The 72,089-nt window shown below is 38.1% G+C and overlaps 1 protein-coding gene across 2 annotated transcripts; it reads right to left on the bottom strand.

Annotated features, from left to right (window-relative positions):
• On the bottom strand, positions 38,473 to 69,156 carry LOC109830691 (protein DETOXIFICATION 21-like). 2 transcript variants are annotated; one of them, XM_020398045.1, is made up of 9 exons: positions 68,589 to 69,156; positions 63,470 to 64,011; positions 62,810 to 62,896; positions 62,589 to 62,645; positions 62,101 to 62,339; positions 61,904 to 62,022; positions 61,731 to 61,817; positions 50,827 to 50,922; positions 38,473 to 38,764 (listed from the first exon to the last, which is right to left on the bottom strand). In XM_020398045.1, the coding sequence occupies exons 1-8, from the start codon at positions 68,856 to 68,858 to the stop codon at positions 50,839 to 50,841; spliced, it is 1,485 nt and encodes a 494-aa protein (XP_020253634.1). In that variant the 5' UTR covers positions 68,859 to 69,156; the 3' UTR covers positions 38,473 to 38,764; positions 50,827 to 50,838. The 2 variants fall into 2 exon arrangements, with proteins under 2 accessions (XP_020253634.1, XP_020253633.1); XM_020398044.1 differs by lacking the exon at positions 38,473 to 38,764 and having other exon boundaries at positions 50,607 to 50,922; positions 68,589 to 69,155.

Genomic DNA, 72,089 nt, shown 5'->3' with positions numbered 1-72,089 from the left:
CTCCCACTTTAGTTCCACATGGACTAGTATAAAGAAATATTAGTAGCTTAAATAGAGAAGCCTAAGTTCCAAGAATAACTAGTGCTAGCATTTTGGTAGTGAGTTTTAGCCAACATCAAGTTGTTCTCGGTGGGTCCCACAGCTTACGCGCGTTAATGGGCCCGTGGGCCCGGGGCATGACACTAACATAGAAGAAAATTATAATGCAACATTTTAAAAATATATACATGTAATGGAAATAAGCAAGTCACGTCTCAATGCGGTCAACACTTTGATACTCCGGTTGACTTGGCAAATCCCACTATTATATAACCCGTGGTCAGGATAGTGAGACCCAAACTTGGGCTCTTAGCGCTAATATAAAAACCTCATAGAGGCACATTGAGCCCTATTTAGATGACTTACTTATCCCCAACATATACCGGTATATTGACTTGAGATGCATATGTTTTAAAAAAATAAACAAAGTTCATATAACCAAACATGTTATATAGAAATACCAAAGGTCAACAAATAGTGAAAATAACCACATATGCATCTCAATCTCCTATATGACAAGACATAAATATCGATTAATAAAATAACCATAGGCTTATACCAAATACCTAATGCATCAATCCAATCAGCAATTAGTATGCAAGCAAACATACAAAAGGATATAAACTATCTAAACTGTGATGCCCCTGTTTTCATATATGGTTGCAGTTCAAGATAAATCCAGAGATGTCAAACCTACCATGTACCCATACCGTGCAATAACACATTTCACCATCACAGTAATATCTCTCTAGTGGAATCAACAACAAGTGTAGGTACAAAACAAACAAAATAAGAAAAATAAATGCAATAGACATGATGTCGAAAGAGATATCTAATATATATAATCTTGTCCTAACTAATAGGTGATCTACAAGGTCTTCCGTATAACGCCTCATATGGTACCATACCTATGGTCGCTTGATAACTGTTGTTATAAGCGAATTCAATCAATGGAATGTGATCCTCCCAAATATCCTGGAAATCAATAATACATGCCCATAACGTGTCTTCCAATACTTGGTTAATTCTTTCTGTCTGCCCATCTGTCTGCTGGTGGAACACACTAGAATATGATAATTGGCTGTCGAACGAGTTTTGGAAGCTCCTCCAGAAATATGAAGTGAAAACCAAGCCTCGATCTGATATAATCGTCTCTGAAACTCCATGTAGTCTTACAATCTTCTGGATGAATATCCTCGCATAAGTCTCCATCGTGTATGTCATCTTCACTGATATGAAATGTGCTGACTTTGTCAACCGATCAACTATCACCCAAACGGAATCTTTCCCCTTCTTCGACCTTGGTAGTCCTACAATAAAATCCATAGAAATATCTACCCACTTCTACTCCGGAATGGGTAAAGGCTGTAGGATTTCTGCGTGTCTCTGATGTTCTACATTTACTTGCTGGCAGGTAAAACATTTAGCCACTATTCTGCAATATTCCTACGCATGCTGCTCCACAAAAAGTGTCTATTTAGGTCCTTATACATTTTAGTTATGCCTGGACGCACTGTGTACCTGGTACGATGCGCCTCGTCAAATAAGTCTTTCTTCAGCTGTGGATTACTTGACATCACTAATCGGTCCTTCATTCGAAGTCCTCCATCTGCTTCAATGTTCCAATCAGCATTTGGCTCTTTGGAAATCTCCTCCTTTCGGGTTTGAATCCAACAGTTTTCTAGCTAAGCTCTTACCACCCTATCAGTCCAAGATAGTTGCACGGACAAAGCTCCCAAAAATACGCTGCTCCCGCCAATCTCCAGTCTAAAAGAAATTGAAAAATAAAAAGAGAAACAATAAGAGTGTCAGAGTGCTATATCAAGATCATCTCCATCCACCTCAGGAGAAGGGCTACTAGATGTGATGAAGACTCTATCTATTAAGCATAGTCTACCTAGATCATTTATCCTGTATCTAAATAGAATTAATATTTAGAAACCTACAACACGAAACGCAGTACATCGAACAAAATAATCAAAATAAGAAACTCTCATGCATATACCATATATTTCAAATTGTAGATAACTAAATATCAATACAGGACAAAGAATAAACAATCTAAATAGAATCAATAATTAGAAACTCACAATACGAGATTGGTACATTGAGTGAAATAATCCAAACAAGGAAATCCTCATGTATATACCATATGTCTCAAATTGTGAATCACTAATTATCAATTCCAAATTAGGAATAAAGGAAAGCAATACAAAGAAGTAAAGTCATCACAATATCAAACCAAAAATATCTTCCACTATCCCTTGGAAGACAGTATAAATAATAGTATATAATCCCGCGTACCCACAAGAGTAAAGTACCTCGGTCATATATAACTCAGCGATGAGTCATGTTCATAAATGGTGTCCACCAAGACTCAGGCTATCAGATAATTATCACAATGCAAATCTTGCAAAGTTTATAATTTATCACATTATCATGCGGGATGGACTACCAAATCGGCATCATAAAAGTATACACGACTCATTAGTTTCATCACATCAACGTGCGGGATGGATTACTAAATTAGGCATCCTAGGTATACGGCTCACAAGCCTCATCCTATCTACGTGCGAGACAGACTACTAGATCAAGTATCCTAAAAACCGACTCAATGGCCTATATTAATAGTATATCGATGTACTATCCCAAGTAGTACTGAGCGGTGCTCATCAACGATATCCATACAAGTATATAATATTTAAATAACTCATATCTCTCGTGTAATCGAAACAATAATTGTATTAATCCTCTTCGGGATACCTATTTGTCTACTACAACATTATATGTGTATACTGTTTGCGTCAAAAGTTGCTTCCATTGATAATTCTATTGAACTTCGGTCGTTTACAACGAATTACAATGAAAAAATTAGAAAATTACAACTCTTGAGAAACTAACACAGAAATCGTTTATCGAATCCTGTTTTTGTGGGACTTTGCTTGTGCCGGGAATGCTTTGGTTCGTGGACCGCCGAATCACAGATCGTGAAAGGGGTTTAATGATTCTGACTTTGTTTATCGAAGTGAGAACTTGAAACGATATCTTATCAAAGTAAGATAGTCGTTCTTCTTAAAATCAAGTCAAAGCTTAATTTCAAGGAGTTGCACGAAAACTCAAATCTGCTCTCTCTGCTCTGGATTGCTCGAAAATATGCTCGATCCTCGTCAGAAGTGACCCTAGGGGGTATTTATAGCCTCTGGGGTAATAACTGCACAAAACTCAAACAAAACAACACGTTATGGCCGCGAGACAGTGTTTGCTGTCTCGGCCCGCGAGACAGTAAATGTTGTCTCGGAAGTGGAATATTCTGGCAGTTTTCGTTTTAACTGTCTTCCCACGTTTCAAACTCCGTTATTTTGACAGTTATTCACGTGATTTTCGCCCACGATGTTTCCCACGTCCCCTGGCAGTTAATGGACACGTGTAGGGCAGTTATCGAGGTGGTTTTTTGACCATTTCAACACTGTCTCGCTGGCGAGACAGCAAAGCCTGTCTCGCTGGCGAGACAGTTCATACCTGTCTTGATTTTCCAAAGACAGTATGAGATCAATTCTTATGATTTTTTAAGTGATCTTCTCTATGTTTGGGATATCTATTAGCATTTTTTGACGCCTACAGATACCCCCTCCAAAGTATTTCCAGACGTATTCTTTTATAGAAGAGTCTGGGATACTTTGGATAAGATAAATTTTACTTACGATCCCTTCAATGCTTGGTTGAGTAGATCGTGTAGAAGAATCTGTAAAATGGCTTCGACTCTTGATCTCTTTATCCATTAGTCTATTCAGTTCTTTGTAGAATAGCCAATACTTCTCCGGCACTGCGTTTATCGCTCGACCGTTGTTGAGATCTTGAATTAAAGCTGGTATTTCCAGATTGATGCTTGTATGTCCTTTAAGAGTTCATCAGGTTATCCTTAAGAATATTAAGAGTAATATTCTCCAGAAACTTCCCGCCGAGTGTAGGAAAACAGTTTAGACTCGTGTACCTATTGGAGTATTCATCTGTACTATGACATCACAACAATCGAGGCCATCTTATGATACGAGACACCTTATACTGTCTCACTGTGCGAGACAGTAAATACTGTCTCGCGGGGCGAGACAGTGTCTCGCACGACGAGACAGTAAAATCTGTCCATTTTGTGAAGTCGGGGTTATAAAACCCCGACTTAGGGTTTTTTTTCGAAGCTTTTTACGTTGATTTTGGGGCGATTTTTGGCGATTTCTTGGGCGATTTTCAGCCACTTTCCTGCTTCTTCTTCTCCTCTTTATTGCTGACTTGAGTAGAGCTTTGTTTGAGGGAGATTTCACTCGAATTTCTGAAGGTTTGTTCACCCTCTTTCTTCAAAATCTCAACTTTCCTTGACTGTAACTCTGCATGCAATGTTTCTGGCGCATATTGTGGTATATTTGGTGTTACCCTTGTTGATTCTGAGCCCAAAACCCTAATTTTCTAACTGTGTTTTGATGTAGTTTGTGTACTCATCATGTCGCCGCGTCGATCCAGAGGCTCCCGAGGCCGTTCGACTGCTCAGTCTCCTGAAGAGGCTAGTCCCGTTGTTGCCACTTCACATGGGGGTATATCTCTCACTCTTTCATCGATTTATACACTGTATTTTGTCAGTTTCATATGTATATATCTGTGTTTGTAAGCAGATCCTCGTTTGTATCCTTTGAGATACCTTCGAGAAGAGCCGGTATCCTCCTTTGAGGGGATCGACGCTTAAAAGTGCTTGTTTTGCTTGGACAAAACGCACTTCAGTACATACAGGGGCGATTTTATATCATCCCACGTGTGTTGAAAGGTTTTGATATGCCGTTATAATGCCCGTGCATAGTAACGCATATCTTCTTTATACATGTGGTAGATGGAAAATCGTCACACCTGTTATGAGATAGCGACTATATCTTATGAAGTAAGATATACCGTTTTCTCTAAAATTTTAGGACTATACTTACACAGCTTATGTGTATCTCCTGTATCAGTCCATTTTCCCTCCACAATCTTCACCGTCGACGCAGTTACGGGCCAAAGTAGCGTTACCCATTCTTATTATGAGGGGTTACCGCTAATTGAATCTGCTCCCCAATTTAAGTCAGATTATAACGAAGGAGCCAGAGAACTGATTCAGCGAGGGAGCTGTCGTGTCCTACGACGATTAATCACAGACGCAACCTTAATTTCAGAGCAGGACTCAAACCAATGTATAAGGAAACCAGACTTCTTGTTTGGTGACTCCATAAAGGATCTGGCGATTGCTTTCTGCAAGCCTGCGCAGTGGTTACACGAGGATTCACTGTTAAAGTTCAGGAACTTATCGGTTGGACGTGAAATGTTCTGGAGGTTAACCGAAAACCACAAACGTATTCATTATGGTTTCATCGGGAAAGAGGCTACTCCAGGTTCCAGTGAAAGAGCTTCTATACGAGGGCTTCATCCGGGTGTCTTAGGCCAAGACAATATACCTCAGAATGAAAAGACAGCGCAGGCCAACACTGTGAAGAATCGTTTGGCTGCAATGAAGAAGAAATTACCCCACGAGAGTTTCAGATGTTATGGATGGGTCAATTATTCTGGGGATAAATGGTGGTGGACCAGAATGACTCGATATGTGTTGAACCGTTGGCGGCGAGAATTAGCAGAATTAGGGTTGGAAGTCCTGATCCGTGCCAGCATGCATGGTCTGCAAATTAGTGTAGGTCATTTCCTCCGTTTGTTCGAGATCTATAATCCTAACACTAATACGTTCTTCACCAAGAATGGGGAGCTCGGGTTACCGTTGCACGAAATGATGAAGGTGTCTGGCTTGCCCATAGGCGATGTTCCATATCAAGAGTTCTTCCCAACCACCAGTCAGCTTAATAAGATGAAGGATCAGTCATCTGTGACCCACGAGACTTTATGGGAGCTGACTTGTCATTATCATATAGCTATGGCTGAGATGTAAACCAAAGCTAGGAAGAAATCTCCCCAGGTCAGCTTAAAGCAATTCGCCGATTATCTGTTCAAGAACCTGGAGGATCGATCAGAAGAGGTACGTGGATTATCTCCTTTGAGCCCGGGTGACATCAATCGGCTGTTGGAGAAAACAAACGCACAATCTTACACTTCTCATTCAGAAGATGGGTTTTCGCACGGAACTAAATTCCGCCCTTATCTGTGGCAAGCTAGTGTTCCGATTCGCCCCACTACTCTGCTGGCTGGCTTTCTGGCCATATGGTTGAAAAGGTGCGTAGTTCCCCACCAATCCTCTGATGCTATGCCATTGGAAGTGTTGTACCCAGCTGTCTAGTTAGCCACAGGTCGCAGATTATCCTTGCTTCCTGCTATGGTGGCGGCTATTCATAGTGGATTACAGCAGTTAGTTTCCGCATTCACACAAGAGAAAAAGAAACCCTCTGCCAGTATATCTGTTCCGAAACTAGAATTACCCTACACTTATTTGATGACATGGTTGGTCCTACACCGGCCAGATTTAATGGAAGCTCCTGAGACGGTGGATCCTAGTCTTCCTCTTTTACAGACCCTTGAGGGTTGCAAATGGGTCAAACATCGATGGCCGGACATCACAAGGCAGTTTAAAATTCACAAGTATTGGGAATTCTTCCCTTGCTTCCCTCGGTTCTCCGGTACTTACAATACAACTTTATTGGATGCTGAAGACCCGAGGCAGAATCGTACCGTTCTAGATGTCGGATGTTTCAGATGGCTGATGAATATCCGACCTGGATATCTGTTGTTCAGGGTAAGGGACGTTTGCCACATTGAGCCCTATCTTCCATGTCGATTTGCCCGTCAATTCGGCTATGACCAAATTTATATCGGCAACCCGAATCGTCACCTTAGCTTTCGAGGTGGACTTATTGATGGGGCGAGAGCTTGGTTTTGGAGTATTGCCGGCTGCACAAATGTTGAATTCGATCTTCCTTTGGAGGCGCCGTCTCTACGGATGACCTTCCTCTTTTGTAAGTGGTTAATAGCCGCCAATATCGTCACTCAACGTAGGAGAGTATCGGACTCAGAGGAAGAGGCAGCTCCGCGGCCAGCGACAGAGGCGACTCGTGAAGAGACTATGATGTCGACTCGAGGAAAAGAAGCTGCTGAATCCTCGAGAAAAGGAAAGGAACCAGCCCGCCCAACGGATAGTGAAGAAGAGTTTGATTCTGAGAAAACAGAAACATCTGAAGGGGCGGACGAGACTGATTCAAGTTCTGAGGAAGCAGCAGGTCTCCCCGACTCTTTCTTCGAGAGAGGACTTGTAAGATCTTCCGTCGCTCCGGCCCAACCACAAGCTGCTCCAAAAAAACGGAAAGAGAGAGTCGTCATGACCTATCCTAATCGGATGACGGTAGACGTTCTCAGTGGAGACGAAGAGGATACAGTGCCTCTTGCCCGTAGGCAAAGATCTCAATCTTCCACTCAAGCTCAGACTCAAGCTTCCCCCTGAGTTGAACTGCGCACTAAATATCGCCATGAAGGCTCTGAAGCACGTCCACTGAAGAGACAGAAGAAAGCTGTCTCTAAGCCACGCGTTCATCTTCCTGCTCTAGAAGAGACGTCTGATCGTAGTGCTTCTTCTGATGAACAAGGTAACCATTTATTTTTATTGCTTTCACACTTCTTAAGGTTCAAATTTATTTCATGCTCAACTTCTGTAGGGAATCAAGAAGAAGGAGAATTGCCAGCTGATGCTGTTTCTCCCGGAGGTATGGAGACTGAGGAGACCAGCTTTGTCCAACAAATGCAGGATGCTCTGAAAGAAGGACCAGCTGATGTTCCACCAACTCCTGACATCGATCCATCGGCTAACTCCTGACATTGATCCATCGGCTGAGGATACAGGTACTGATCTTTCTCCCATTGGAAGAGAAATCCGAGAAATGAATGAGTCAGACCGTGTGCCTCCTCTAATGACTTGTGCGCTTGGTCTCCTTTTAGTTAAACTAAAAGAAGCAGGTACAAGTGATGGAGCTCTCGAATCCGTCCCGACCAACGAAGGTAAAATTAATCTTTTTCTTGAGCAAATTCGTTTAAATTTACGTGTCATTTACGATTCAACACGTTCTGTAGATGTCATAATGAAAGAATCTGTTGGAGGAGAGACCACGCATGCAACAGAGGTTGAGGAATTCAATGAGCATCATCTCGATTTTGATCTCTCTGAAGGCGACCATCAGTACATCTCCGATTTATTATCGGGGAAAACTCCTGATGCGGCCACAGAATCCAACGTTGGAGTCGGTTTAACAGAAGCAGGTCCTTCTGAGAGTAAGACTTTGGTTCTGTGAACTCCATACATACATACATATATGTTTCAACATGATTAATCATATAAGTGTTTGAATTATAGGACCAGCTGCTGGAGCTGATACTACCATAATCACTGGAATATCTGATCGACCGGAGGGTAGTGAACTCGTGCCATGGGCAGGAACTGAGGTTGATTTGCAATTATCAGTTCTTGAACCTCAACCTTCTACTCCTATAGACCCCATGATGATAGAAGTCACCGTCACTCCCTAAATTAGCCCAGTTGCAACAAAGGCGAGACCAACTGAAGAAGTTGGTACATCAGCCGATGTGGTGTCCAGAGCTAATAAGTTTTACCCATCATTTATTTCGAATTTACGACCAACATTCGGTCATACTTATTATGATTCTTTTGTTTGCAGAATATTCTCCCAAGGAGCCTCTCAATTTAGACCCAAAGTTCTCTGAGGTTGAAATTGAAAAATTTTCTGACGTAGCTAGTGCGTCAAAAGCTGCTATTCCTGAACCGACTTTGGCTGCTCAGGAGGCCGGACTACTCCCATTGGATGAACAAGATCGTGCTGAAGGCACTTCTGTTAAACTTGGTACGCCTCAACCTCGTCGTTATGCATGCACGCATGTATTTTGTACTAACATATTTGTCCTCATCACAGTTCCTTCTTCATCATTATCAGACCATATCCAAGCGTTATTGGTCGACGACGATCCGGACAAAGCTGTCATCTGTTCTAATCTCCAAGGCTTCATTCCCTTTTTGAACTCTATGGTCGATCGTATTCTCTTAAAAGGATCGTACTTTGAGAGTTATAACAAATCTCTTGAGCGTTTTATATCAGGGTTCAGAGAAGAAGGGTATAATGAGTTAGCCGATTCAATCAACGCTTATTTGATTAACTTGAGGCGACATGTTGAACTCCTTCAGACTCTTCGCACCAAAGGCATACCCTCTTATATCGCTTCCCACATGGAATCCAAGTTGTAGGCGTGGCGTGATTCCCAAAAATCAGCTAATCTTGAACTTCAAAAGCTAAGAGCCCGAAGCGATCAACTTAGGGTGAGTGTTGGCAGAAGAACACAAGCCAAGGTTAATCTACGCCGGGATTTAGAATCGAGTCGAGTGGAAATAGCTCGCTTAGAGGAGGAACTTGCAATGGCCAATGATGCTCATGAGGTCTTGGAGTCCGAGTTGACGCAGGAAATTCAGGTTGAAGAAAACCTGTTACAGCAGCTGAACCTTCAAGATAAAATACTTGCTGAAAAGGAACAAGAGGTCGCCACACTTCACAGTGTTGACGAAGAAGCCTTCAAAATTAAATTGGCGGCTGAGCTTGAACAGGCTTATGCATTAGAGTTTTCAAAACTTGAAAATCAGATTAGTCAATATAAACTTTTGTAATTGGAGAACATATATTTTTTGTAGCTTTGTTTGAACACTCTTGGTCAATATATTGAATCTTTTTGCTTATTAAGATTTTATTATGATTACCCATTCTTATTTAGAATAAATAACCATAATATTTATAGGATTTTTGGCAAATCCTCAGCCATCAACGGATTTGATACGCCTTTACCGACTACCGTTTGAATCGGGCTAGTATGTGAATTATCTAGGTCCGTTTCACATATAACGTTGTGCTAAAAGAATTAAACTCTTTTAGACTTTAAACTACAATGTTGAATATGTAGGCTACATATGTTAGATGTATGCTTATCTCTGATAAGGGATAGAGATAACATCCCCCATGTGTGAACGACATGGATTTTAAAGTGAGAGTAGGTTGCGTTTCCTATATAGGACAACGAACCCGAAATCGGAGAGGAAGAATTTTATATTCTATCTCCTGATCTCTTGTTTGTTGGTAGAGATAAACCCAAAATCGGAGAGGAAGAATTTTATATTCTATCTCCTGGAGTAAAGAAACTCAAAGTAGGATCTCCACTTAGAGAATATGGATTGGTTTGAATAATCCTAACTGTCATAATGTTTGATTACTCAATTCAAAAGTGGACCTTTCGTTCGCAAAATGAATCGAAAGGAGATTTTGGTTGTGGTCCTAACTGTAGTAAGGTTTGACCAAGTGAGGGTTTTGAGACGACCCTAACTGTAGGAAGGTTTGATCGTTTGATTTGTGGACCACTCGTTCATTGAAGGAATCGAGAGGGGATTTTGGCTTTGGTCCTAACTGTAGTAAGGTTTGACCAAACGAGTAATGGGAGTGAGGTACAAATAACGATGGGAATGTTAACTTGTACACAACACGAAGGGGTTTGATAATTGCTGTGGATCAGCTGATGAAACTTTGGAGGTTGTGTTAGGACTTCAACAATAGGAATGTTAAAGGCTTAAGCACAGTGGGGGTTCGAATGGTTTTAACCCATGTCGGATTATAATGGACCTCTCGTCGATCGATTTGATCTGTGAGGGAGTTTGCGAGGATCGATTTGAATCTCATCTCGACAAAAATTGTAAAAGAACTTTATGAAAATCAAACAATGAATCATTCGAATGATCAGTTTCTCATTTAGAATAATCGACTGATCTCGGGTTATCCCGAAATATCCTTATGCAGGACTCTCTGGGAACTTCCCGTCTTACATAGGTTATCCTGAATATATTACGGATAATATTTTTTCAGGAACTTCCCATTTATTGGCATCATCAATTTGTTGCCATCTTGGGTAATTAGGCGATAAGCACCATTTGAATAGACTGTTTCTATTACAAACGGTCCTTCCAATTTTGGTTCAAATTTTCCTTTCTTTTTGGAGTTGAGGATCATAGGTCGTCTCTCAACTAGGACCAAATCTCCTTCTTTGAAACTCCGTTGTCGAACTTTCTTGTCGAAAGCTCGGGAAATTCTGGCTTGGTAGAACTCTATATGCTGTTGAGCTTCTAAGCATTTTTCGTCGAGCATCTCGAGTTCTTCGAGACGTTTCTGATGTTGTTCTTCGGTTGTCATCTGGGTTACGAGCACAATCCGAAGAGATGGAATTTGTATTTCCAGTGGAAGAACGGCTTCACACCCGTATACCAACGAATACGGGGTCGCTCCCGTCGGTGTACGTACCGTGGTACGATAGGCCCATAGAGCTGCACCAAGCTTGTCATCCTAATCTCGTTTATTTGTTTTCACGAGTTTTGACAAGAGTTTTATGATTGTTTTGTTAAAGGCTTCAACCAATCCGTTTGCTGTGGGATTGTACGCCGTCGATGAAATATCCTGAATTCTGAACTTCTCGCAAAACCTGATGAAGGCGTTGCTGATGAATTGAGGACCGTTGTCATGTACGATTCGTCTTGGGACACCATGCCGGTAGATGATATGATGTTTGATGAATGCAATGACGTTACTTGTTTTAACTTCTCTGAGCGGAATTGCTTCAGCCCATTTGGAGAAGTAATCAGTAATTGCTAGGATAAACCAATCACCTTTAACTGATGGTGGATTTATAGGACCAACTATATCCATTCCCCAGGTCTCGAACGGCCATGACGTTATTGACGGGTGTAGATACTCTGGAGGTTGGTGCATATAATTTGCATGTAATTGGCATGCTTGACATCGTCGGGCATAATCAGCCGCATCCTTAATCATAGTTGGCCAATAATACCCAATTCTCCTAAGTCGGTCGCAGAGTTTAGGACCGGGTTGATGTACACCACATGTCCCCTCATGCGCCTCTTTAAGTGCTTGTTCTACTTCCTTATCGGATAGACAACGTAGCAATAGACCGTCGTACGACCATTGGTATAACATTTGTGATTCGGTGTTGTAGTAAAATCTCAGAGCCCTCCGCCGAATCGAATCCCTTTCTTTCACGTCTTCAGGTAATATACTGTATAAGACATAATCAATAATCGGGAAACGCCAATCTCGAACTTCAGGTTCAACTCCTGTTGAATATGCTTCCTTGGCAACCGAATCGTAGATAGGAACAATAAGTTGGTGAGTTCTCACTATAATTAATTGTTCTGTCTCGGGAGGCTGAGCCAGAGATACCGACAATGCCGCTAATGCGTCTGCTTACGTATTTTGGAGACGCGGAACGTACTCGATGAAAAATTCTTCAAACGAGCTTACCATTTCGATGGCCACCTGGTGGTATGGAATCAGGTCTCGATTTCTGACTTCATACTCTCCTCGAATCTGATTAACTACCAATTGAGAATCTCCAAAAGCTTCAAGGTATTCTACCCCTAGCTCTTTGGCAAAATTGAGTCCAATTATCAATGCATTGTGCTCGGCTACGTTATTAGAGCATGGTTCGGTCAACGAGTATGCTCTAGGTAAGACATGCTTTCCCGGGGAAACTAAAACAACCCCCACTCCTGAGGAGATTTTGGAACATCCGGGTGCGCTTGCCACATTGGTTGATCGGGAAGCCCCATCAAAGTATAACTACCACACTTGTTGATGTGAGGTGGTATTAACTTCGTGAGTTTCATCTGGCAGATCGTCGTACAACTCCACTACATCTTTCGTAATTCCTTCTCAATTATCGGATAACGAGACTCAGCTCCTACCAATGTACGACTCAGATAATACACAGCTTGCTCGTGACCGTTATCGTCGTCTTGTGCAAGTAATGCACTTAACGAATGGCTCGTCGCTTTGACATAAATCAAAAACGGTCTGCCCGATTTCGGTACAACGAGAATAGGTGGATTCGCCAGATATTTCTTAATATCTTCGAATGCCTTTTGGCATGCTTCATCCCAAATGAACGACACGCCTTTCTTCGCGAGTTTACAGAACGGTTGACATTTTCCGGACAGATTTAATATAAACCGACGGATGTATGCCAATCGACCTTGCAACCCTCTGAGTTCTTTAAGATTTCTCGGGGGTTGTAGCTCGTGTATTGCCTTCACCTTATCAGGATCAATATGAATACCTTTTTTGGTGACGACGAATCCAAGAAATTTACCGCTCGACATTCCAAGGAAGGATTTAGTCGGGTTCATTTTTAGTTGATGAGTTCTCATAAGCTCGAACATTGTCTTCAGATCGTTAATGTGGTCGTTTTTATCACGACTCTTAATGACCAGGTCATCAACGTAGCATTCGACGGTCTTCCGGATGTGCTCTTGAAAGATCTTCGTCATTGCTCGTTGGTATGTAGCACCGGCATTCTTCAATCCAAATGGCATAACAGTGTAACAAAACACACCCAGGAGTGTTCTGAATGCCGTATGATTTTCATCATCCGGGTGCATCTTGATTTGATTATACCTAGAAAATCCATCCATGAATGACATCTTTCAAACCCGCATGTGTTGTCAATGATGACGTCCGTAATCGGTAGAGGAAAGTCGTCTTTGGGGCAGGCCGTATTCAGGTCTCTGAAGTCAATAGAGATCCTGATTTTTCCATTCTTTTTAAGGACTGGAACAATATTGGCCAACCATTCAGGATGTTGTTCTTCTCTGACAAAACCCGAATCAATCAGTTTCTTAACTTCAGCTTCTATTGCCTCCATAATTTGCGGACGAAACCGTCTTTGTTGTTGTTTGACAGGTTTAACATCCGGTTTAATGTTAAGGCTGTGCATTGCTACATTTGGGTCGAGTCCTGGCATATCTTCGTAATTCCAGGCGAAAACGTCGATATACTCTTTAACGAGGGCGATTAATTCCTCTTTTTCATCTGGTGGGAGATCACCGCTAATAAATATAGGTTTCGGATTAGCTTCTTCACCTATATTAACTTGGACCACTTTATCTTCTGTAGGAGGTTCTCTTTGCTCAAATCGATCACCGTATTGGATATTCATGTAATGCATCCATGGATCTTCCCAAATAGGCAACTGATCGTCCTCTTCGGTTGTGGGAGGATCAACTGTCGCCATATTCGACATTAGGGTCTTGAATCTTTCTCCAATGCTCACATCAGAATCCCAATTTGAAGTATCGGATGAATATCCGCTCCTATCTATTAATTGGTTAATGATCTGTTGGCCATAATCGTCATCGGATGATAAAGCATAACCCAGACCCCTATTACGACTGTAATAATTATCTTGTTTTCCTTTTGGTACATAGGCAGGACGGGGGGGGACCCTAATACCTTGACCAAAATAAAGACCTTCACCGAGCGAGAGGTCATAACCCTGTTTTTTTTCTTCATCCGAATTGGTGTCCAAGAAAAGATCAGGAGTTGGGGATGGATCCCCTTTTCCAAAGATTATTTTTTTTCACCCCCTATCTTTGCGGGTAGAATCACAGTTGTTCCGACTGGATTTTGAAGATATTTTATCGTCGTGCAAGACGAGCGAAGCGGCATGTGTAGACTAGGATCGTCATACAACTCCTGCATTACATTATCAAGACAAGGCGAATACTCTAAATCCTCCTTTATTATTTTATCGGCAAGTTGCCAGTTACAACTTTCATCCGACGATTCATCACCGTCAAGATCGATTACAAGAGGTTCAATGTCATTTAGTACAAGACCTTCACTATAATCGAGCCCGGCTTCGGTATCAGCTTCTTCTTCGCTGTCCGTGCCATGGGCCGATGGTTCAGTATCGGACTCAGCACCATAAAGAAGGGAGTCAGTAAAGTAATTTTCTAACCCCTTGAATGGTTGCTTATCCGCGACCACCGTCTTGACCTCCTCATTAGTGTCGACATATTTCAAACACTGATGGAGGGTGGAGGGAACTATAAGATTACCGTGGATCCATGGACGACCCAACAGTAAATTATAAGAAGTCTCCGCATCGATCACATAGCAGGTGACTTCAGACTTCAAATCTCCGAGTTGACACTTCACCCGGATTTTTATTAACGGTCTTGACCCGCTAGTATTGAACCCATAGATAACCGTTCCTGTGGAGGCTAACTTGCTGGCGGGGATTCCGAGGTGGTACATCAACCGAAGTGGCATGATGCTAACAGCGGAACCCGGATCGACTTGGATCCGGTTGACAACGCTAGAGCTAATATATCCAGTAAAATATAAAGGCCTATCATGCTTCGAATTCCTGACTTGCATATCTTCTTTGGTGAAAGCGATGCAAAGAAATTTGGTGGCTGCCAGATTGCACTGATGCACTGATGACTCTGGCTTTTCAGGAGTTGGCTTGATCTGAGTGAGGAATACCTCCGAATCAGCCAAAGCTTCTTGTAAAGCTTCTCTGGTTTCTTTCGAGAGGCGCAACAACTCGTATAGCGTGATCCTTGCTGGGATATTAGCTAACTGAGCCATGACGTCGAAACGGTATGGAGCGTTTGAGCTTTCCGGTTTGTCTCGTCCAATCGGTCGACTAAAACGAGACTGCTTCGGAATTTGAACCTCTTTATGTTGGGGTTCTTTCTCTTTTTGCTTAACAACTTTCTGAGGTTTTTCAGCTGCTACTGGTGGAGTTATGGCTACCCCCAGCTCCGTAAGAGTTTTGGCATTTGGATCTGAGGTTTCCGGATACCTATAATGGTACTCGTTTCCACTTCTTGTAGCAAAAACTTCCTGTTCTCCATCAGAAAGTGATAAAGCTGAGGAACCGATCCGAAGCTAATAGAGACCGCGTTTGCGCCTACTTTCTTCTCTTTTGGCTTCGGTGTCACAATACCAACATCAATTAAGGTCTGTATTTTGTCTTTCAAGACATAACAAGCCTTAGTGGGATGGTGGACCCTTCTGTGATATGCACAATACTTCGGGTCATTGATCTTAGTTGCCTCTTCTTGGTTTGTGACCGGCGGAAGCTTGATCTTATTATTCTCTAACAGGTATTTGAAGATGACCGGAACTTCATCATCTTTGAAAGAATATTCTTTCGGGAATCTGGGCTCCGAAGTCTTGGGTTGTCTCGGAGGCTGTTGATTCTGATTTGGTGCCAACTGAAAGGATGACTGCTGCGGTTGTTGTTGCGGCAGCTGTTGCGACGTTTGATGTGCATCCACAGCTGCCGTGGACCCTCTTCCTCGGCCTCGAGGATTAAAGTTCTGTTTTTGATTATTAGCTAGTGGCAGACCTCTCTCCAAATTCTTTCTCTTGAGAAAGCGTTCAGCCTGTTCACCTCTCACCTTCAACTCCTTCCAAGTTTTAGAGGGTACAACCCCCATTACCTCTAATACATCCAGCGACAAGTTATTGTGACATGTTTGCAGAATAAATTCCTCTATGAGTGGATCTCTGCAGTTCACCGCTTTGTCCCGGAATCGTTTGACAAAAACATCAACCGACTCCCCATCCTTCTGCTTCTCGTCCAACAACGTGCCAATAGAGACCTCTGTGTCGTCGTCGAAGAAATTGGTGAGGAATAATTCTTCCATATCCTCCCAACTAGTGATACTCCCAGGCTTAAGGCGTCGGTACCAATCGAAGGCAGGCCCGCGGAGGGTTCCTACGAATGACCGGACCATCAAGGCTTCATTTCCAGATATTGTGCCAAGATGTGACTTAAAATATATCAAGTGCTGAGTTGGTGAACCCCTGCCATCAAAAGGAGTAAAGTTAATCAAATTAAATTTCTGGGGATAAGGAATCAGGTCCCACTCCCTTGGGTACGGGTATGGAATGCCCGTTTTCTTCACTTCTTGTGCCGTCATCAGAGCGTTGACTTTGCTTTTAAGATCGTGCATCTTCTTGTCCTCTTCCTCACTCTTCTTCAAATAGATCTGTGAAGGTTGAGAGGATGATTTGGTCGGACCGCTTCCGGAGTTGTCTTTATCTGGAGGAGGATCGTCGAAGATAGTCTCATCTTCTTCATTACGTCGGCTGGACTCCGCTTTCTGGCTCGATTCCGGTTGGTGTTGCTGAACCTGCAAATCTCGCATCTGTTGCATAGTCAACTCCATCTCGGTCTTGAACTCAGCTCTAATTTCTTCGCGTTGTTTAGCCAACGCTTCCTGTAATATGTGAGCCAGTTGATCCGGCGTGATTGCGAATGATTCTCTGACTCGCCCTACGTTGGATGCGGTACTGTCTGAAGCTACAGTCGAACAAGTGTCTGACAGTTCTTCGTCTGAGGATAACCCCTCGTGCATTCTCTTGTAATCTCGACGTAGGTTGGCTCTTCTTTGTAACCGCGACATCCTCTGAGAAAGACCCCGCTCAACTCTCCCTCCTGGAGAGAAATCAGGGTCGGGATTAACCGACTGTTGCTTTCCTTTGTTGGTCATATTGATGGTGACCTCAGGGAACTCATCTTGTCGAGTTACAGGTTTCTTCTTATTGAAACGTCTCATTTTGGGTCTTGACGCTTCATTGGACAATCTTTGAAATGCGGAGACTCTTGTTGAATTATTTTTAGAGCAACCGCATTCCGTCAGCACTACCTTAATGAGTCTCTCACATGCGCAATGAGGCTCATTTTCTCGGACAATCCTCTTTCTTGAGTTATTTTTCTGATAGTACAACTCATCATTATTGTGATTCGAGCAACCTATCTTTTGCTTCTGAACTTTGTTAACGTGCACAGGACGACTGTATCTTTTGCTTCTGAACTTTGTTAACGTGCACAGGACGACTGGTCGTCGCCTCTGGGCGATCCAAAGTAAAATTTTTAAATACACCCCCATGAGGGTGTAGATTTTTCATAGGTCCTAAACGAGAGTGAACTGATATTCTCTCATTCTGGACTGGTGTAGTTCTGATAGGAGGGTGTTTACAACCCCTGTGTATGAAACCGCTAAGGGTTTATTTACTGGATCTGATTGTTCTTTGACTGGGGCTTTGCCTCGATCATCAACCGAAGGACCGAGGCGATCCGCCATTGTGATCTTGAACTTTGATAAATCTGGACTAACCCATGGTTTCACTGGTGATACATTAAACGGACCCGGAACGGCTGTTTGTGGTGCCTTCGGAACCCAAACTTTACGGTTATTTGGTGGCTTTTCAGACACCAACTCCTTCTTGATTCCTTGTACGGTTATTTGGTGGCTTTTCAGACACCAACTCCTTCTTGATTCCTTGTTTTTGTTGACGAAGAGCGCGAGCACGGGCGGCCTTCGCCTGACGTCTTTGTATCCGTTCCTTAAGGGTTGAACGGGCCCTTTTGACGAGGGTCCACTCTTCCGTCGTAAGCTGTGCAGAAATATGATTATCTTGCCGTTGAGGCAACTGAGTCATTTTCTGTTTCCTCGACTCTAGGTCCGCATAGTAAAGGACCCCGTCGGTTTGTTGCATGGCCTTAGCCAATTGTCGAGCACGGCGCTGGCGCTGTCTCTGACGAGCTCTCTTCGTCAGCACCGGTGAGCTATTGATCAACGACTCCGTAACGGGTGTAGAGTCGTTTTGAGTAGGGATATTGCAAGCAGATTCCTTAGCAGTAGTCGGGCAAGAATCTTCGCCTGCGGCCTCCGTTGGAATTGCAGACTTGAAAGTTTTCTTGGAAGACGAAATCTTCCTATATTTGCGAGACGAGGAAGATTTCGCAGATGAGGACGACAAATACTCCTCAAACTTCGCCTGATCGAACTCGTATTCGATCTCTTCATTGACAACGATCTTAATCGGTTGCGACACCTGTGGTCGCCAGCTTATTTGCGTCAAAAGTTGCTTACATTGATAATTCTATTGAACTTCGGTCGTTTACAACGAATTACAATGAAAAAATTAGAAAATTACAACTCTTGAGAAACTAACACAGAAATCGTTTATCAAATCCTGTTTTTGTGGGACTTTGCCTGTGCCAGGAATGCTTTGGTTCGTGGACCGCCGAATCACAGATCGTGAAAGGGGTTTAATGATTCTGACTTTGTTTATCGAAGTGAGAACTTGAAACGATATCTTATCAAAGTAAGATAGTCGTTCTTCTTAAAATCAAGTCAAAGCTTAATTTCAAGGAGTTGCACGAAAACTCAAATCTGCTCTCTCTGCTCTGGATTGCTCGAAAATATGCTCGATCCTCGTCAGAAGTGACCCTAGGGGGGTATTTATAGCCTCTGGGGTAATAACTGCACAAAACTCAAACAAAACAACACGTTATGGCCGCGAGACAGTGGTTACTATCTCGCTGAGCGAGACAGTGTTTGCTGTCTCGGCCCGCGAGACAGTAAATGCTGTCTCGGAAGTGGAATATTCTGGCAGTTTTCGTTTTAACTGTCTTCTCACGTTTCAAACTCCGTTATTTTGATAGTTATTCACGTGATTTTCGCCCATGATGTTTCCCACGTCCCCTGGCAGTTAATGGACACGTGTAGGGCAGTTATCGAGGTGGTTTTTTGACCATTTCAATACTGTCTCGCTGGTGAGACAGTTCATACTTGTCTTGATTTTCCAAAGACAGTATGAGATCAATTCTTGTGATTTTTTGAGTGATCTTCTCTATGTTTGGGATATCTATTAGCATTTTTTGACGCCTACATATACTCATGATTGTACGTGTATCATCGTGCGCCTCGAACCCCGCGTTCAAAAACAAAAGGTGTAAAAAATTAACACTTCAAACAAAAGAGAATATAGGTCGGTCGAGCGGCCCTAGGGCGTCGGTCGACAGAACGCAAACGTGCACAAAGTGCACTCACAGGATCTCATCGGTCGACCGGCTAGCCTTGGTCGGTCGACCAGCCAGAGAAGATCTTCACAGATCCGATTTTTGTGTTTGAATTTTTGTAACTTTATTCAAAAACTTAATTTTATTAACATGAGGCATATAAAAAGATTTAAACTTTCATATTTGCTTAACAGGGATTAACTCAACATGATTTAAACTCTTGAATTAATCTAGTCAGGGTTTAGCATCTCAATTAACCAAAATTTCTTAAATAAAACATAAATTATCAACATAATTAACTAAGCATGATTGGAACTAATCATTGAATAGATATAAAATAATTTAAACACGTTCACATCACTTAGGTATCACAAACCTAGGGTTTATACTTCTTAAATTAACAAGAAAACTCAATTAATTGTTAAACTAGAGTTTAAACATGATTTAAGCATGATTAATAAATTAAAATAAAAATTAAATACAACCCCAATAATCATGATCATCAAACTAATATGAACAGTAACTAAAACTACAGATTTTCACATTGGTTTAAAGATTGACATCATAAACTAAGATTTTAAAACATCGGGTTAAGCTTAAACATAAGAATCAATTAAACATATTAAATCTTGAATTAATTATAGGGAGAGGTTTGGAGGAATATGATCTTACCTCAAACATCATGTTGAACTCCTAAACACGTGCGTACAAGATCCCTCTTCACCAAAGTTGCAAAATCCGCCTTCCTCTTGATAAACGCCTCAAGAACTCTCCCAAATCTCACAAATTATTATTAGGTTTTGAGAGAGAGGAATATGGGCTGTTAGGATTTGGAATACTAATAAAAAGATATATTTTTTGTGTATAAATATGTATATATATATAACTGCAAACTCGAAACAAAACAGCCCAAACCCGAAACAGAAAACCTAGTCAGACTGGAAAAATAATCTTCGGTATTTTGGCTATAACTTTCACGTCCGGCCTCGGAATGAGGTGATTTAAGATGCGTTGAAAAGCTATTGGAGATACCTACAACTTTTAATTTTTGATTTTTACAAGATTCTAATTTTATCAGTGTGTAAAGCATATATACTCTTAACTGGTCATTTTTTTAGATTTCTTCTTTGTGCATGTTTAACCTTTGTATAGTCTCATATATACTCTTAATTGATCTCAAATAAATTGTTAGCATAATCATTCATCTATAAATGATATTATCATAATTAGAGCTCATTTATCAATATAATTCACACTATTTCTCAAAATTCACGGGGTTTTACATTCACCCCCCCTAAAAAAAAGAATTTCGTCTTCGAAATTCCGTAATCATATCTTAGAGATTAATACTATGAGAAAAGCACGATGAGAGGATAATCCGGAGAAGGAAACCCTCCTATACACATCTCATACCATTAATCCCCAGATATGAAACAAAAGTGATATTTACACTTAACAATCTAGAATGCAAATACTCTCACTTAACCCCTAACTATACGGAACAAGTACGTCGGGTGAAAAATCCAAACAAGGAACCCCCCATATATATATATATATATATATAAGGAGATAAGTGTTAATACCCCCATTCCAGTGTTAAATATAAATATGACTATGAAAAATAATCATAAACATAAGTAATTTATAACCAATTATTTTACCTGCTCAAACAGGTGCGAGTAGTCATGACGTATATCCTCTTTGCGCTCCTAAGAAGCGTCCTCAGCTCCTTTCCGGTTCTATTGAAGTTTAACTAAAGGTATCACTTTGTTTCTAAGTCTTTTATCCTCCTTGGCAAGAATGCGAACTAGGATCTCAATGGTCGTCAAATCATCATGAAGCTCAATCTCCAGTGCGTCCAATACTCGCTGCTTCTCCTCATCGCGTAAACGCTTCTTGAGCATCGAAACATGGAAAATATTGTGTATCCTTGGCATCGATGCTGGAAGATCTAGCCGATATGAAACCGCTCCAATGCTTTCAACAATCCTGAACGGGTCAATATACCTCGGGACAAGCTTTCCTCGTCTTCCAAATCGCTAAACTCCCTTCATCGATGATACTTTTAATAAAACATAGTCTCCAACCTGGAACTCTAGTGGTCACCGCCTATGATTTGCGTAGCTCTTCTGCTGACTCTGCGTTGTAAGAATACGTTCCCAAGTTAGTACCACCTTCTTTGTAGTCTATCTCACAAGCTCCGATTCAAGCAATAAGCCATCCTCTAGTTATGTCCAACTAATAAGTGATCTACAAGGTCTCCCGTATAACACCTCATACGGTGCCATACCTATGGTCGCTTGATAACTGTTATTATAAGTGAACTCAATCAATGGAATGTGATCCTCCCTACTACCCTAAAAATCAATAATACATGCCCGCAACATGTCTTCTACCACTTGGTTTACTCTTTCTGTTTGCCCATCTGTTTGTCGGTGGAACACACTAGAATATAATAATTGGCTGTCGAACGAGTTTTGGAAGCTCTTTCAGAAATTTGAAGTGAAAACTAAGCCTCGATCTGATACAATCATCTCTAGAACTCCATATAGTCTCGCGATCTCCTGGATGAATATCCTCGCATAAGTCTCCGCCGTGTATATCATCTTCACTAGTATGAAATGTGCTGACTTTATCAACCGATCAACTATCACCCAAATAGAATCTTTTCCCTTCTTCGATCTCGGTAGTCCTACAACAAAATCCATGGAAATATCTGTCCACTTCTACTCCGGAATGGATAAAGGCTGTAGGGTTCCTACGGGTTTCTGATGTTCTGCCTTCACTTGCTGACAGGTAAAACACTTAAACACATATTCCACAATATCCCTACGCATGCCGCTCCACCAAAAGTATCTCTTCAGATCCTTGTACATTTTAGTTGTGCCTGGATAAACTGTGTACCTGGTATGATGCGCCTCATCAAATAAGTCTTTCTTCAGTTGTGGATTACTTGGCATCACTAATCGGCCATTCATTCAAAGTCCTCCATATGCTTCAACGGTCTAATCAGCCTTTGGCTCTTTGGAAATCTCCTCATTTTGGTTTGAATCCAAGAGTCCTCTAGCTGAACTCTGACCATCCTATCAGTCAAAGATGGTTACACAGACAAAGCTCCTAAAAATACGCTGCTCTCGTCAATCTCTGGCCTAAAATCAAACTGGCTAAGGGTGTGAAGATCTCGATACAATGAGTACCTCAAAGCTAAATTCTGATATCGACACTTCTTGTTCAACGCGTCTGCTATGACGTTCGCCATCCCCGGATGGTACTAAATTGCAAACTCGTATCTTTAATAAACTCGACCCATCGCCGTTGTCTCTAGTTAAGTTCCTTCTGAGAAAGAGGTATTTTAGGCTCTGGTGATCCGTGAATAGCTCGAACTGCACTCCATAAAGATAGTGTCTCCATGTCTTCAGTGCGAAGACCACTACTGCTAGCTCCAAGTCATGTGTTAGATAGTTCTGCTCATGCGTCCTCAGCTGCCACGAAATGTAAGTCATAACTCTCTGGGTCTGCATCAAAACACCTCCTAGACCCGATAACGATGCATTGGTGTAGACAACAAAGGTCTTATCACTACTCGGGATAATCAATACCGGCGCTATAGTTAATTTAGCCTTCAAGGTCTCAAAATCTTCCTAGCACTCTGTGCTCTAAACAAACTATACACCCTTCTTCGTAAGGTGTGTAAGTGGCGTCGCAATCTTCAAAAAGTCCTGAATGAACTTCCTATAATAGCCGGCCAAACCTAAGAAGTTACGAATCTCTGTAACGGTCTTCGGTGGCTCCCAATCATGTACTGCCTCAACTTTTGTTGGATCTAGTGTAATGCCCTCCTTGCTGATGACGTGGTCTAAAAATCTTACCTCAGATAGCCAAAACTTGCACTTACTAAACTTAGCGTATAACTGGTGCTCCAGCAAGGTCTGCAACATCAATCCAAGATACTGCTCGTGCTCTGCCTCCGATCTCGAATAGATAAGGATGTCATCAATGAATACAATCATGAACTGGTCCAAGTATGGATGGCAAAATCCGATTCATCAAATCCATGAATACCGCAGGTACAGGTCAGCTCAAACGGCATGACAAGAAACTCGAAAGACCCATATCGAGTCAGAAAGATGGTTTTAGGAATATCCATCTCCCGAATCCGTAACTGATGATAGCCAAACTAAAGATCAATCTTCAAAAAATATTGTGCTCCCTATAGCTAGTCGAATAAGTCATCAGTTCTCGGTAGTGGGTACATGTTTCGGATGGTGACCTTATTCAACTCACGATAATCTATACATAGACACATACTATTGTCCTTCTTCTTCAGAAAGAGAACTGGCGCTCCCCATAGAGAATGACTCCAGCGAATAAAACCCTGAGATAAAAGCTCGTCCAGCTAAGTCTATAGCTCCCTCATCTCACCAGGTGTCATACGATAGGGTGCTCAGGATATCGGTGTTGTGTCCGCTGTAACTCGATGCAGAACTCATCATCTCTCACAGGAGGTAACCCATGTATGTTCTAAAAGACATCCTCATATTCTAAGATGACTCTAGTCTCGCATAAATTGGCACTCTGATCCCTCAGCATCACCTCCTCGATGTCGAGAGAAATAATCCAACCAAGAAAACCCTCATACATATACCTGTTAGCCCTTATGTTTTGATGATAATTTACAACCACCATTATCGCTACTAATTGCTTGTTGAGTGATATTGTAGTTAATATGTATATCAAGCTTGTTAGTACCATATATGGAGGATTAGATAGAATATGAGCTACAACGTCAATATCTATAGGAGGTGGAGGCAATGCGATGAAGCAAATATTAATCAAGAACAACATATACAAGTGAAAGCTTCATCAAATCAAAGTAATATCAAGACTCAAAGAAATGTTATTCTATGTGAGGATAAAGTGAAAGCTTCATCAAATCAAAGTAATATCAAGACTCAAAGAAATGTTATTCTATGTGAGGATATTTGCTAGTTTTTCTTTTCTCTCTAGTGCTTATGTGAGGATATTTGCTAGTTTTTCTTTTCTCTCTAGTGCTAGATTGTAGGCAAGTAGTTGTAGATGTTATTTGAAGCTATTTGGGATATCACACACACTTGCACACTTTCAAAACTTGTATTTTGGTACTTTTATCAAAATGATATTTTTCATAAATACAAGGACCTTTTTGCAAAATTCCTCTTCAAACAAGTTTGTCAAAATGATTATAAACTATTCCCAAAGTTTTATATTTTTTAGAATTTATCTGATATTTTTAAACATGTTTTTAAGTTTAGTTTTCCTGTGCAAATCTGGTCTGTGCATGTTTAGTCGACTCATAAGTCGACTCACGAAGTGCAGCAGAGTTGTGATTTTTCTTCTGCTGAGTCGACTCATATAAGTCGATTCATTAGTCGACTCATAAGTCGACTCATGAGTCGACTCATAAGTCGACTTATCAGAGAGCCGTTGCACAGTAACGGCTAGTTTCAGAAAACCGGATTTTCGGGGATTTTGATGATTTCTTTGGGGTTTTGGCTACTGTTATTTTTCACTATAAATACCCAACTACCCCCATTTATTTTTCCTACCAACTTTGCAAGAGAAAAATCAATTGTGTTTAATTCTTGAGTTCAAGAGCCTTAATTTTCAAAATCCAATTCCTTGTTTTATACTTACACATCCCACAACCAAAGCTTCAAGTGCAATCTCTCTCCTTACCATAGGGTTGTTGTAAGAGAGAGCAATTCTTTATTTTCTATCATTGATTGTGTGGTGATCTCGTGGAGATCAACTGTGTCGTGAGATCTCGTGGAGATCAACTGTGTCGTGAGATCTCGTGGAGATCAACTGTGTCGTGAGATCTCGTGGAGATCGCTGTGTAGAAGAAGTTTCGGTGGAGATCAACTGTGTCGTGAGATCTCGTGGAGATCGCTGTGTAGAAGAAGTTTCGGCTTCCAAACCGGATTGTGTAGTGGATTCTCCTCGAGAGTGGGGAGCGGGTACGTAGGCTAGAGAGTAGAACCTCGTGAACACATCGCGCGTCATTTGGATAACGATTTTTATCTTATCTCTTTTTATTGTAGCATTATATTTTGTGGTGTTTGCTTGTCTTAATTTTTAATTGCATAATTATTACCTTAAGACCCTAATCACCCCCCTCTAGGGTCTAACAATTGGTATCAGAGCTTGGTCTCTATATTAATTTTTGGTCTAATCACCTTAGAGAAAAGATCTTATGGAGGCTTCAATGAATGTGCATATGTTAGAAGGACAATCCACCACTAGACCCCCACTTTTTACCGGTAGTAATTTTGCATATTGGAAAGCTAGGATGAGAATCTATCTCCATTGCATTGACCTTGACATCCTAGACATCATTGAAAAGAAATATGTAGAAAAGCCTAAAACTAGCTCTATGACCGATGGTGAGAGGCTCCAAGCCAATCTCAATGTAAATGCCATGAATGCCTTAATTTGTAGCCTCACACCAAATGAATACAATAGGGTTTCTACCTGTGCTACCGCATATGAGATTTGGACCAAACTTTGCATCATACATGAGGGAACCCCCCAAGTTAGGAATCAAAAATTAGTGGGCTTATGCATGATTATGAATTGTTTAAAATGCTTCCTAATGAATCCATTGATGATATGTTTTCTCGCTTCACTAATATTATCAATGAATTGCATGGCTTAGATAAGAAGTTGTCACCCCAAGAGATGAACTACAAGATTCTTCAATCATTGTCTCCGGTGTGGGAACCCAAAGCTACGGCCATAGAGGAAGCTCACGATCTCACCACACTTCCCCTTGATGGTCTCATTGGCAAGCTCAAGGTCCATGAGAAGAAAATCAAAGAGAAGGAGAAGGAGGAAGAACACCCACGGGTAATCGAGGAGCCATCCCAAAAGAAGACAATTGCTCTTAAAGGATCTATTGATGACTCCTCCTCCTCGGATAGTGAAACCAGTGTTTCTAAAGAAGTGGCTCACCTCTCTAGAAGAATTTCTAAACTAATAAAATTAAACAAAAATCTTAACCGATCTAACAAGAATTTTTCTCCTCGTATAGAAAAATGTTTTGAGTGCAATGAACTGGGTCATCAAGCCAAGGAGTGCCCAAAGATCAAAGAAAAATACCTGAAGTACAAGAAGAAGAGGGCGATGTATGCCGGATGGGATGAATCTGAGCCAAGTGACTCGGATAGCGATGAGGAGGGAGCTAAGTTTGCTCTTCATGACCATAACATTTGTTTTATGGCCAATGAAGATGAGGTAATTATATCCGACTCCGAAAGAGAATCTTTTTATATGCAATGTGATCTAGCTACCGCATTAGAAGAGTTAAATTTTGAATTAAGAATACTCTTCATTTAAAAAATTGCATGCTTCCATGGTTGAGCAATTGCAATCCTCTCTTGCTCAAAAAGATGAATTATTAGGAGATCTTGATTTTAAAAACAAACAATTAAAATCTAAAATTGAAAGACTAGAAATTGCTAATGGTAAAATTAAACCCACTCATGTATATTCTAGACATTATCGTTTTCAAATAAATGAACATCATAGATCATATGTTTCTATACATATGAAACACTTTGTATGCACATATTGCATGAAGCATGGTCACATATCCACCCATTGTAGAATTAAGAATAATGTGAATTTTTATAATATGGCATGGGTACCCAAAGGTACCAAATACACTAACTCCCAAGGACCCAAGAATTTGGTACCTAAAGTTTCTACGTCATCTTATGTAGGGAACATCACAAACACGACGTAGAGGGATGTGGTACCTTCATAGTGGTTGCTCACATCACATGATGGGCAACAAAGAGCTATTTGCAACACTATCAAGGATTGAAGGAGGTAATGTCTCATTCGGTGGCGGTGAGAAAGGTAAAATCATTGGCATTGGTAGTATTGGTAAGATTCCTTCTCCCGTTATAGAAGATGTTTATTTGGTTAGAGGCTTGAATCATAATATTCTTAGTATTAGTCAATTAAGTGATAAAGGTTTTGATATCTCTTTTAAACCAGATAAGTGCATTATTAGCATGAATGGAAAAATTGTTTTTGTTGCTAATAGAAAATCTAATGTATACATTTTTTAGATGAATGAATTAGTTTATCAAGATGTGAAGTGCCTTGCGGCAATTGATGAGAATCCTTGGATTTGGCATAAAAGACTTGGTCATGCCAACATGGAATTGATATCCAAGCTATCCAAAAGAAATCTTGTAAAGGGGTTACCAAACTTACACTTCATCAAGGATACCGTTTGTGAAGATTGTGCTAAAGGTAAACAAACCAAATCTATCTTCAAATCCATCAATGAGGTATCAACTTCTAAACCTTTGCAATTATTACATCTTGATCTATTTGGTCCTATGCGTGTTACCTCTCTAGGAGGAAAACAATATGTGTTTGTTGTTGTTGATGATTTTTCTCGTTTTACATGAACAATCTTTCTTAAAAATAAAGATGAATGTTTTGAGGAATTTTCCTTTTTAGTAAAAAGAATAGAAAATGAAAAAGATTTAAAAGTTGTTAAAATTAAAAGTGATCATGGTGGTGAATTTCAAAATAATTTTTTCAATGATTTTTGTGCATATCATGGTATAACTCATGTATTTTCCGTCCCAAGAACACCACAACAAAATGGTGTTGTTGAACGAAAAAATCGTACCATACAAAAGATGACACGTACTATGTTAAATGCTTTTGATTTGCCTAAATATTTTTGGGCGAAAGTCGTTAATTCGGCTTGCCATGTTTTAAATCGTGTCTTGATTAGACCCAAGCTCAAGAAAACTCCTTATGAACTCTTTTATAACAAAACTCCATTTATTGGGTATTTTCGTATCTTTGATTGTAAATGTTTTATTTTAAATACAAAAGATCACCATGATAAATTTGATTCAAAAATTGATGTTGACATTTTCTTAGGATATGCACCTAGAAGTAAGGCTTATAGGGTCTTCAACAAAAGAACACTTATTGTTGAAGAGTCTATAAACGTTACTTTTGATGAGACTAATATTGGTTTATAAGATGGTTTGCCTAGGAATAATGATGATGATGATATTGAGGGAGGATTGGAAGGCTTGCAACTAAATGAAACATCGTCAATAGACGCACAAAAGGATGTGGAAAGCGTCAACACTCATGAGCAAGAAGAACTTCCCAAAGCATGGAAATTCGCATCAAATCATCCAAAGGAGCAAATTATAGGAAGTCCTTCACAAGGAGTTCTAACCCGCTCAAAGGCCTTGAGTGAATGTGGTAACATTGCTTTCTTATCTCAAATAGAACCTAAAAGGATTAATGATACTTTAAAAGATGAGTTTTGGGTTTTAGCTATGCATGATGAACTAAACAATTTTCAAAGAAATAATGTTTGGAAACTAGTTCCTAGACCTAACAATATGAGTGTGATTGGAACAAAATGGGTTTTTAGAAACAAACTTGATGAGCATGGTATTGTAACAAGAAATAAAGCTCGTTTAGTTACCCAAGGATACAATCAAGAGGAGGGCATAGACTATGATAAAACCTTTACACCGGTTGCAAGATTAGAATCTATTAGAATGTTTTTAGCTTTTGCAAGTTTTAAGAATTTTAAATTATTTCAAATGGATGTTAAAAGTGCCTTTTTAAATGGTTTTATAGAAGAGGAAGTATATGTTGAGCAACCCACCGGTTTTGTGGATCATTCATTTCCTAATCATGTTTACCGGGTTCAAAAGCTTTATATGGGTTAAATCAAGCTCCTAGAGCTTGGTATGCTCGCCTCTCTAGTTTTCTTATTAAAAATAATTTTTCTAAAGGGAAGATTGATAATACACTTTTTGTAAGAAAAAGGAAAAATGATTTTATTTTGGTTCAAATATATGTTGATGATATTATTTTTGGTGCTACTAATGAAACTTTATACAAAGAATTTTCTAAAGTTATGCAAAATCACTTTGAGATGAGTATGATGGGAGAGCTCACATTCTTTCTCGGGCTCCAAGTCAAGCAAACTAAGGATGTGATTTTCGTTTCTCAAAGCAAATATGCTAGAGAATTGGTGAAGAAGTTTGGATTGGAGAACTCTAAGCAAGCACAAACTCCCATGAGTACAAGTATCAAGCTTGATGCAGATGATAGTGGTGAGGATGTAGACCAAAAACTATACCGATGTATGATAGGTAGTCTTCTTTACCTTACCGTTAGTAGACTCGATATCATGTTTAGTGTGTGTGCATGTGAACATTTTCAAGCTTCACCTAAAACATCTCATTTGCTTGCGGTTAAACGTATTATTAAATATGTAAATGGTACTATTGATCTTGGTTTATTTTATCCTAAAAACACCTCTTTTGATCTTTATGGTTTTTGTGATGCCAACTTTGCTGGATGTAAAGTAGATCGCAAGAATACGAGTGGTACATGTTAATTTTTGGGTAACTCTCTTATCTCTTGGGCTTCTAAGAAACAAAATTGTGTTGCCTTGTCCACTACGGAAGCGGAATACATTACAGCCGGCTTATGTTATGCCTAACTTTTATGGATGAAACAAAGTTTGGTTGATTATGACTTGCATTTTCAAAATACAAAAAAATTTTGTGATAACACTAGTGCTATAAACATTTCTAAAAATTCTGTTTTGCACTCTAGAACCAAGCATATTGATGTACGTCACCATTTCTTACGTGATCATGTAGAGCGGAAAGATGTATCCCTTATTCATATTGATACTAAATCTCAATTAGCGGACATCTTTACCAAGCCTCTTAGTGAAGAAGATTTTTATAGCATAAGAAATGGTTTGGGCCTATGGATTATTTAAAAATATTTTTGCTTGCTTGTTTGCTTGGTCACATATTATATATGCCTCATTTTCATAACATGCTTAATCACATACAAATTGCCAAGAGGAGTGTGTGGTGAGGAGTAGTCGATACCGAGAGAAGTGGCGTCGATGGCCTAGTGAGAGGTGGTAATTCCGAGCACTTGAGGGAGGCGATACGTGAGGACCAACACTTGAGGTATATTTTATGTATTTAAGTATGTTTCTCTTTTTATTTTCCCACTTTTTGATGGTGACAAAGGGGGAGAGAAATCTCCTCATTTGTGCACATAGTAAGGAGTAGCTCATAGATAGGGGGAGCACTTATCCATGAGCTATATTTATTTAGCTCGTATATAATGGTTGGTTGTCATCATCAAAAAGGGGGAGATTGTTAGCCCTTATGTTTTGATGATAATTTACAACCACCATTATCGGTACTAATTGCTTGTTGAGTGATATTATAGTTAATATGTATATCAAGCTTGTTAGTACCATATATGGAGGATTGGATGGAATATGAGCTACAACGTTAATATCTATAGGAGGTGGAGGTAATGTGATGAAGCAAAGGTTAATCAATAACAACATATACAAGTGAGAGCTTCATCAAATCAAAGCAATATCAAGACTCAAAGAAATGTTATTCTATGTGAGGATATTTACTAGTTTTTCTTTTCTCTCTAGTGCTAGATTGTAGGCAAGTAGTTGTAGATGTCATTTGAAGCTATTTGGGATATCACACACACTTGCACACTTTCAAAACTTATATTTTGGTACTGTTGTCAAAATGATGTTTTTCATAAATACGAGGACCTTTTTGCAAAATTCCTCTTCAAACAAGTTTGTCAAAATGATTATAAACTATTACCAAAGTTTCATATTTTTTAGAATTTATCTGATATTTTTAAACATGTTTTTAAGTTTAGTTTTCCTGTGCAAATCTGGTCTGTGCATGTTTAGTCGACTCATAAGTCGACTCACGAAGTGCAGCGAAGTTGTGATTTTTCTTCTGCTGAGTCGACTCATATAATTAAGCCGATTCATTAGTTGACTCATAAGTCGACTTATCAGAGAGCCGTTGCACAGTAACAGCTAGTTTCAGAAAACCGGATTTTGGGGGATTTTGATGATTTCTTTGGGGTTTTGGCTGCTGTTATTTTTTACTATAAATACCTAACTACCCCATTTATTTTTTCTACCAACTTTGCAAGAGAAAAATCAATTGTGTTTAATTCTTGAGTTCAAGAGCCTTAATTTTCAAAATCCAATTCCTTGTTTTATACTTGCACATCCCACAACCAAAGCTTCAAGTGCAATCTCTCTCCTTGCCATAGGGTTGTTGTAAGAGAGAGCAATTCTTCATTTGCTACCATTGATTATGTGGTGATCTCGTGGAGATCAACTGTGTCGTGAGATCTCGTGGAGATCAACTGTGTCGTGAGATTTCGGAGATCGCTGTGTAGAAGAAGTTCCGGCTTCCAAACCGGGTTGTGTAGTGGATTCTCCTCGAGAGTGGGGAGCGGGGACGTAGGCTAGAGAGCCGAACCTCGTGAACACATCGCACGTCATTTGGATAACGATTTCTATCTTATCTCTTTTTATTGTAGCATTATATTTTGTGGTGTTTGCTTGTCTTAATTTTTAATTGCGCAATTATTGCCTTAAGACTCTAATCACCCCCCCTCTAGGGTCTAACAATACCATATGTCTTAAATTATAGATAACTAAATATCAATACTGGGCTAAGAATAAACAATCTAAATAGAATTAATAATTAGAAACTCACAACACGAGACTAGTACGTCGAGCGAAATAATCCAAATAAAGAAACTCAGCTGAATAATTTTTCCATAAAACCTTCACTAGCTTAACAATTCTTGACCTTAATGCATGCTCTTTTTTGTCCAAAATTCTAACTGGATACTCTGAATATGTTAAATTTTCCCTGATCCCAAGAGGCTTATAATTTAGTACATGACTCGGATCAAGTATACACTTCCTTAGCATTGATACATGGAAAACATTATGAATTTTAGCCAGCTCTGGAGGCAATGCAATCTTGTATGCTACAACTCCAACTTTCTCCAAAATCTTAAAAGGTCCAATATATCTTGAACTCAACTTGCCCTTTCTTCCAAATCTCATCACTCCCTTAGTAGGTTATACTCTAAAGAAAATATGATCGCCGACTTTAAACTCCAACTTTCTTCTTCTATCATCGGCATAGCTCTTCTATTTGATTTGAGCTATTGGACACTGAATCTTGTGATACCTGACATAATAGATTAGGTCATGTAAAATTAGGTACCATTAAGATAATGTGTAGCATTGTTTTAATTCCTAAATCTAATATAGATACAAATGATAAATGTGAAATGTCTATACAAGCAAAATAAACTAGAAACCCTTTTAATCAATAGAATATGAAGATAGTGATTTTTAGAATTAATTCATAATTATGTATGTTATTCAAACAGGCCAACTAAAGGTGGTAGAAAATATTTTGTGACATGTATTGTTGATCGCTCTAGATATTGTTATATGTATCTTCTTAAGACTAAAGATGAAGTCTAGATAGATTTAAAGCCTATAAATCTAAAGTTGAATACCCACTAGATAAGCACGTTAGAACAATAAGATCTTATCAAGGAGGAGAGTACACTTCTAATAAAATGACCCCCTTTTGTGAAGAACATGGAATAATATATGAAGTAACTGCTATTTAGTCACCTCAATCTAATAGTGTTATTGAAAGGAAAAATAGAATCCTAATGGATATGATTAATATTTTACTAATTAATTTAGGAGAACCGAGAAATCTTTGGGGTGAAGCTTAATAGGGTACCTCATAAGAAATCATATAAAATTCCCTATGGATTATAGAAAAAGAGAACTCCTAGGCTTAATCATCTTAAAGTGTGAGAATGTTTAGCTAAAGCTAGTATACCTAAAAATAAAAGAAAGAAAACTGGACCTAAGACAATAAATATTGTCTTTATTGGATATTCTATATATAGTAATGCAAATAAGTTTTTAGTAATTAATTTAGAAATTAATAAAATATCTAATAATACAATAGTTAAAGCTAGAGTGTTATATATGTTGAGCAAAAAATTTCAAATAAAAATAAAATCTCTAAACGAATAATAGACAAATCTACTAATATGGAACTGTAGAAATTTTTGAACCATAAAGAAGTAAAAGAATTAGAAACTGAAAAGAACATTGGAGAAGAATATTTTATGTATTTACTAGAAGCCGATCCTACCCCCTGGTGATAAACTTTTAGGTCATAAGTGGATACTAAAAAGGAACTCAAATTTGATGGCAGTGTTAAGAAATACAAATTCATGTTAGTAGCTAAAGGATATGCTCAAAAGAAAGGAATAGATTTCTTTGACACATGAACTCCCATAAATAGGATGCCTACCTAAGAACCTTGCTAGCATTAGCTTCTATTCATAATTTAATTATTTTCCAAATGGATGTGAAAATGGCTTTTCTGAATGGTAAGCTAGAAGAAGAAATTTATACGGATCAACTCCATGGTTTTATAATTATACGACAAGAAAGTAAAGTATGCAAATTAATAAAAATATTTTTTATGGACTTAAACAATCTCCTAACTGTGGCCTGAGATATTTGATAGATTAATTTTAGACATTGGGTTTTCCATTAATGAATCTGATAAATGTGATTATTATAGAATTATAGATCGTGATAATGTGATTTTGTGTTTATATATTGATGATATCTTGATCTTTCGAACCTCTTTAGAAGTAATAAATAATGTAAAAGGTTACCTATCAAATAAATTTGATATGAAAGATTTAGGAGTAGCAAACATGATCTTAGGGATGGAAATGTCTAGAAGTGACAAAGGCGTATCTTAATCTTTGCAACACTCAATTGAGAAAATGCATAGGAAATTTAATTATTATGAATGTAAGCTTGTAGCTACATTGTATGACTCTAGCATCTCTTTCCAAAAGAAATTAACAGATCCTATCTCAAGATATAAATATGCTCAACAAATAGGATCACTTATGTATAGAATAAATAGAAATAGATATCACATTGCATATGCAGTAAATAGATTGTATACTAGTGACCCTAGCATTAAACATTGGCATGCTCTAGAAAGAGTATTTAAATATATTAGAGGAATCTTAAACTCTTTTTTATTATATATTGGTTTCCCTGATGTTGTAGAAGGTTATAGTGATGCTAATTGGGTAACTAATTCGTAGGATGTTAAATTAACATCTAGCTATGTATTCATGGTAGGAGGAGCCGCCATTGCATGAGGCTCTAATAAAATTTGTGATTGTTAAAAGCACAATAGAATATGAATTTATAACTCTTGACTCTACATGCTCTGAAGCCAAATGGCTTAGAGATTTGCTTTCTAATGTTTTTATTGTACACATGCATATGCCTGCTATTTTTATACATTGTGATTGTGAGGCTATAATTGAATTTCTTAAGCAGAAAACTGCAAATTTAAAACTAAATAGTATCTACAGATAAGATATAAATCAATAAAGAGGCTCTTAAATCAATATATCACATTGGACTTTATTCAATCTGAATATAATTTGGGAGATCATTTGACAAAAGGTCTAGCAAAGACTGTTGTCCAATATTCAGCAAAAGAGATGGGGTTAAGCTAAATATATAGGAACATCGACTATGGGAACCCTACTTCTATGATAGACAATCTTTGAAGGAAGTTCAAAGGGTAGAAACAAGCAGATTAGATGCATCTATTAGAGAGCACACATATTATACATGTGAAACATAATTTTACATTGGAGCTAAACACTCCAAAACCTCATCCTAAGGCAGATTTGTTCGATGGAGAGATCAATTTAAGGTGAGTCGTAGAACCCTTAATGGATCCAACACCTAGAGTAGGATTTTTCCAGTCTCTTACATCCTTTGAGAATCCACATACGTGAGAATTACTGTGTCGCCGCAGTTATGAAAGCTAGGGCTATTCCTATGTATTCTCATAAGTCAGTACTGAGTGCATGGTTAAATTAACGTGCCAACCTATGACCCAATAAAGTAAGCATTTTATGTGTACTTTCATTAATTTTTGATAAAGGAAACTAGCTCATGGCCTTAGGTTCACTATGGTTTCCTCAGAATATAATAAATATTACTACGTGTAGGTTAAAGGCTGGAAGTTACCTTGATGCATAGAATTTATGGTGACATATAAACATATGATATTTCCTTTTGGTTATTCTTTTATTTCTTTTGTTACCTTTGATATTTGCTTTGAAGAGGGGATTGTTGGATAAGAAACAGTCAAACCAAATATCTAAGGGGCTGTTTGGTTGTAAGTTTTTACTATGTAAAAGGATAGAAAATGTAAAAAAGTTGGTCCCAATGTCAGCTTTCCTCCTTTTCAATTGTTTGTTTGTAGTTGTGAAAATAGTATAAAGTGATTTACTATGCTGATGTGGCATGGATTCACAAATCCCTTCAAAATGGTCTGATTTTGAAGGAAAGCTGACACATGTGTCAGAAGTGAGGGGGTTAGGCCAATGAAATCATTTGAGTAGGGACCACACAATAACCACTTTTTACACTTTCCAAACAAGCAATTAAAGTTATATTTTGCAAACCAAACAAGCAATTTATGATTCCAATGGAATAAAAAACAAACAAAGAAAAGTTGCTCAGTGAAATTGATGAGGTGGACAACAACTTTCCAAGTTGTGTCATAAATACACAACTTTACCAACAACAACCAAACAGCCTCTTAAGTAACTAACTAACAAATAATAAATGGGGTTGTTAGGATATTCCCTGTTTTTAAGAAAGTGAAAATTACGTATCCTCAAAAATCTCCACGTCAATTATCTCAACAAGTACTTTTTCGTCTATAAGGGGCTGTTTGGTTCGCTATTATAAGGGGTGGAAAACTCAGAAAACCCCTCCACGTCAGATTTTTAACCCTCCACGTCAGCTTTTTTATTTCCGTCCATTTCTTTTTTGCCGCTTTGGTTCGCTTGAATGGAAGAGGGAAAACTCTGCTGAAATCGCCGCCAACTAAGATTTTTTTCCCTCTCTGATTTCCTTCCCCAACCAAGTGAAATTGATGAAAACTCTGCCACGTCATATTTTTTTTCCTTCTCTGCTTTGTTTACAAAAGTTTTCCTTTTTTTTCTATGCGAACCAAACACAAGAAAAGTAAATACATTAGTTTCCCATCATTTTTTATGTGCGAACCAAAGCAAAACAATCTATTTCTTGGAAAAGTTTGAAAAATTCAAAACTTGTGTTTCTTTACATGGAATTGTATTTCTCTATATCAAGGAAACGAACCAAACAACCCCTAAAAATAGCCATCAAGCGATAACAAAAATAAAAGAAAAATTGCGGCAACTATTTTCTCTTCCTCCCCCTCAAAAGATTTCTCTATTTAATTATTAATTACTTTGGGCAAGCTTACTCTAGGTCATCTCCCTAATGTGGTCATGCACGCTAGCTAGGGATTCTATAGAGAAGGGATAGTACCTTTAGGTACCGTTTGGCAAAGGGTTAATGAAGAGGGGTTAAAGAGAAGGATTAATGTACTTAGCCCATTTGATAATCCGAAGGACTAAATTATTAACCCGTTAAATAAGTTTTATTTTAGCCCTTATGATCAGTTTTAATGTTTGGAATAACAATGATTTTGACTATTTTCTTTATAATTAGAAGGGTTAACTCTTATTCCATCTAAATAGGAGTATTAGTAAACCCCTCATTTTGAGGGATTAACTTATTTTAACCCCTCTAGAGGGGTTAACTTAACCCTTCTATATTTTTTATGTTTGGCAAATTATGGAGGGTTAACTCACTTTAACCCATATATAGATTTGTTGTGTTTGGCAGGTTAAGAAGGGGTTAAGTCTCCTTAACCCCTCTCTTAACCCTTTGCCAAACGGTACCTTAAGGAACATCTAGCATTAGCAGATTGCACGAGATCGGTGGATCTGTCTTTAGGATAGTGATTCTCCACGCTTTTCCTGAGCCTTTTATTTTCCATTCAAATAAAGCTACAATCTTTGAATTCTAGTCTAATGAGAACAACATAAAAATACATTTTGGAAGTTCATGGCGGTTTAGTGTAATTCACCTAAAACTTCATAGAGGTTTTCTGCAAAATTTATTGGGGGTTTAGTGTGATTTTGAAAGTTCATGGGGTTTTGCTACAAAACCCTAAAATTTCATGGGGGGCTTAGTGTAATTTACCCTTTAAAATATGTAGTGACAATTACACTACTCCACTTACGCTACTTCTATAATATATTAGAGAAAAGTAGGGGTACAATCTTTTTAATTTTTTCAAAGTTGATGGCTCATTAAAAGAGTCCGCACTTTTCTCTATTATAGCATGAGAATTATATAGAAAAGTATAGTGTAGTTATTATTATTCTTCGAAAAGTGTAGTATAGTTATTATAGCATGAGAATAGCATAGCAAAGTATAGTGTAGTTATTATTATTCTTTTAGAATTACATCACTGGTTATATAAGGATAACTGTTGATAGGGCTTTCTGCCCTATTTTCCTTCAAAAAAGGATAACGGTTGATTGTTTAGAGTTACTCTTTTGAAATATAGAACTCCAACCATGATTTTATTATTAATTTTGCGGTCTACTCTTTCCATAATATATATCTTTGCTCTTGTCTCGGTTCCCCAAATGTATCCTTATCGGTCCACGTATCACCAAACACACATGAAAGATTTTTTTTTTTTTGACGAGAAAAACAAGGGGTATACCCTGTTCATTAATAAAAACAAGTATCTTTACAAAAAAGGATACGAACTGTATCCATTAAAAGAAATTAGTAGATAGAAAAAATAATTTCCCGAACTAGAGATGTATAACCTTCTTCTCCTAGACATCCATGAAGGTGAAGAGCGGTCCTTGACGTCATTCACCGTTGACATAGATATAAAGGAGAACCAAAGCCGGCTATACATATAGTATTAGGAAATTAAATTTTCTATAAACCAATTCTAAAAACCAAAAAACAGGATACAAAAGATTTATGAACACATTGCTCCCAAAACTAACTTATGTTGTTAACCACTGCTCCTTCTGATCGGTTTTCCTTTTAGAGCTCTTGCTAACTTGAGAGCATCCTTCTTTCTACCAGAACCTGCCCATTCATATAAAGCATCAATAGTTGAGTTAATGATAGAATGAGCAGAGAAAGATACATGTTCAAAAATAAACTTATTTCTTGTACTCCATATGAACCAACAAACTGCCGACAAGATAGTTCGCCATATAAAACTCTCCTTGTTATGAAGAGAGTCTACTGATGACAATAGTCCATCAAGAGATGTAGGCCAGACGAATGGTAGATAATAATCACTGAAGTGATTCCATACTTTTTTAGCTGTGTTACATGAAAAGAAGATATGATTGCAAGTTTCCGGTTGCATACCACATAAAATACAAGAAGTTTCACCTTGCCAACCTTTCTTAATGAGATTATCCTTTGTGTGTAGCCGATTCATAGATAGAAGCCATGTGAAGAGTTGGACTTTGTTGGGTAAGATAGGATTCCATACTACTTTATAGAATTCAAACATAACACCTCTGGAATTTAAAAAATCATAGAATGATTTAACTGTAAAGGAGCCACTGGATGTAAGAGACCATTTAGGAACATTGACTTCATTTTTCACTCTGTATAAATCAAGAAGATTTATAAGATCAAATTTGGCTGTGTTTGAAGCTTGAGAAATGCTTCTCTTTAAAAGAGGATGCCAGTGCCATATATTGTTGTGGAAGTGCCCTTGACTACGAATAGATACATTAGTGGATAAGGTAAGACTGTATATAGATGGATATAGGCTTGATAGGGTATTATTGCCAATCCATTTGTCCTCCCAAAATCTGATATTTGTACCAAATCCTAGGTACCATGATATATGATGTATGAAGGCTTCTTTGTTGAAAATGATATCATTCCAAACCTTAGAGTTCTGGCCATTACAATTAGATAATTGCAGAGAAGAGACCTTTCTGACATATAATTGATAAAGAAAAGCACATATGAAAGAATCTCTGTCAAAACATTTCCATAACCACTTAGATAAAAGAGAGATATTAAAGAGTTTTAGATCTTTCACTCCAAAACCGCCTTCTGATTTACTCAGACATACCTTTTTCCAATTGACTAAACATTTGAAGGGTTTAGATTGATTGTTACATGTCCATAGAAAACTTTTCCTGATTCTATCCACTTCTTTGATCAACCAACCTGGTAACTTATGAAAGGACATATAATACAAGGGAATTGTGGAAAGAACAGAGTTTAACAGAATGAGTCTACCACCAAAAGATAAACAATTCCTCTTCCATGTAGCCAGTTTTCTATTCAAATTATCCAGTAAGGGTTGCCAGTCAGATTTAGCTAGTTTTCCTCCCTTAAGAGGTAAACCCAAATATTTGATAGGAAGTTTAGCAAGATTGCAATTGAGGGCTGACGTTAGATAAGAACCTCTATTTTCCAAATTTCCAAAATATATAAGGGATGACTTATAGTAGTTGATGGCCAGACCAGAAATATCTTCAAAAATGTATAAAATAGCCTTTAGAACAGAAATGTCTTTGTATGTACTCTTCACGAAGATTAGAGTATTATCTGCAAATTGTAAGCTTCTAATATGGTTGAGAGGTTCCTTAATATGCATGCTAGATAGAACACCCTCATCTGCAAATTGTAAGCTTCTAATATGGTTGAGAGGTTCCTTAATATGCATGCTAGATAGAACACCCTCATCCACATTGCACATAATCATTTTACTCAAAACATCAGCTGTAATGTTAAATAATAAAGGAGATAAGGGATCTCCTTGTTTAAGACCTCTATGACACTTAAAAGATTTGGAAGGAGATCCATTAACAAGAACCGCGCAATTGGATGAAGAGATAATGGAATAGATCCAGGAGCACCATTTATCACCAAACCCTCTAGCCTTTAGCAGATTAATAAGGAAATTCCAACTTATAGAATCAAAGGCTTTAGCAAAATCAATCTTAAACAAAGCCACCTCTTTTTTCTTTTTAGAATAGAAATGAATCATTTCATTAGCTATTAAAATAGAATCAAGAGTTGATTTTCCTTCTTGGAAAGCAGACTGAGTGGGAGCAACCAGATCCTTCATGAGAGGTGCTAATCTATTGACTAAAATTTTCGTGAAGATTTTGAAAATGCAATTAATCAAACTGATAGGTCTGTAATCTCTGACACTGGAGCTTGTTATTGTTTTTGGAATGAGAGTAATAAAAACTTTATTAACTCTCTGTAGTGATGAAGGATTCTGACCAAAGGTATTTTCTACTGGCTCTCGAGCTTCTTCGAGTTGCACTCTACTCCCACTAGCTCTTTTGGAAAGAAACACTTCTCCATAAAGACACCATTTCGAGCGACAAACACTTTGTTTTCTGCCCTATTGAAAAAGTAGTACCCTTTTGTTTCTTTTGGGTATCCCACAAAGAAGCATTTATCTGATTTGGTTGTGAGCTTATCAGACGTAGAAGGATTGGTAAAAAAGTAAAGAAAATCCATCCGGTCCTGGTGCCTTGTTTGGATTCATGCTAAAGACAGCATGTTTAATTTCTGATTCAGAGAAGGTATCCTCAAGAGATGAAAGATTAGGAAGTTGGACAGGGTATAAGCACTCCCAATTAACACACATGAAAGAATTATTCATACCTAAATCAATTAACCATACACAGGGCATACATATATAATTATAAAGCTTGAGTTTCAAACTTTTTGATTCAGATTCAGCAAGATGCAAAGTGGCCCTTATCCAAGTCGAATCCAATTTTAGATCCAATTATTATGACAAACCAAAAATTTCAAGCCCGATTCCTATTGGCTACTCATCAAATCAGATTATTGAATTGTGTAAAGGGAATTTAAAGAAGTACGTGGTAAGTATTTTTCAAGGAAATTTGAGCATGTTTTAGATGTAATTTTTGGATTAAAGATTCTAACCTCTATAGAATGGGAGGAATGTATACCATTCATGGGTGGCTAGAGGGTTAATTTGAGAACTATAATCGTTCTATCAATAGTGTGAACATTCTGATAGGGCTCTCACTATAATTTTTTAAATAAGATATCTTTATTTCTAAATGAAACAATTACAATTCTCATATATACAATTTTACTGATGGGAGATTTCACATGCACAAAGCACTCAAAAATACATAAAAAGCATGAGAGGCTATGAGCAACAGCTTGCATTTGAAAATAGTTAAAAAATAAAATCGGAAATACGGACATACTTTTGTTGAATTATGCGTAATATTAGGATATTATTAGCCTCGATTCACTTGACTATTAGGTGTTATTTGTTTCCTAGTTTGATTCCTTAATTGTAGCAGTATATTTAGTTCCCTGATTGTAGCAGCATAATTAGCCTTCTATTATGCTTAATACTTGTATATATTCGATCCTAATTCAATGAGAGAGCTAGACCATTTTCTACATATTTTGCTTCCTAATTCTACATGGTATCAGAGCTATGACAAAATATGGAAATCAAATTCATGGCCTCACCTCTTCTTCCACTTCCACCGAAACCTCTGTTACTTCCATCCCAAACTCTGATCTTTTCTCTCAGCAAGTAACAAGCCACAAACTGAATGGCCAAAACTATCTACAATGGTCCCAATCTGTCCTCATGTTCATCTGTGGAAAGAGCAAGGACGATTTCATCACAGGCACTGCCGCTGCACCAAAAGAAGATGATCCTGCATACAAATCATGGAAGGCAAACAACAACATGGTCATGTCTTGGCTTGTCAATTCCATGACTCCCGAGATTGGAGAGAATTTCCTACTCTATGCCACTGCTGCAGAGATCTGGGAAGCTGCAAAAATTACATTCTCAAGCTCAGAGAATACATCTGAAGTCTTCGAAACAGAGAGTATTCTTCATGAACTGAAACAAGGTGAACTCTCAGTCACTCAATTCTTTAGCTCTCTCACCAGACATTGGCAGAAAATAGATCTCATCGATACTCAGAAGTGGAACTGTCCAGAAGATGCCAAGATCTACAGATCAATTGTAGAAACCAAGTGGGTGTTCAAGTTTTTATCAGGTCTTAACAAAGAACTTGATGAAGCTCGTGGAAGAGTAATCAGCACCAAGCCTCTGCCTTCTCTGAGAGAAGCGTTCTCAGCCATACGCCATGAAGAGAGTAGAAGAAAGGTTATGATGGGAGACTCTACACCAACACATGTCTCAGAAGTCTCTGCTCTAGCTGCCACAAGTGAAAACAAAATTCAAGCTGCCAAAGTCTTCACCAACAGGAGGAATAACAACAAACCACGGCCTTACTGTGATCACTGCCATCGACCAGGGCATACTCAAGACAATTGTTGGAAACTCCATGGAAAGCCTCAAGACTGGAAGCCAAGAAACACTTCAAACTCGTCTGATCATGAACCTCGAGGCAACTTAGTTACTTCAGCCTTATTCAGCAAGGATCAACTAGAGCTTCTTCAAACTCTCATCAGCCAGTCTCAGCAAGTTGGTCAGAATCCTGGTCCATCTAGCAGTGCTCAAGTTATTAAAAGAGGTAACATATCACTAGTCTTTCACTCCAGATCAAACCATTCTTCCTCATGGATAGTGGATTCTGGAGCCACTGATCATATGACTGGTAACAAAAACCTCTTCTCATCCTATTCTCCATGTGAGAAAGAAATAACGGTCAGTATAGCAGATGGATCAATATCGTCTGTTGTAGGCATTGGAACTGTTCAAATCTCACCCACTTTGCAGTTGAACTCAGTATTCTTTGTTCCGAAATTGAACTGCAATCTATTATCAGTTCATAAATTGAATAAAGATTTGAAATGCCTCACCCAATTCACAGATGATTCTTGTGTTTTTCAGGTCAGGGATTCGGGGAAGATGATTGGCAGTGCTGAAGTGAAGTCAGGACTATATCTCCTCAAAACACCATCATGTTCCACATCTTACTTGGCATCTAAGTTTAGTTCAAATTCTATGAATAATGACAAAGAAATCATGATGCTTCATTATCAACTAGGTCATCCTAATTTTGTGTATCTTTCAAAATTGTTTCCATCCTTGTTCTTGAATAAAAGTGCCAAGTTAATGAATTGTGACGTTTGTCAACTATCAAAACACACAAGAAATTCCTATGTGCCTAGTTCATACAAAGCCTCTCATCCCTTTTCAATGATTCATAGTGATATTTGGGGTCCCTCTAGAGTACCTAATGTAACTAATACAAGATGGTACTTACTCTTCATAGATGATCACACACGGCTAAGTTGGGTTTTTTTGATGAAAAAGAAATCTGAAACTAGCAATCTATTCAAACAATTCCATGTTATGATTCAAACACAATTCAAAACAAATATCCAAATTGTTCACTCTGATAATGGAAGTGAATATTTCAATACTATTCTTGGTGATTATTTCAAATCTCAGGGCATTATTCATACCAGTTCATGTATCAAAACCCCTCAGCAAAATGGAATTGCTGAAAGAAAAAATCGCCATCTCTTGGAAGTAGCCCGATCAATCATGTTCACATCACATGTTCCTAAACACTACTGGGGAGAAGCTGTACTCACTGCAGCATATCTCATTAATAGAATGCCATCAAGGGTACTCAAATTCTCAACACCATGTCAAATGTTATTGAAATCCTTTCCAAAAACAAGATTACTCACTCAAATTCCTCCAAAACTCTTTGGATGCACTGCTTTTGTACATCTATATGAACAAAGTAAGTTGGATCCTAGATCCTTAAAATGCATATTCTTAGGATATTCTCCTTCTCAAAAAGGATATAAGTGTTATTCACCATCTCAGAGGAAATTCTTCCACACAATGGATGTAACTTTCCTTGAACACAAACCTTTTTACTCCAATTCATCAATTCAGGGGGAGAATATATGCATTGAATCTCAGAATTGGGAAAATACTTGTCATAATCCACAAAATCAGCAAAACAGTATTGTGTCACATGTTCCAGAAAATGTTCAAACAGAAAATGTTCAAACAGATGCCAATTCCTTGCCTCAGAGTCCACTAATGACTGAACTTCAGGATTGTCAATCATCGACCTCAACTCCACTGCCAAGTAACAATCATGATCCAGATATGCCTACCAATGATAATGCTTCAAATTCTGGCTCTGAGAATATTGCCACTGATGAGTTAGATCTGCCAATAGCATTGAGGAAAACTGCTCGTAACATTCAACCATATCAGATTGAAGATTATGTCTACTATGGGAATTTATCAACTAAGTATCGGGCTTATGTTGCTCAAGTAGATCAAGTAAGCATACCAAATACAGTTCATGAAGCCTTAGCCATACCTGAGTGGAAGAAAGCTACTTATGAAGAAATCAGAGCTTTAGAAAAGAACAACACGTGGGAAATCACTTCTCTACCCCCGGGGAAACGTACAGTTGGATGCAGATGGTTATTTACTGTGAAGCATAATTCAGATGGCTCAGTAGAGAGACTTAAGGCACGACTTGTTGCAAGAGGGTACACTCAGACTTATGGCATTGACTATCAGGAGACTTTTGCTCCAGTGGCTAAACAAAATACCATCAGAGTGCTTCTTTCTCTAGCTGCAAATTTAGACTGGCCTCTTCATCAGTTAGATGTAAAGAATGCATTTCTAAATGGCGATCTCTCAGAAGAAGTCTACATGGATATTCCACCTGGATTTGAAGATAAACACTCACAAGGAAAAGTGTGCAAACTGAGGAAGTCTTTGTATGGCTTAAAGCAAAGTCCCCGAGCCTGGTTCAGCCGATTCTCTCAAGTTCTCAAGAAGTTTGGTTATTCTCAAAGTCCTGCTGATCATACACTCTTCTCCAAACAAGCTAGCTATGGAAAAATCACAATCTTAAGTGTTTATGTTGATGACATTGTAATCACAGGAGACAATGAAGAAGAGATAAAGTGTTTAAAGAAGACTCTAGCCACTGAATTTGAAGTTAAAGATCTTGGGGAGTTAAAATACTTCCTAGGTATGGAGGTATCTCGATCACACAAAGGCATCTCAGTTTCTCAACGAAAGTATACACTTGATCTACTCAAAGAAACAGGAATGCTTGGATGTAAGCCCTCAGAAACACCTATGGAGCCTAATCTGAAACTCGATATTGATGAGGCAGAAGTAACTGTAGACAGAGGAAGATATCAACGACTAGTTGGCAAACTGATCTACTTAGCCAACACCAGACCTGACATTGGATTTGCTGTCAGTTTGGTCAGTCGATTCATGAGCAATCCCAGAGAATCTCACATGGAGGCAGTTTACAGAATTCTAAGATATCTCAAAGGGTCACCTGGAAAAGGTCTATACTTTCAGAAGAACTCAAGTCGAAGTCTAAATGTCTACACAGATGCTGACTGGGCAGGATCACAAACAGACAGGAAATCAACTTCTGGATATTGTTCTTATGTCTGGGGTAATTTAGTTACATGGAGGAGTAAGAAGCAATCAGTTGTGGCTAAAAAAAACGCAGAGGCAGAATATAGAGCTCTAGCCCATGGGATTTGTGAAGGAATTTGGCTTAAACGTCTTCTCAGCAGCCTACATGTACCTTGTGAAAAGTTAATTCATCTCCACTGTGATAATGAAGCTGCTCTCAGTATTGCAAAGAATCCAGTTCATCATGATCGCACGAAACACATTGAATTAGACAGACATTTCATCAGTGAGAAGATCGAAAGTCAAGAGGTCAAACTGCATTATGTGCCTTCAAGATCACAAGTTGCTGACATCTTAACTAAGCCTCTACTTCATTCTTTATTCAGTACCTTGTGTTTCAAGCTAAACCTTATTAATGTATACGGCTTAGCTTGAGGGGGAGTGTTGAATTATGCGTAATATTAGGATATTATTAGCCTCGATTCACTTGACTATTAGGTGTTATTTGTTTCCTAGTTTGATTCCTTAATTGTAGCAGTATATTTAGTTCCCTGATTGTAGCAGCATAATTAGCCTTCTATTATGCTTAATACTTGTATATATTCGATCCTAATTCAATGAGAGAGCTAGACCATTTTCTCCATATTTTGCTTCCTAATTCTACAACTTTGTCATCTAATTGTACGATCATCTTCATTCTTGTACAACATCATTCTACATAGGAGTATGGCGACCAAATCAGAGCAGCATGAAATCCTAATTGATAATTCTATTAACTTTTTCTTCTCTCTCTTCTTCGAAACCTTCCTCTTACCTTCTTCTACTATACTTCACCTCCATCCTGTTCCTCATGCATCTATTTTCTTTAGTTATGAATTCCCCGAGCACTTCGCCCCAGTTACTCAAACGAAATAAAAAGAAATAATTAAAAAAATAAAAAATAAAAAGTTGTCAGGAACTGCAGTCAAACGAAGAGCTGAAGACTGCGCACAAGCATGACAACACTGGCATGACATGAGGAGCTGAAGCTGAATATATGTAGAGGAAGGGGTAATGTGCAAAGACACACCATGGCATGTGCTTATGACAAGGGATTGCAGAATTCAGTTGGACAGTTACAAGTTGTTAGTTAGTTAAGTCTGTTTGTTAGTAGTTAATTTATGTTTGTGATCTGTTTTTACTGTTTGTGCACGTGCACATGTAACCAGTAATGAATCAGTGAAGAGTATTGTATCGGAGAGGGTATAAATGAGAAGTTGTAATACTGAAAACATTATGAAGGAATAAAAATTGTTTTCTTCTTCTCAATTTCATCTTAAATCTCTCTGTTCTTATTTTCTCAACCCTCACAATCTTCTTCACAAATTCCCTGCCATTAGTGTAATTTTGAACTAGCCATGGCTAGAAATAGCAGTTCCAGGTTCAACAGAGGAAGTAGATCCTCTCAATTGGTATCAGAGCAACAAGAAACTGAAGCTGGCGCTAATGAATTCTTGAATGATTAGGAGGAAACTGAGGCTGAAGAAGTTGCTTCCGATGAGAGAATGGCTCGATTAGAGGATGATGTCCTTCGAAACAGTTCCTTTAGTCAACAACAGGAATCACTCAATCAAAAGCTCTCAACACAGTTGAGTGATATCTCTTCCAAGATGGAATTTATGATGCAGGAGATCAAGAACCTCAAGAACCCTAATCAAGGAGTTCTGCGTACTGAATCAAGAGGGAATAGGGAGAAATCAATAACAGGAGCTGGCGAATCTAGCAGGAGTGGTCACGGTGCTGGATATGTCCCTCCACATCGAAGGATTGCTGAATTCACTGGGGAATTCCCACCTAACAGCTTTGGTAATTCTTCAACTCAAAGAAATTCCTTCTTTAGCAATCAAAAACTTGTTCAACCAAAGTCTCTACGTTTGGATTTTCCCTCTTTCTCTGGATCTGAAAATGTTATAGCTTGGATAGAGCAAACTGAACAGATCTTTGAATATTATGATATTAAAGATGATGAATGGGTCAAGGTTTGTTCATTCTACTTAAGGGATGAAGCCTTACAATGGTATAGATGGCTCACTAGGAATCTTGATGATTATTATTACTGGCCTGTTTTTAAAGAAGAATTAATGACCAGATTTGGACCTAGTGAGCTCTCAAGACCATATGATGCCTTCTCTACCATGAAACAAACTTCAACCATTAGAGAGTACTTAGGAAGGTTTGAATAAACTCTGGGTTTATTGGATGAACAACCTTCTCGACAACACATCCTAGAAAGATTTATTGGTGGACTCAAGGATGAATTGAGGTATGAAGTGGCAGCTGCCAGGCCTAATTCTCTAAGAGGAGCAGTATCCTTAGCTAAATTGTTTGAGGATAAACAAAGGAATGACAGAAGGCCCAAAGGCAATTGGAGTAATTACAATTCAGGAGGTTCTTCAATGAACTCCCCCTTTAACCCCTCAACTAAAGACAGCTCTCGACCATCTCCTCAATTTAAAAAAATGACCCCTGATGAGATACAAAGAAGGAGAGTCTTCTACTGGAAGGGAATGAAAAAAGATGTACAGGCTTATGTACAGGCTTGTGATATTTGCCAGAGATCTAAAGGAGAGAATGTAGCATCCCCATGGCTCTTACAACCTCTCCCTGTACCAGAAATTATATGGGAGGAAATATCTATGGACTTCATCACACATTTGCCTAAGAGTGGAAATAAATCTGCCATCCTTGTTGTTGTTGATAGACTATCCAAATATGCTCATTTCTTTGCACTTTCCTACCCCTACACAGTTCAGACAGTGGCTCGGGTGTTTTTTGAAGGGATTTTCAGATTACATGGCATACCCAAATCAATTGTGAGTGATCGAGACCCACTGTTTACTAGTTTGTTCTGGAAGGAATTGTTCAAGTTGCAAGGAAGCCAATTAAAATTCAGCTCCGCATACCATCCTCAGACAGATGGTCAAACTGAGATTACTAACAACATTTGGAGAATTATTTGAGGTGTTTTTGCTGCCACAAACCTAGTGAATGGAGTAAATGGTTAACATTGGCTGAATTTTGGTATAACACCACTTGGAAAAGTTCTACACAGACTACTCCTTTTGAGGTGGTATATAGGAGACAACCTCCTTTACTCTCCTATATCCCTAAGAGTTGTCGAGTTGAAGCAGTTGATGAAGTTTTATTCTCAAGAGATATAACTCTGAAATTCTTAAAGGACAGTTTGAAACGTGCTACAGAAAATATGAAACGTTTTTCTAATGCACACAGGAGTTACAGAAGTTTTGCTGTAGATGATTGGGTTTTTCTCAAACTCCAACCTTATAGACAAATCAATGTTTCTTCTAGTAAGCCTCACAAACTATCTCCCAAATATTATGGTCCCTATAGAATTTTGGAGAAGATAGGGGAAGTTGCTTACAAGCTGGATTTACCTGCACAGTCTCATATCCATCCAGTTTTCCATGTATCCCAGTTGAAAAAGAAAGTGGGTACTGACATTATCTTACAAGATGATTTCCCTAGTTATGTCTCAGAGATTGTTGATGAACCTGAGCACATTTTAGACAGAAGGTCTATTGTAAAGGGTAACCACTTAATATCCCAGGTTTTAATTAAGTGGAAGCAACGCTCTTCATTAGATTCTACTTGGGAGTCTTATTGGGATTTGGTTAAACGTTTTCATGCTTTTGACCTTGAGGCAAGGTCAAATTTAAGTGGGGGGAATTGTCAGGAACTGCAGTCAAACGAAGAGCTGAAGACTGCGCACAAGCATGACAACACTGGCATTACATGAGGAGCTGAAGCTGAATATATGTAGAGGAAGGGGTAATGTGCAAAGACACACCATGGCATGTGCTTATGACAAGGGATTGCAGAATTCAGTTGGACAATTACAAGTTGTTAGTTAGTTAAGTTTGTTTGTTAGTAGTTAATTCTGTTTGTGATCTGTTTTTACTGTTTGTGCACGTGCACATGTAACCAGTAATGAATCAGTGAAGAGTATTGTATTGGAGAGGGTATAAACGAGAAGTTGTAATACTGAAAACATTATGAAGGAATAAGAATTGTTTTCTTCTTCTCAGTTTCATCTTAAATCTCTATGTTCTTATTTTCTCAACCCTCACAATCTTCTTCACAAATTCCCTGTCATTAGTGTAATTTTGAACTAGCCATGGCTAGAAATAGCAGTTCCAAGTTCAACAGAGGAACTAGATCCTCTCAAAAGTAGAAAATAAATAAAATCGAACCATTCATGCTACCGAGACAAGTACCACTTGGTTACTCGCTAATATAGATATCAAATCTATAACCAAACATGAGTCTGCCAAGTTTGGATTTGGATTCACTAAGATCCAAGAATGGCCCTGATCAAATCTGAATCCAATTTTAGATCCCAAGTCTGGCCAGATTTCATCAATCATAGAAAGTACTTCAAGACAGAAACAGATTTTCTGCCTGCACATCAAATCCGGTTATTGAATTATGCAAGGGTATGTTTGTTCAAGAAAACATGTGCATGTTTTAGCCCCCGTCTTGATACAAAATTATATTTTCTGAGACTCTGGCAATTTTGTTACAGGACATCTTATCTCTCAGATAAACAATCACAAAATTTCAGATTCATTACAATTCACTAATGGGAGACTTCCCTTAGGTGAAGCACCCAAAGTATATAAAAGCCCGGGTGGTTTAAGCAACCCCTTGCATGCAACAATATTTTAAAAAATAAAATAAAGTTTGGAAAATAAATAACCTTTTGAATATATCAGGCAAGTTGTTGTCGGTCATTTTCTGAACCATTAGTCCGAGGCATGCGCCACTTGCTTACACGCTCTCGTGCAACAGCTACCTGCAAGTAAATCAAATTTAACATAGGGGTGGTAAACGATCAAATCGAATCGAATACTAAAATATTTGTATTTGTATTTGTTTAAAATTATCGAATTCGAATGCGGACTCTAATATTTATATATGGAGTTTTTCGAATTCAAACTCGAATATTTGGTATTTGATAAATATTCATTAATATGCACGAATAATTATAAAATATCAAAGTATATTTATTCCGCTAAAGAATTTGATTTTCAAATAGTATTTAAATTCATAAAAAAATTATTCCTTCACAATATATGATGTATATATATTTAAATCAAAATTTTTGTTAGAAAACAGATTTATAATCATGTAAGTCTTAAAACCAGTACATAAAACTTAAGTAAAATGGTAACTCTGTTAAAAATATGACGTCATATGTGCAATAATATAAATAACAAGTGATCAAAATTTAAACGAATATTTGATGGACAAACAAATTGAATATACATCTGGTTAAATTCTATTCGTTAGTAAACTCGAATACTAAAAAATATTTGTTTGGTGGTAAATGAACTACCGAATATGATCGAATAGTTACTCGAACGATTATCGAACTATTTATTAATTATTTGGTTCATTTCCACCCATAATTTAACAATTACACAATTTTATAAGAAAATTGTGGTCTGAAAATAGTCATAAATGTATGCATAATTTGAAAGCCAAATTCTAAACTCAACTAAGAGCTCCAGATATAGATAATTTCAAATTCAGAGACAATTATAAGTAATTTGTTTTGAACCAGTTTTCAAATTCTACAAACTATAACAAAACCTTCAACCCAAATTTTTCGGGTAGCCTAGATTAATACTTCCTTTTTTTTTGGTCAATGAAGTAATTTTATTCATTCACCAAATTGAAAAAGTTAGTACATCAAGATCTCTTCAAAGAGAAACTAACAAAAACTTCTAACAACAATTATATCTAACTTTTACAAAGATAGAATCCAATCTCTATTTTCAGCTGAAATAGGATTGTTCATGTAAATGGTTAAGATATCAATTTTGATATTCCGAACCACTTGAACTGTGCCTCTTGTTTTCTGCTGAAAGAACCTGAGATTCCTTTCCCTCCAGATGCTGTATATGGTTGCCGATATTGCCATCCTCTTCATATTCTGTTTTAAACCATTGCCTCTCAACTTGGTATTAAACCAGTCCATCAGTGTATCATATCCCACTCACAGGCTTGCCATTCAAACTTAAGTCAGTCCATGATAGATAACCACACTTCCTTTGAAAAAGAACAGGTAAAAAACATGTGATTCCTGCACTCATGAGTGATCGAACACAGATAACATGTATTTGTGTTAATAATTCCTCTTTTCATCAATCTATCTTGAGTAAGAAGTCTGTTCTGTGTCGCAAGCCAAAACACAAATGTATTCTTTGGGTAATTCATCTTCCCCCATACTGTCTTGAACCAGGGCACCTCTGAGTAAATGGGGAGAAATTTGCATAAACTGCAGACAACTAAATTTTTGATTTCTTATAGCAGGAACTTAGGATTTGTATCAAGTTGTCTACACCTCCACAATCATCCAAAGCTTTATTCCTGATTTTGATTAGCTGTTTCCAACACTAGGAATCTCCTGTTCTTGCATTAACACGCCAGATATCTGAGTGTTTTAAGTAGTGTCCATGAATCCATTTTACCCACATCACTTCCTTGCTGATATGAATATATCATAAGCTTATTAAAGCTGTTACCAAGTTCCAAATAGAAGCAGAGAATACACTCAAGCCACCTTGTCTTTTTCCACTGCAAACTTTATCCCATGATACCAATGGAACACTACAAGAATTTTCAGATTTACCCCATAAGAACTTCCTGCATAACTCATCAATTTTCTGGGTAATTCTAACAGGAAGTATGAAACTTGATGTCCAAAAGTTTTGTATACCAAGAATCACACTTTTAATTACTTGAAGTCTCCCTGCATAGGATAGGTTATTATGTTTCAACCACTTATGAAACTGGCTTGATATTTTTTCAAAAAGTGGATTGCAATCCTCACTTGTAAGTCTTTTACTAATCAGTGGTACCCCCAGATATCTGAAAGGAATTGTGCCTTCAGTGAAGCCCAAGAAACTATGTATAGCCTCTTTGACAGAATCATTCACCCCACCATAGTATATAGAACATTTATCCATATTTGCTTCCAAACCAGTGGTCTCACTGAAATCCTTAATGCATTGATAAACTTTTGAACCGAATACAAGTCCCCTTTGACAAAGAGAAGCAGATCATCCGCAAAAATAAGATGTGAAATTTTTGAGCTTATTACACTTAGGATGATATCTGAAAAGCCTGTCACTTTTTAAAAGGTCCAATTTTCTCAACAAGTATTACATGCCCAAAATGAATAGGTATGGAGATAGGGGATCACCCTGCCTTAACCCTCTTTTTCCTTCAAAATATCCATGAAATGAACCATTCAGAGAAACAAAGTACTTAGGAAAAGATATGCAAGCCATGATCCATTTAATCATTACTGTAGGGAACCACAGCCCATGAAGCATTTCTTTCAAAAAGTTCCAGTTAATTGTATCAAAATCTTTCCTAATATCAATATTCATCATGATTCTTGGTGAGATGTTCTTCTTGGTATAATTTTTTGCAAGCTCATGAGCCAAGAAAATGTTGCTAGTAATTTGCCTTCCCTTGACAAAGGCACTTTGTGCCTCATTTACAATGCACCCCATAATTGGTTTAATTCTATTTGCTAAAATCTTGGATATGAATTTATAGAGGCGGTTGCAATAGGATATAGGTCTGAACTCTGAGGGTGATTTAGGACATTTTACCTTTGGTATTAGAGTGATGGAAGTAGAGTTGACTATTCCCAACATTTTTCCATTCTTGAAGAAGTCTAGAATAGATGCAGATACCTCCTCCCCAATCACAGGCCAAGCTGATTTGTAGAATGCTACCCTATATCCATCAGGGTCTGGAGTCTTATTATCATCCATGGAAAAAAATAGCACTTTTTATTTCTTCTTTCAAAACTGGTCTGGAAAGGAAATTGGCTTGTGATTCAGTTAAGCATGTCCCGGCTTTGATGACCTGAATGTTAAGTAAAAGAGTGACTGTGGATGCCCCCATCAAGCCTTTATAATAAGACACCAGTTCATTGGCAATCTCTTCTTGATCAGATATTCTTTGTCCCAAGTTGTTATAGAGCACCAACACTTTGTTATGATGTCTATTTGATTTTATCCTTGATGGAAAAAATTAGTGTTCCTATCCCCTTGAACACTCCCTTTAATCCTAGCTTTTGGTTGTAAAAAAGAAAGTTCACAATCTTGAAGCTTGTTGAATTTAGCAATACACTCTTTTTCCTCTTTGATGAATTCTGGATTGAGAGGACTAATCTGCAGGTTTTCTTGAGCTTCTTCAAGTGCAAACTTAACTCTTTGAACTTGCTCACTGATATTGTAATTAATGCTTCTTGTTAATGTCTTTAAGAGCTCCTCTTAATTGCTTAAGCTTTTTGCAAACTGAGTACATTTTATACCCATCAATCTTTGTTTGCCAAATTGTTGTAACATTTGGAAGAAAACTAGCATTCTTTATCCACATAATAAAAAATTTGAAAGGTTTCTTTCCACCTGGACACTCATCAAACAAAGATACTAATGCAGGGGAATGATTAGAAAAGTTAGGAAGTAAGAATTCAACCTGACTAGATGTGTGCAAGTGAATCCAAGCATCATTCACCAGAGCCCTATCCAATCTACTCCACACCCTTGAATCTTGATCTTGTTTATTGTTCCAAGTATAAAAACAACCAGTTGTTTTTAAATGATTTAAATTACAATCTTCAATAAATTCTCTAAGATCCTTTGTGTCAGCTTCAGAAAGAATGGAGCCACCTAGCTTTTCTTCATTACTGATAACAGTGTTGAAATCACCACATAAGAGCCAAGGTTCATTTCCAATGGATTGTTAAAGCATCTTCAATTCCATCCATAAATCCTTCCTTCCTTGCATTTGGTTCAGACCATATATTGAAGTGATAACACAGTCCATTCTCCCATCCAAGGATTTTACTTTGCATGTGATACTTTGATTTGATTTCTTGATAATTTGAATGTCAAGTAAATTTGGATCCCACATAATTAACATCCTAGTTTTCCATGATTACTGACATTAGATAGCCAATTCCAGTTTTTTGCAATTTTCTTTGCTACATCCTTCAGTCTGGTTTCTCTATTCTTTGTTTCAAGCAAAGCTATGTAAGAAAGATGATACTGAGATAAGAATAGCTTCACCAAGTGCTGTTTAGAGGATTTATTTAATCCTCTAACATTCCGAAATGATATATTCATTGAGTTAACTATTACCATACCTTCTTAATTGCTTTTAATTAAGTTCTCTAAGGCCTGTCGTTGGTCTTCCTTGTCTCCATTAACTGTAATCTTACATTTAGTGACTCAATTGTACATGACCAAGCCATTTCAATTGATTCAACCATTTTATAGCCATAAGTTTGTCATAACATTATCATCTCTGCTACACCGATCAGCTGTGAATTCCACACTATGTTTATTGTTTTTTAGGGTAACCTGTGCTTATTGGCAGATAAAAAAATTTATTCTAACTACTTCTACCTAAGTCTTAGCGATTTAACTTGCATAGAGAAGTTTATCAGTATATGTATACACAAAGAAACCCATACCTAATTCCTTCGTAGACAGGACATGGATAAAGAAAACAACAAGACCATAAAAAAAAAAGGAATAAGCAGTAAATTAGTTTTAAGTATTTGGTTGGAGAAAGGTTGAAAACACAAAGGTGAATCTGGATCAAGTTTTGCTAGGATCAGAAGGTTGAACAACATAAAGGCAACAACCGGAAGAAGACATTAGTGTTCCGCTTCGTGTGCATCTGGATCAAACGTTTAACATGTAAAGTGTACATAGAATTATGCAATTTCTAATTAATTAACTTCACATGTATGTCCAGAATACCCCATAGCCACTAGTCGAGCTTTAAGCTGAACGAATGAGTAACCAGTATTCAGTTTAGTTCGACAGCCAACCAATTTAATTATTTTGGTGAAATTGAATTACGGTTTTCCTTTGCGTAACCATGTCTACTTGTTTTCATATCCGTGATTAGTAAACAGATGCGAATATATAAATACCATATCTGACCCATATTTGATCTGTTTAATAATTATTAATTTATATATTTATTCATGTTGGTCAAATATTGGCTGCCACCGAAAGCTTCAGCCACTTTTTGACAAAAATGAAAAAGCCACCGAAAGCTTCAGCTATTTTTGTTGACAAAAGAGAAAGGCAGGAGCAAAAGTAAAAAATGGGAGGAAGAAAAAAATAAGAAGGGAGGAGCTTCTGCACTTATAAATAGGGTCCCCCTCTTCCCTTATTTCATCATCCTTTCAACTGCTAAGAAACAATCAAGGGTCAGTAAGAAATTATGTAGAGAGGCTAAGAGAGAGTACTGAGCCAGAGAGAACTCAGTGAGTGAAAAACAGAGAGAGAGAGTACTCAGTGAGAAAGAGAGTACTGAGCCAGAGAGAACTCAGTGAGTGAAAAACAGAGAGAGAGAGTACTCAGTGAGAATATCAGAGCAATATTCAGAGTGCTTGTAATTTTCCCCCTTTCAGTATAAGATCTGCAGCAGCCCGTGGATATAGGCAATTTTGTGCCGAACCACGTAAATCTTGCGTGTCCCCCAATTTTGTGCATTTTATTTTCGCTCTCTTAAATCTGGCACTAGGGAAATTTGGGTAATTTTCCAACAATTGATATCAGAGCTCTGGTTGTGACGTCTGTCAAATTTCTGTAAGGTTACTATTCATGTGAATAGTAAATTTCGTGAATAGTGGAATTTTGCCGGCGGTACTGACTTGTCGGCAGAGGTATCTTAATACAAGGTGGTTCGCAGAAATTGTCAGAAACGATCTAGAGAAAATCAGATTCGAGTAGGAGCGATGGCTGCAGACGAAGGGAAGGTGAAAATTAAGAAGTTCGATGGTGCGGACTTCGGCTTTTGGAAAATACAGATCGAAGATTATCTGTACCAAAAGAAACTGTATCAACCTCTCTCGGGAAAGAAGCCAGATGATATGAAGGATGAAAAGTGGGCTCTCCTCGACAGACAAGCCCTTGGAGTTATCCGATTGACGCTATCCCGCAACGTTGCCTTCAACATAGCAAAGAAAAAGACCACGACGGGTCTTATGGCGGCTCTCTGCAGCATGTACGAGAAGCCCTCTGCCTCAAACAAAGTTCACTTGATGAGGCGGCTGTTCAATTTGCGAATGACGGAAGGCGCATCGACAGCTCAACATCTCAATGAACTCAACATAGTCACAACCCAGTTGAGTTCAGTTGGGATTGAATTTGATGAAGAAGTACGAGCATTGATACTTCTTTCTTCTCTACCAGAAAGCTGGAACGCTACAGTCACAGCTGTGAGTAGCTCATCGGGAAGTAACAAGTTAAAGTTCGATGACGTTCGTGATCTGATTCTTAGTGAAGAAATTCGGCGGAGAGAATCAAGTGAAGCTTCAACCTCCTCAGCTTTACACACGGAGTCTAGGGGAAGAACTTCAGAAAGAATTTCAAATCACAGCAGATCAAAATCTAGAAGGAGCAAATCTAGATCAGGAAAGAAAGACTTCAAGTGCTACAATTGTGGCAAGAAGGGTCATTTCAAAAGGGAGTGCCGGGCACCGAAGAAAAACACCGGCGCACAGGAGTCTGCCAACGTGACCGAGGAAGAAGGTGATGCTATGATTCTAAGCGTCAACAGTCCGATTGAATCATGGATTCTTGATTCAGAGGCATCTTTTCATTCCACTCCATGCCGAGAAATCATGGAAAACTACGTCAGCGGTGATTTCGAAAAGGTACATCTAGCAGATGATGAAACCTTGAAGATTGTTGGCAAGAGAGACATCCGATTAAAATTACCAAATCAGACCACATGGAAGCTGCAAGGAGTGAGACATATTCCTGGTCTTAGAAGAAATTTGATCTCTGTGGGACAGCTTGATGGAGAGGGTTATTGTACAACCTTCTCGGGGCATGAATGGAAGATTACCAAAGGAGCACTCGTCATTGCTCGAGGTAAGAAAAGTGGTACTCTCTATATAACCTCTAACTTAGAGAATATCATTGCAGTAACAGATGCAGATGAAAAATCAAACCTATGGCACCAAAGGCTTGGCCATATGAGCGAGAAAGGGATGAAGACACTTCTGTCAAAAGGGAAGCTACCGGATCTGAAGAATGTAGATGTCGGCCTATGCGAGGATTGCATCTTTGGCAAACAGAAGAAAGTCAGTTTTGCAAAGATTGGCAAGACACCCAAGACAGAAAGGTTAGAATTGATTCATACCGACGTATGGGAACCATCTCCAGTTTCATCTCTTGCAGGCTCACTGTACTATGTCACCTTCATTGATGATTCTACAATGAAGGTGTGGGTCTATTTTCTAAAGAAGAAATCAGAAGTCTTTGATACCTTCAGAAAATGGAAGGTCATGGTGGAAAATGAAACTGGTTTGAAGATAAAGAAGTTGAGGTCAGACAATGGAGGAGAGTACAAAGACAGTAGATTCAAAGAGTTTTGCGCAAACAGCAGGATCAAGATGGAGAAAACAGTTCCCATGACACCGCAGCAGAATGGCGTAGCAGAACGCATGAATAGAACTTTGAATGAACGTGCCAGAATCATGAGGATACATACCGGCTTGCCCAAGTTTCTATGGGCTGAAGCTATCAATACCGCAACCTACCTAATCAATCGCGGTCCCTCTGTTCCCTTGGATGGTGGAATACTGGAAGAAACTTGGAGCAGAAAAGAGGTAAACCTTTCACATTTAAGAATCTTTGGTTGTATCTCTTATGTACACATAGATTCTGCTGAAAGAAGTAAACTTGATGCCAAATCTAACAAATGTGTTTTTGTTGGTTATGGTGGTGATGAGTTTGGTTACCGATTTTGAGACTATGAAAATCGGAAGATCATCAAAAGCAGAGATGTTATATTCAATGAGAATGTGATGTACAAAGACAGATCAATTGCAGAATCAAGTAGCTCCAGTACAAAAGCTGAAATAAAAGAATTTGCTGAATTTGAGGAGATTTCTGAAAAAGATGTTCAGACTAGCCCTGAAGCAGTTCAAGAAGAACCAAGCACGCCAGAAGTGAGACGCTCCTCCAGAATTCCTAAGCCAACCTAACGTTATTCGCCTTCTTTGCACTATCTATTGCTGACTGACAGTGGTGAATCAGAGTGTTATGATGAAGCAATGCAGGTGGAGGATTCAGTCAAGTGGGAGTCTGCTATGCAAGATGAGATGGACTCGCTCATGTCAAATCAGACATGGGACTTAGCTGAATTACCACAAGGTAAGAAAGCTCTTCATAACAAATGGATTTACGGGATCAAAGAAGAGCATGATGGGAACAAGCGCTACAAGGCAAGATTGGTTGTCAAAGGCTTTCAGCAAAAGGAAGGTATTGACTATAATGAAATTTTCTCCCCGATCGTGAAACTGACTACAATCAGACTGGTGTTAAAAATTATAGTTGCTGAGAATTTACATCTTGAGCAATTAGATGTAAAAATAGCTTTCTTTCATGGTGATTTGGAGGAGGAGATTTATATGAAGCAACCAGAAGGCTTCATAAAGATAGACAAGGAAAATCTAGTATGCCGTTTGAAGAAAAGCTTGTATGGATTAAAACAAGATCCCAGACAGTGGTACAAGAAATTTGACAACTTCATGGGCAACAACGATTTCACTAGATGTCAAGCAGATCATTGTTGCTATCTCAAGAGGTTTGACAATAGCTTCATTATTTTATTGTTATATGTTGATGGCATGCTCGTTGCAGGATCAGATCTGCAAGAGATTATAAATTTGAAGCAGAAATTGTCAAAGCAGTTCGCAATGAAAGATCTTAGAGCCACAAAGCAGATTCTTGGAATGAGGATCAAGAGAGACACGAAGTCTGGGATATTGATGTTATCATAGGCTGAGTACATCAACAAAGTACTCTCCAGGTTTAATATGCAAGATGCTAAACCAGTGGGTACACCTTTAGGTGTTCATTTCAGACTTTCTAAAGAACAGTCACCGAAGACAGAGGAAGAGCGTGCACATATGGTGAAGGTCTCGTACACCTGATGTATGCCATGGTTTGTACAAGACCAGATATTGCTCAAGCAGTGGGAGCTGTTAGCAGGTACATGAATGATCCGTGCAAGGTACACTAGGAAGCAGTCAAATGGATCCTCAGATATCTACGGGCACCACAGGTAAAGCACTTTGTTTCAAAGGTGGAGATACAATACTAACAGGCTATGTAGATGCTGATCTAGTAGGAAATGTTGATATCAGAAAGAGCACTACAGGATATGTATATACTCTAGGAGGTACTGCAGTGAGTTGGACTTCTTAATTGCAGAAGATAGTTGCTCTCTCCACAACTGAAGCAGAATATGTCGATGTTACAGAAGCCAGCAAGGAAATGGTGTGGCTTCAAAGTTTCTTGGATGAATTAGGCAAGAAACAAGAAAACAATGCTTTATACTGCGACAGTCAAAGTGCTATTCATCTAGCGAAGAATCCGTCTTTTCATTCCAGAACGAAGCACATACAGATGCGGTATCATTTTATCCGGTCACTTCTGGAAGATGGAATTTTAAAGCTTGAAAAGATCAGTGGAGCTTAAAATCCGGCAGACATGCTGACAAAGACGGTGACTATTAACAAACTGAAGCTGTGTTCAGCTTCAGTTGGCCTGCAATAGTATGAAGACCGGGAAGAGCTGCTGCATAGATCGAGGTGTGAAGACAGATTAAAATCAGTCTTCAAGTGGGAGATTGTTAGTCAAAGAATGTGTGCAGACCACCGAAAGCACACAAAAGAAAGTTTTTTTTTCAAACTTCTCATGCCACCGAAAGAGAAAGGCAGGAGCAAAAGTAAAAAATGGGAGGAAGAAAAAAATAAGAAGGGAGGAGCTTCTGCACCTATAAATAGGGTCCCACTCTTCCCTTATTTCATCATCCTTTCAACTGCTAAGAAACAATCAAGGGTCGGTGAGAAATTGTGTAGAGAGGCTAAGAGAGTACTGAGCCAGAGAGAACTCAGTGAGTGAAAAACAGAGAGAGAGAGTACTCAGTGAGAATATCAAGAGAGTACTGAGCCAGAGAGAACTCAGTGAGTGAAAAACAGAGAGAGAGAGTACTCAGTGAGAATATCAGAGCAATATTCAGAGTGCTTGTAATTTCTGAGTGAAAAACAGAGAGAGAGAGTACTCAGTGAGAATATCAGAGCAATATTCAGAGTGCTTGTAATTTCCCCCCTTTCAGTATAAGATCTGCAGCAGCCCGTGGATGTAGGTAATTTTGTGCCGAACCACGTAAATCTTGTGTGTCCCCCAATTTTGCGCATTTTATTTTCGCTCTCTCTTAAATCTGGCACTAGGGAAATCTGAGTAATTTCCCAACAATTCACTTACTATTTTGTAATATTGGAAGATGAAAGGCTGATAGGTCCATGGGGTTAACTACTTCACCCTCTATGCTAGTAGTTAATTATATGATTTTTTTTCCCCAGATGATTTATCTTCCTGTGTAGTAATAGTTTTAATGATGGGTTATTTTGATGTCATATACAAATAATCATTTACAAAGCTCACCTCCTATATGGAGAGATAGAACCTGATATACAAAGTTAACTTCATCTGCGATCTCAATTAGAATCGAACGAAAAGGGTCTTTTTAAATATTTACCTGCTTAGTCCAGTCTGTCTTTATGGTGATACAGACAAGTACTAGAGTTTGAATAGCTGTGCCAAGCAACATCCCAATCCAAATTCCCTGCAAAGTGGACACAAACTTTTTACACACTTATCCAATAGGACGAAACATCTCAATAGTGGTAGCTCTAAAGAAATGAGCGATACCTTAACATGCAAATCAAGAGCATAGCCCAACACAATTCCAACAGGAATTCCTATGATGTAGTAGCACGTTATGTTTACATAAGCTACTATCCCCTGCCAACCCGATCCAATTGCAACACCTGTAAATAACAATAATGGTTAAAAGACAAGTTATATACGAGAACTTCTAAAGTTAGTCCTTATTGTGATTTATGTACCTGAAAGAACTGGTTGAACGCTGTTAAGAAGTATGGAGAAAGCCAACAAAGGAGATAGATCGGCGACTGCTTTGACCACTTTCAAGCTATCTGTGAATATATAGGCAACTCTCCCCCGGAACAGAAGGAAAAGCACGAAAAGAACAGTTCCAATAATTAAGGATTGGAGAACCACATTAACAATTGCAAATTTTGCACGTTTTGCATTTCCTGCCCCAAGTTCATTTGCCACTCTCACACTGCAAAATTCGAAAAGCAATATATCAATCCAAGAAATATAAACGAATTGTTCGAGTAAAGGAAGAAAAATATGTAGTAACAATGTTCAGGTTTTTATTACACTTGTAAATGTTCCTGTTATGGTTTTTTTTTTTTCTATTCAATTTGAGGGACATAAAGAAAACTTAGAAGTATATATAGAATAATAACAATGAAAAGGATAAAAGGCAAAAGAAAGCATGTTAAATAAGCTTTGTTTCAAAGAGTACCCTGCGGCAGCCATGAAGCCAAAGGAAATCATCATCTCCCATCCATTAATGTTGAGGCTGTCGAGCAAAAGAGAAAATGTCAATGGAAAGCAAAAGAGAAAATGTCAATGGAAAAGAAAAGGGCAGCAATAAGACTTTAATAAGAAACAACTACAAATTTTAGAACAAAAATAAATGAAACATTATATGAAAACTACAAGTTTCAGGAATCATATTAGTACCATATGGAAAGTGCATCAAGAGCAACCTCTGCATTTCGCATATGTCCTGTTAGCAGGACCAATATTGTGTTGTACCAAAACTCCAAACTGAAAATAACAAATAAGCTTAAGTGAAAAACTGAAAAGAAATTGCATATAACTATAAAAAATTCTTCCATTTTGTTACATGACACCAAAACTTTTGAACAGTTCTATTCTAACTCGAGCTCCCTAATTCAAGGCTCTAGAGCATGTAGACCATTAGCGGGTGGACCCCACAAGTCAAGCTCTTCAGATATATTTGACCTAGGAAGTTTGAGTTAGAAAAGCTTTCTTCAAAAGATTTTTCGCCAAAAGAGCATGCAGTTTAAGGAAGGGTTAATTGCGGATAGGCCCCTTGTAGTGTTCTTGTTTTAAACTTACTACTACTCTACTTCTGTTGTCACTGATAGACGCCCTGGGTGAAAATATTTACTTTGTTACCCTCAGAGCAAGAGTGTACTCTTCTGTACAAATAGACACCATCTGGGGAATGACTAATAAAATGTTCACCCAGAGATTCTATCTGCAACAACAAAAATAGAGTAGTAATAAATTCAAAACAATGGTACTGCAGGGGATCTGTCCGCAATTAACCCTTAAAGCAACAACACGATAAGTCAAGAATTTGACTTTGAATACCAAAGCATGACACCAGATGATAAAGAGATCTTCATCATTGACCCAAGATCCTTAAATGCACTCGAAGAGAACCCCGTCCACGTCTGAGGACAACCTCCAAAGAATACAAACCCCAGCTGGCCTAACACAGGGATCCACATTGCCACTATCATCGAGCTCATTACACCAGCAAGCCCAAGCCCCAGCTTTACAGTCAGGAGCCAGGAGAGGCTAACATGGATAACAAGCGTCAAGAAAGCAAGATAACTGATGATTTGGTTCTTGCTCTGTGCCTGGAGGTACATCTGAAGGCTGAAGGACCACATATAGGAAAACACGAACGGGATGAACCACTTGGAGATTACTCCAGCCATTTTGGCAACTTCCTCGTCTTGACCGAGGAGAATGAGGAGTGGAGTTGAGAAGATGAATAGAGGAAGGATAACTAGGGTTGTTATGAATAAGATGATCCATGATCTTTGTAAGTAAACACCTAACATGTAGTATTGCTTTGCACCAAAAGATTGTCCGCAAAGAGTTTCAAGTGCACTTGCCATGCCCAACTGCAAAGTAGTAGTAGGAAGTGAGGTTACAAGCTGATTTATAATTTAAACAACATAGGCCATAAATTTTGAATCCACCAGAGAAAATATTTTCAGGGCACGAGCCATGGACTTATGTTCTCTAGAACTTAAACATATATAATATAATTGAGCACACATCTGAATAAATATATACATATGTCCAAGGAGTGTCCAAGGAGCGTCCAAGGAGCATGAGTAAGGTACGGGAAGTGTCAGACGCATGAGCGGAGCCCACATGAGGTGTCAGGGTAACTTCAGTTGGTTTCTGATTGGTACATTTCCGAAAAAAAAGAAGAAATGGAAAACAGTGTTTGAAAACCCATTTCAGGACATTTCAGAGGGTTTCCCGTATTTCCTTTATTTCGTTTGTTTCACATTGAAATCAAACAAATGGAAAATTCAGCCGTCGTTTCAATAGTGATTTCAGCATTTAAATATTGCTTTTTAATCCTACATTTTCATTTCTTGGGTTTGTTTGAACAAAAAAAAAAGAACTCAGCCGTCGTTTTAATAGTGATTTCAGCATTTAAATATTACCTTTTAATATTCATCCGCCGTTTCAACAGTGTTTTGGGCAATTAAATATTGCCCGATGTGACATTTCCACCCATTTCAGAGGGTTTTGGTATGAAATGGGTTTCCTCCAAAATCTGACGTGGTATCCTAAGTGGTACCCTCATTTCTTTAAATCACACAACGAAACAAACTTGTGATTTGGAAATCCCTTGAAACCAAAATCTGATGTGGCACTATTGACATTTCCCTAAATCCCATGTGGCACCCCATTTCCTCATTTTTTGGGCAAACAAACAGCCCCTAAAATCAATAGTTTTCAAAATATATTTATCTTCAATATTTTACCTTTTTGTCTTATATAGCAAAGAAAATTTTTACTCATTCCTTCAGTATAAGGTGGTTTTAGTTTCTAATATACTTTTCAAGAAAAAGGCAAGTTATTAGTCATTTAGGGAAGTGATAGAACTCTTGCCTTCCCATTGCGGCCCCTCTGCGTTATGGAAACCCCTCCCTCCCCTGTTGCTCCCCAAGGCCCTAAAATTCTTTACAGCCCATAATCTGCATTTGACAAATGCAGAGAGCCTGAGCTACACTCTTCGAAAGTCTTTCCGAACAACCTTAAAAATCCAAGAGTTGAAGAGTGCACTGATGGGTTTATTGTTACCTTGAGACCACCTAATACCACCCCCACAAAACGAGAAGCGCGCAATGCACCTGGTATATTGGATCAATAGTGCACCAAAGGGATATCATCCCTCATACGAATGCACATGCCCCCGACGTCCCAACATCCAAGAGTTGATATCACTTTGGTGCACTATTAATGCTATTAATGCTATGAACCATGTTGGCTGGATTGTTTCTCTAATAAGACCACCAAATTTAAGCACAACTCTTACTCCATAACTCCTGCAAATAGATAGAAGGCTAAATTGCATAAAGACGAAACTGCCCTGACAAGTAATATAAGAAGAGGTGGTTCTATTGTAATTTAAATCAACTTTAGTGTCATTCAACTATTCAAAAACAATAGATGACAGCTCACGTGGGTATATTCCCAGTGTATTCTAATAGCTATATGATGGTGGGCATCGATTTGCAACCTTTTCAAAACTTTAGGGTATTAATGTCCAGCATATTTTTAACTTTGGGGAATTTATTTGCAAGGTGCGGGAACTTCAGGTCATTTTTTTTTCGCAAGGTTTTAAAACAAATCAAGGTTACTTTTTTGCAATGTTAGGGGGTGTTTGGTTCAATTTCTAGAAATTATAGGAAATGTTTTCCACCTAAAATATGATTTCCTTGTATTTCTTAAAAAAATTATAGGAAAAGTTTTGAGAAATAAAAAAGTATCAATTTTCTTGTTTTTTGTACTTTGCTTGTTTGGTTCAAAACAAGAAAATAGCTCATAACTTTATAGAAAATAACAAGATTTGGTAGGTTTTTAATTAAATATGGTCAGGGGAGGATCTACATACAGTCCAGGGGGGGCCACGGCCCCCCAAAATTTGGGAAAAAAAATTAGGGTGCTCTATTCCTCAAGCCCCTTCAAAATTTTGGGGGAGAAAATTAGGGTGCTCTATTCCTAATTTGGGAAAAAAATTAGTTTGTGAATATTAATTATTTGAGGGGTTTTATGTATATATTAATAGTAAATACATTACCATGAGCAGCAACAAGATTAATAAAGGGGGTTTCATTGAAATTAGAAATTTATGAAGAGGTATTTAGCGAATGGTTATTCTTAAGGGGGTTTATTAATAAAGGGGGTTATTCTTAAGGGATTAATAAAGGGGGTTTCATTGAAATAGGAAAAGATAATGTATCTTCACCCCATCGTAATGCTGAAAAGGCATGTGAGGATTTGATGAACCAACCGCAGCATATATCAAGGCGATTCGACAACTTCAATGTTGAACAAGTTGCAACAAATCGTCTTCGGTTAAGAGCTCACGTACTTGTGGTGCGATTGCTTGCACTCCAAGGGATTCCGTTTAGAGGCCACGATGAGAAATCTAGTTCGTCCAATCGTGGCAATTTTCTTGAATTTTTGGATGTGCTGGCCATGGAGAATGACGAATTTTCAAAGGCAATTGCGAAAGCTCCCAAAATGCCAAATATACAACTCATGATATTCAAAAACAAATACTTCATGTGTTTTCACTGAGATTGAAAAATGCAATTCGTGAAGAAATTGGAGTTGCCAAGTATTGCATTATTGTTGATGAAGCCCGTGATGAGTCAAAAAAAAGAGCAAATGTCTATTGTGTTGCGGTTTGTGGACACTAATGGATTCATTCAAGAAAAGAGCATTATTGTCAAGTTTTATGCACAAGATTTTACAAGTGAAGAAAAAGAGAGTTTGAAGATGCAACTGAAACATTATGAGCATAATGTAGTCAAAGGGTCAGACTTCAAAACTCTTTCAACCATTTCTGAGTTGTGTCAATGGTTGGTAAAGACTAATAAATCTGCTACATACGACCTCATTTTTAGAGTGATCGTACTTGTGCAATATTTTGGAGATATTGATGTTGGCTATTCTAATCATTTTATTTGGGTTGTGGTATATCTCTTGTGAATAAAATTATATTAAGAAATTTTTTTATCTATCTTTTGTACGTGGCCCCCCCAGAACTAAAATCCTGGATCCGCCCCTGAATATGGTATGTGTCAGATTTCTGGTGATTTCCTCTCATTTTGAGAGGAAATTGCTTTTTGTAAAATTTGGTAGGTTTTGATATTTTATAGAAAATATTTCTGTAAATTTTTTGTTGAACCAAACACAATTTACAGAAATCTCTGGAAAACTTTTAATTACAAATTTGCCATTATCAGATGTTTTGAGAAAAGTTTTCTCAAAAAGTGTGCAACCAAACAGCCCCTTAGTGAAACAATAGGGCTTTTTTTTTTGCAATTTAGCCTAGATAGAATTATTACTCTTTCTCAATACAAACAACCAAGAAAACCTCAGTTAATTCTATATATTTACTATTAAGCTCTTCTAAAACTCTTAGCCCATAACTCTTGTTGCCCAAACTAGCACTTGTTTGTTTATCTAATAGTAAAAATAGAAGGAAAAGCTATTACGGTAATCCCACCATCAAATACTTTTTTTTTTTTTTAATATGAGCAGTCAAAGATTGCTCCTTACTGGGGCCTGGAGCGGTTGCGTGGTCGTGCATCCACTTTCGTCATCAAGCACAACAGCAAGATTCATTAAACATGGTCCCAATCGCAGGGCACCGCTTGAGGCCACAGATTGATATAAAAGGATAGGTATAGCTGACAGGTCTCTAAATCCCATAAATGGCGTGGACCAGGCTACCTCTCCCTTATTAATGTCTACGTGTCAACTGTTTGAACTGTCTTCTTCTTCTTCTTTTTACTTTTTTTTTTAAATTACCATAGTTGTTCGAAATTTAAAACTACCCACATCTTCTTCAGAAATAAGTATGCAATATTTTGATCCAAAGACCAGAACTGACTTAAAAAAAGAAAAGAAATATGCAAGCTAGATTTTATACAAATCAAAATCAAATGTAAATTAGTAAGGACGTTGAGGAACCTAAATATCATACGTATTAGAAATCTTAAGTCCCTTTTTTATGTTGTATCATCCTGAAATCACGGTGATGTACATTAATTCTAAGCCCAAAAATGAGGGCTTTCAGTTTTGGGTGTGCATAAATTAAGCAAAAAAAAAAAAAAATTAAAGAAAACCGCAAGCTTTTATACAAATTATAATGAAGTTGAGGGGAGCGCAAAAAGATAGTACAATCACGTGCTCTAAAAGAAAGCAGAAGTTTTGGGTCAAGAGAACTTAAAAAAATAAAAAAAGAAGAGAGAGGTATCAAGCAATCAGGATTCAAATTAGTAATGAAGTTGAGGATCAGAAAAGGTGATGAGCAGCAAATAAATCACCCATTTTCAGAACCCAAAACCCAAGTCCAAAATCAATACAAAATTTCCATAAAGAAGAAAAATTCAAATACGTTAATGGCTATGAAATCAAGAAAGGCAAATTAAAGAGAACGAACCAACAATCCATTGGCGAGGCGAAGGACGACGGTGCCCACAAGCGCATAGGCTGCCAGCTCTGTAGGACCGATATGACCGATAAATGCCTGGCTTATAACGCTGACGCCGAACGTCGAAAAGCGAGTAAAGATTGATGGAGCTGCAACTACCCATAACTTTTTGTTCTCATCCGCAAGCTTCTCCCTCAAGTTGATCTCCTCGTTGTTCTCTCCTTGCTCCTCTCTCTCTCTAGAGTGGAGAAGCTTGGCGCTGAGATTATCATCTCCCATTCTTTTTCTCTCTCCTTTCTTTTCTGGGGATGAAGAGACGTGTTGGGGGTTGTTGAGAGGGGCAACGAATGATGAAGAGAAGAGCAAGCGAGCGCTGTTGAAACTTGGGCAGCGAGATGCTGGTCAGGCGTCGCAACTACTTTGTTCTACGCTATTTAATCGATTGTTTGGAGTTTATATGGTTTGTTTGTTTGTTTGTTTTTATAACTCGGTCCGGAATCTAATCCCTGAAAGAGCCTGGTTGAATAGATGTTGGTTGTTAAAACTTTGGGATTTTTTTTTCTTTCCAAAGTGATAAGATGGAAGGAGGGAAAATAAAGGAGTGGAGGCAAATATATAATGTTTTTGGAGATTAGTAGACAGACTATAAGATGGAAATTTATTTCATCCTGTTTAAGAGTTTTTACTGCAGGCGTCTAAAAATGCTTATAAGTATTCGTACACAGCTCGAGATAGAGAGAAGATGACGAACGTCGTTATCCGAGTCTAGGAGGATTATCTGATGCCGACAAGTGTATGAACTGCAATGGCGAACCAACTGCGTTTCGTACGCTCACCGGCCACCTCCAATTGGCCGTCACGCTCGTTAGTCAGCTCGCACGCCCTAGTTAGCTCCAAGTGACCGAACACACTCGCCAGTCAGCTCGTGCGTGTCGGTCAGATCCAAAATATCCGACGTACTTGTCGGTCAGATCCAAAGTGTCTGACGTACTTGTCGATCAAATCCAAAGTGTCCGACGTACTTGTCGGTTAGATCCAAAGTGCCCGACGCGCTTGTCGGTCAGCTCCGAATACCGTAAAGAAGCTAACGAACACATGAAGCGAGTTAACGACGCATTCAAGCCAACAAGACGATCAAATACGCAAAACGGCAGAAAATACAAGTCCCGGAAAATCGGAAAATACCAAAAAGTTCAGGAAAGGCCAAACTTGCCACGCAAGCACGGGTCGGTCGCATCCGACCCGCGCAAGCGTGGGTCAGATCTTGCCGACCCCCCCCCTCCGGGTCATCAGGGCCCGTCGCGCAGTCCAGAGCCCGAAACTTGTTTTCGACGGTTTTAAAGCGGTTTTCGCGGGATTTATCTGTTCCATGGGTTCCCAACTGACTTGGTATCATCCACAAACATGGCTAGGCCATTATTGACTGAAAATATGATCAAATCCATCATTCTTATCCGAAAACCCCCAACTGAAGCCTATAAATACAGGCCTAGGGTTCATTTCACGGGGAGAGGATCAAGAGGGCGAAACGCTGCCGAATTGGAGAGTGGAGCCACGAATTTACAGCAAGGGTTAGCAGATCTTAGCGAGTTCATGTGCATAAAGAGTGGAGTTTGAGAGATCTGAGACACGTACCATATTCCTCCGGATTTAAGCTTAGTCTTAATCTCGCTTGGTCGAGATTATCTCTGCAGGGAATGCTTTCTTCGTGAAGTAAGAGCTTTGATCAACTTATTCTGTCAACCGGATCTGATCCGCGGCGGTCCACAGATATTAACGTCCCCGGCACAGACAAAGTTCTCACGCAAGCAGCGGGTGATAAATGGTCGTTACGCTGTTTGATAAGAGTTATACTTTTTATATTTTTATTGTATAAAGAGATCTTATAAAAAGATCGACCTTTTCTCGTTTATTTGAGTTTATTGTAACGACCAAAGTTGTAATAGATTCGATGACAATGAAAACATCAACTTTTGACCCAAACATTTACGAACGTAAAGGAAAGAGAATAGAATAGCTTTAAAATCAAATCTCAGATAAAGAGCAAAATCATCTGTACACATTAAAAATTTTATGATCAATTCCCCTCCATTACCGCCTGATTTCAGATGAACAAAATCAAACCATTTTGGATGTAAATTCTCGCCCCACCCCTCGAGAAAACTTGCAAATAGATTAAATGTTCATTTCACATCTCCTAACTTCTATTATTTTTCATCCAAAAGGGTAGAGATCTTCTATATCCTTAGTTGTAGAGAGCCTCTACAACTCATGAATCACATCTCCTTAAATCTATAGACCCAATAGATGATAGTCTCGATTTAAATTATAAAAAATTATTTTAATTGTAAGACTCACTGAATCAACCAATACTATTAACAATCCAAACAGATTAACTTTAACAATATTGAAACCCCTTAAGTTTTTCCCTCTCTTCTAAGAAACCCCCACGTCCTCTTTGAAGGTTTCACAAAAACTTAAAAACCCGATATTTCTTTAGACTATGCTCTCCCCGATCTAATTTGTTTTCAAGTAAGTTTATCAAACCTTGACATTGCAAAGTGAGTCTAGGCCTGTAAAATTAACAAAGAAAAAGATAGATAGAAAGTTGAAGAAACTACGTGAGAATCTTTAAGGCTCCGTTTGGATACCATTGTGTTTTACTTGTTTTCATGGTGTTTTTGTCAAAAATAAAACATCATGCGTTTGAAAACCATGATGTTTTTTTAGCTAAATCATCATCAAAACAAAAACAAAACACTTATTTCAAAACACCTTTTAGGTGTTTTAAGTTTGGTGTTTTAGGTTTGAGTTTAAGAATGTGTTAATATAACATCTAACATAATATATTTAATATAATTATTATAGAGTTATTATCAACATTCTTATTATATTATACTATAATATACTATACTATATTATAGTTAATTTAATATATTAGTAATATTTTTTAAATAATATAAAATAATAATAAATAAAATATTTTATATAATAATATAGTAACATATTAATTATGAAATATTATATAATAGTAACATATATAATAATAATATAACAATATAATAATATTATAATAACATATTATATAGTAAATATAATATAATATATAAAATATTATTATATTATGCAATAAATAATATAATTTATTATAAGGGGCTGTTTGGTTTGTTTCCTAGATATAGGAAAATATATTTCCATGTACAAAAACACAAGTTTTGAGTTTTCCAAACTTTTCCAAGAAATAGATTGTTTCGCTTTGGTTCGCACAAAAAAATGATGGGAAACCAATGTATTTATTTTTTTGTGTTTGGTTCACATAGAAAAAAGGGAAAACTTTTGTTGATATGACATTTTCTACTTTTATTGTTTCGTTTGGTTTTGAAGTTTGTAGTGAAAAGTGTTTATGGTCATCATGTTAAGATTACCCCCACTATATACAAATTTATTTGTGCTCGTTATATGATGTAATCTTAATCATATAAAAGTTCGAATGTAACATGAACAAATAAT

Source organism: Asparagus officinalis, chromosome 2, assembly GCF_001876935.1.
Source record: "Asparagus officinalis chromosome 2, Aspof.V1, whole genome shotgun sequence".
NCBI classification, from domain to species: Eukaryota; Viridiplantae; Streptophyta; class Magnoliopsida; order Asparagales; family Asparagaceae; genus Asparagus; species Asparagus officinalis.
The sequence above is the reverse complement of the archived record's forward strand: the minus strand, read 5'-3'. Positions and strand labels throughout refer to the sequence as shown.

Coding starts and splice junctions, on each gene's coding strand:
- LOC109830691 (XM_020398045.1), bottom strand. CDS start 68,858: ATGGGAGATGATAATCTCAGCGCCAAGCTTCTCCACTCTAGAGAGAGA. Junction 64,012..68,588: donor GCCTCGCCAATGGATTGTTG/GTTCGTTCTCTT, acceptor ACTACTTTGCAG/TTGGGCATGGCAAGTGCACT. Junction 62,023..62,100: donor CGTTCAACCAGTTCTTTCAG/GTACATAAATCA, acceptor TGTTATTTACAG/GTGTTGCAATTGGATCGGGT.